At 44.7% G+C, this 58,841-nt stretch overlaps 1 protein-coding gene and 1 pseudogene across 2 annotated transcripts; one reads left to right on the top strand and one right to left on the bottom strand.

Moving 5' to 3' along the window:
• Positions 1-6,095: 6,095 nt before the first annotated feature.
• DMRTB1 (DMRT like family B with proline rich C-terminal 1) lies at positions 6,096-12,643 on the bottom strand (the record flags this gene model as incomplete). Its single annotated transcript, XM_081144877.1, has 4 exons — positions 12,106-12,643; positions 9,885-10,090; positions 7,523-7,727; positions 6,096-6,160 (listed from the first exon to the last, which is right to left on the bottom strand). Exons 1-4 carry the CDS (start codon positions 12,620-12,622, stop codon positions 6,096-6,098), a joined length of 993 nt encoding a protein of 330 aa, XP_081001003.1. The 5' UTR covers positions 12,623-12,643.
• Positions 12,644-25,111: 12,468 nt separating this feature from the next.
• LOC308560826 (solute carrier family 25 member 3 pseudogene) lies at positions 25,112-27,474 on the top strand (annotated as a pseudogene). The gene has a single exon. The product of its transcript is annotated as a solute carrier family 25 member 3 pseudogene (transcript).
• Positions 27,475-58,841: the final 31,367 nt, after the last annotated feature.

The following is a 58,841-nucleotide window of genomic DNA, read 5'->3' as shown; positions in this document are numbered from 1 at the left end:
AAACCCTGGCCTGGTGTTAATGAAAAGAAAATTGTGCAGAACAGTGTGGATCATGTGCTACTGTTTGTGTGTTGTTGTTGTTTGTTTTGTGTTTAAAAAAAAAAACACAGGTCAATGGAACAGATTAGAAAACAAAAATAGACCCACACAAACAGGCTCAATTGATTTTTGACTAAGGCACAAAAACAATTCAGTAGAGGGAGGATAGCTTTCAACATGGATGTTGCAGCATTTGGACATCCAGAGGCAAAAAAAATGAACCTTAACCTAAACTTCATATCTTACACAAAAAGGAACTCAAATGCAAAATGTTAAACTGCATCTGAATAAATTGGATGGGTCACATCAATGTCAGTGTTTGGGTTGTGATACTGCACTATAGTTTTGTACAATGTTATCATTAGAGGAAACTGAGTGAAGGGTACATGAGATTTCTCTGTATCATTTCTTACAACCACATGTGAATCTAGAATTATCTCAAAACTAAAGATGAGTTAAACAAGTTGAGCTTGTACAAATCATCACAAAAAAGGGAGACACCTCCAAGGAGAGAAATGAGAATGGATAACAGAGGAGAGTTGTCCTTTTAAATCGTTTACCATTTCCATGCATTACTTATATTCACAATTATTTTTAAACAAAAACAAAAGGTCTGGAGAAAGAGGAAGAAATGAGCCTAAGGAGAAACTAGCTCAGTAAAAATCAAAACTGTCTCCTAGGTTACATTTGAGTCAAGAACATTATTATTGATAAATTTCCCATCTACCTTGTGAGAAGGCTTAGATTTAAATTTTAATATACTATTAATACTCATTTTTTTTCAAAAATCAGCTTCATGCTTTGTTTATTTTCAAAACAAAAAGGGTTTGGAATTTTTTAAAAAAATGATTTCATTCCTTGTATAAGACATGAGCTAGGTTCTTTCTATTTAGCCTGCCCACATGCCTTGAAATCCGGCTGGGCTGGGTGGACTGCAGTAGGGTAGCAAGTCCTGAGGGACCACAACTTCCCCAAGGCTCACAACTCACCCTCCCTGAGAAGCAGGAGAGCACAATGTGGTTAGAAACTTAGCTCTGGAGTCGGGGAACTTGGATTTAATCCCAGCTCTGCCACTTATAGACAGCATCCCAAGTGCAAGAATCTAACCTCTGTAGGTCTCAGTCTCACCGTCTGTAAGATGGGAGCATTATGGTGCCTGCCTGGATGGGTCATGATGAGCATTCACAGAATTTGTGGAAAGCACTCAGCACAGTGCCTGGCATGTGGGAAGCACCAGGAAATAAAGAACCACGCTGTGGGCCTCAGCCTCCTGACACGGATGACAACACAGGTACCGTATTTTGTGCACTGACAGGTGACATCGGAGGTGGTATTTCACACAAGAACTCCCTGCATCCTCAGCAGACCCCTGAGCCAATGTTACCAAGGGCAGAGTGAGGCTTAGAGAGGTTACGAGATGTGCCCAGGAACACACGACTAGAAGAGGCAAGGATGAAGAGCAGGGCCCAGGAGGAGAGACCACGGCTCCTTCTTGGGTTTCTGAGCAGCTCCGCAGTAACAGAGGCCTGGGCCCAAGTCCACAAAAGCCACAGTGTCCAGAAGTAGAAGGGGCTTTAAGAAGCCTCGGGGCTGCAGAGACTCTCATCCCCTGCCCGAGGCCCAGAGAGGTATGTTTTGTCTCCAAGAGGATGCAGAACACCCCCACCCCACTCTGAAGAACAACCAGGGGCATCATGGTCTGGAGGGCTTCTCTCAGGAGGGTTTGGGGGGCAAAAACCTAGAGGTGCAGCCTTAGAAGACGCACCTTCTTGCTCCACTCTGGCCACAAGGACAAGCACTCTCAGTTCCAGCTTGCACAGTGGGGCCTGTGGTGAGCCCATGTCATGGTGGGAGCGCAGGTGCTAGGAGACCCTCACTGATCACCAGGACGCCTATTTCAGCCTTCTCTCAGGAGGCTGCCTGCTGTGGGCAGTGGAGTGGGAGTGGTTTCAGGAGGCAAATGTCTGTAGGCTGCTCTCCCTGTGCTGTCCTAGAATCTGCCTAGAATCTAGAGTGCATTCACTCGGCCCATGTTCAAAAAAATCTCAAGATGGAAACTCAGGGCAAAACGGATGTTTAAAACTCTAGAACTGGTGCCCAGGGACGTATGTTAGCCTCTGCATGCCCTTGGTCACTTATAAGCAGTGTGATTTTGGACAAATTACTACCCCTCTCTATGTGTCACTTTCCTTCATAAAATAGAGATGACAACACATGCCTTCCCTGGGTCGTTGTGAGGATCAAATGAGGGAAGGGTTCAATGAAGGCTGACTCTGTGTGGGGTCCCAGCAGACAGAGCACAAATGTAAGGCAAAAGATGCTGTGTGCATGGCCAGAGGCAGAGCAAGTCAACCCTCCACCCCAAAATCCACAAGCTGGCCCAGAAATTCAGCCATTTATTCTGCAATAGGCACTCAGTAACTACCGACCTAACCAATGCAGAGCTCCACAGATGGGAGCTGGGGACACAGAGGCAAGTGAGACCTTGTCATCACTGCCTCCAGGAAGCCCACAGACTTGTAGGAGGGATATCTATAGAGCCTCCTAATCCAGGGAGAGGAGGTCTGGAGGAGGGGGCTCCTGGCCTTAGTCTGAAAAGACGAGCAGGAGAGTCGGTGAAGGTAGGAATCTAGGCAGAAGACTCATCATGTGCAAAAGTGCAAAGGAGAGAAAGCCGGGGATATGTCATGGGACACAGGGGTTGGGGTTGGGGTTGGTGTCTGAAGACAGATGGGAGGGCATCGATTTCACAGACAGGGCAATGCATCGGTGATTGCTGAGAGGTTAGCCTAGCCCAATGATTTTCAACTGGTGTGCTGCAAGAATTTTTAAAACATTCAATACCTGACTAGTCAGGGGAACTGACCTCGCTTCCCTGAGATTGTCAAATAAAAAAAAAATGACAACAGTCAAAATTATACCTATTTTGTCAGATCAGCAAAAAATATTTTAGTGTGCTGCAGAATTTTAGTAATTAGTTTGTATGTGCCAAGATGAAAAAGATGAAAACTTGCTGGCTTAGCCTACAGGCTTATCATTTTGATTTTCCAGGAAGAGCACAGGTCTTGGATGGTCGCTTCAAGCCCGGGCTTTAGAAACCTATTCCTCCAGTCAGGCGGGCTCCCAGCCTCTCCTTGGATGCAGGTTGCTAGGCAAAGGCCCCGCCCCCACCGTGGCCTGGCCTCCGTGGGCCCGCCCACAGCTGCTGCTCACGCCCTCTCCTGGCCGCGCCGTGCAAGTGCATGGGAGTCTGGGAATGCCAGCCTGGGGCCTTTCCAACATCCTCCTGGCTCACAGCCACACCTCGGTCATTTGGGATGAGCAATGCCCGCCCTGGCCACCGTTCTCTTTGCTGTCCATCTTTTTTTGCCTGAGCCTGGCTGACTCCACCCCTGAAGAACCTAGGCTGGGCCAGCCAGCGGGGGAGAAGAGGCTGGAAAGGTGGACAGGCAGGTTGGTTTGAAGGTGCTGGTCTTTACTGTGAGAGCAGTAGGGAGCCATGAAACACATGTGAGCAGGGAAGTAACATGCGCAGATCTGTTCTTTTGATGCCCGTTCTGTGGCTGGAGAACAGCCTGGAAGAGCAGGCTGTTCAGGAGCTGGGTTGGATTAACTGGAAAGGCTATAGGGATCAGGGGTCCACTGACCCCACCAGGGTAACCATAGTGAGAGCCCACAGGAAAGGACAGAACTTGGCCTTTCACACCAGGGGTAAGGAAGGCAGGCCTCCCACCCTGCCCCACAGCTGGGTCTTTTCAGCCCAGCAGGCACATTCAAGGCTCTAGGAAAGATGAGGACCAGCCTCTGGAGACTCATCAGCTAACAGGCCTATTGGAGAACTGAGCAATCTTCCCATTCCTTGAAGGGGATATGGATCCCTACAACAGGGCAACAAGACATTCTTCTCACCAGGCCAGAGCTTCCCACCTCAAACCTCATAGGCTAACTAAACATCCTATTTTCTTACATTCGTCTGGAATGGTCACAGACTGTCTTATACCTCTCTGTGTGCCTTCATCAGAAATGGAAAAATAGCTTTATTAACGCAGCTTGGTTGAAAAATATTTCAAAACAGTCTAGGATTAAAAATATATATATGATTTTAAAAAAATAAGCAAGGGCTGATCAGCCCCACCTGGCCATCCTGACAGGTCAGACACCAGTGAAGGCAGTGTGAATGAGGCTAAGTGGAACCAGAAGTCAGGCCTTCTACCCAAACGGGGCTTCTGTATCATTATTGCCCTGGGGGCAGGACCAACATTGGGGTGGCTGATAGTTTCACCCTCTAAGCCAGGCTAGTACAAAATCACTACACCATCAAGTCCAGACTGAAGCCAATGCCTGGTTTTGCCCTGCTGAAACTACTTTGTGTCTATAATGCAGTAACTGAAAAATTCCCATGACTGTACCTGCACCAATGCCTTTCAACACAGCAGGCCCTGGACCCCAGCCACCACACTGATGAGGGGAACAGAGTATTACTTCGCAGTGGTCCTCCTGCTACTTGTCCTAGGAGGATGCTTGGGCACCCATGCCCACAGGCAGGACAGGAAGGTCAGCCTGTTCTCCTGGACAGAGAGCAGGATGCTGCTCCTCACCCTGGAATCCTTCACTCCAGGTCCCTTACCCTCTTTCTGACACCTACTTGGAGTGTCTATTTTACCTAACTCATTCTTGTCCTTTAAAAGGCAGATGAGGCCCTGACTTCTCGAGGCTTTCTCTGAACTGCACCCCCCTCCCCCCCATCCCAGTCCCAATGCCATGGGACAGTATTTGTTTCTACTAAATTCCACACTCCCTGTGGGCAGAGCTGGTGATTGCCAGGCTCGGAATCTAGTAGAGATGGAGGATGATTTTTAAGTGAAGGAGCAAATGAAATCAGAGAAAGAGGCCCAAGATCCTAAATCAGCAGAATGGGACCAAGTTGTTTTTTAAAACCATGTCCCTCTGCAGGGACCATGAAAGGAGCTGGGGAAGGGAAACAAAAAGACACGTTTACATTTTAGTGTCTGCATCAGATTACCTTAAGAGTTTTCCATTTCTTAAAATAATAACAACAATAATTGAACTAACTCCTCCCTAAGTCTCTCACTTGATAACTGAGGTGAAGGGAAGGGAAAGGAAGGGGGAGCAGGGAAGGACTTGCCTAAGCAAACACATAGAAGCAGGCTGACAGGCCACAAACCCAGGCCTTCCGCAAGGATTTAAAGAGAGAATAAACCTTCCACAAGGATTTCCATTGCTCATTTTATTTCAACAGTCAACTGTCCCCAGAGAAGAAATTGCTGACATCATAGGTGCTTTGGAAGCACCATCCTACTCTGTGAGAACTGCATCAGTGCTTACAAATAGCCTACTTTTTTAAGTTGGCAATCACTATAAAAACACCAAATAATAAAACGTTAATACATTTTTCTTAAAACCAGAAATAATGCCTATAAATGGCTTAAACTTTATGGAGGGGAGGTGAAGCAGCCCAGTGGTCACAATGCTTACTAGTAAAGCCCCTTGGAGAAGGGACGAGGGGCAGTGGCCAGGTAGGCCATGGGAGACAGGGCAGCAGAGACGGACACTCCAGAACCTGCTGTCAGTGCCCCGGTCCTGGCTGCTCGCACTAGCCACTGGATGTGTTGGAAGCTTGATGTTTGTGCTGCCCCCAGCCGGGGGCCAGGCAGGGGCAGAAGGCTGAAATACATGGTGCCTCCTGCCCTGCAGTGGGGTCTGAAGAAATCAAAGAACTCCTGTGAGGGAGAGTCGCATAAAGGGTAGCACAGCCCAAAGATGGTTAAATTCATTCCTAAAAGTGAGTTTCCAGCAGCCCCCCACCCCTCAGAGTCCTGGCCCTCTCCTGATAGCTTCCTCCTCCATTTTCCAGTTCCAGCCTACATCTCAGGATTGAAACTTAGAAACCACCCTCTTTCCTATCTTGAAATGGGAATTAACTCTATCTTATATCTATCACTATCCTCCTTCCCTGCACATCACTGAACACAGACAAGAAAATCATTGCTGTCACCCCTCCCAATGCCCCATTTTGCTGGCCCGAGGGCCTGGGCCTAGTTGGACTGCTCCTGAGACGATGGCTGGCTGGGCTCACGAGGCACCTCCGCATCCTGGTCATCTGCAAAGAACAAAAGAGAGGCACTGCATTTAGAAATAGGAAAAATTATCTATTTTCAGGTGTAAGTTTTCTACAAGGCATTCTCATCATTCCCAGGCCCTAAAGAGAATTAATTTGCCTTGAATTTGCTAGGTGCCAGGAGGAGGTAATTCTAGTCCTCATATGATACAGGCTCAAGTACAAACTCCAGTTCTGCCTGTCACCGGCTGATGGCATGAAACAAGCTATCCCAAAGCTCTGAACCACAGCTCCTCCTGTCAAATGAGATGATACCTACCTACCTTGCAACTTCCAGTCAGTGTGGGGATCAGGTGAGACAGTGAGAACTAACTTTCACTAATGTCTTCATCGTTTCAGACTCTGGTTAATCCTCAGAATAACCTCATGAGGTAGGGAGCATTATTAGTCCACTTTTACAGATGCTGAAACTGAGGCACTAAGGAATGAATTAAATTGCCCAAGGTCACATAGCTGGTAAGGGCTGGAGCCAAGGCTTATGCCCAGGCTGTCCAGCACCAGAACCGGCATGCTTCAAGCCACACTAGGCCATCTCTCCAGCTAACAAGTCTAAGCATCTCATACACAGCAGGTGTGCAACAGGCCTCAGTTTCACCTCCGTAAAATGAGAATGATATCACCAGACTAACCTCAGGGGAAGATTGAAAGGAAAAAAAATCCTTGAATGTAAAAGTACACAACCTAGGGATGGTTAAATTCATTCTGCAATGCAAAGGGCCCTCAAAAAAAAAACAAACACCCAAAGCATTTTCACATCTGAAATTTCAGCTGACCTTCACAGTAACCCTATGAAGGGGCCCATTTTACAGATGAGAAGACTAGAGAAGGGTATGTAAGTGACCCAGATCACCCAGTACACCAGTGGCAGAGCTGAGGACAGGGTTTCTAGCTCATCAGGTTCTCTCTCCAGAATGCCCTGAAGAGAGGAATCATTCCTACCAGACCCAAACCAGTTCCTGCTGCTGCTCTAGGCTCAGCATTTGCTGCTTCTCCAGTCAAAGGCCTGGTACCTGTTCTGAGCACACTGCATACACACCTTCCTCTACGTCTTTGTCCATGAGCACTGATAGAGCCAGAGAATTCTGTTGAAATCTGAGCTCTGCCATTTACATCTACAAGAATCCCTTAGGGTTCTATTGGTTTCCCCACTTGAGAATGCGGTCCCACCTCCTTGACACTTGACTATGGCATTTAGGGGTGGGGTGTAAGGAAACAGCTTATCCCAGGTCTGACACATTTTAATTCTGTTCTCAATTTCCCGTCCACATCTACTTTGATTAGCCTCGCTTTCTCCAGAAAGTCTTCCTGGCTCCCTCACAAACTAGAAGACTGGTGCTCACTTACCAGTGGTCTCCTGGTCCGTATCAGATAGGACAGTCAGCGAGAAAGACGCTGGTGGTGGTGGTGGTGGCAGTGGTGGAAGGAAATGGATCCCAGAGAGGAAGCCTGGTGGGAGGAACTGGGGCTGTGGTGATAGCGGTGGTGGCAGCAGTGGTGGCGGCAGCAGCGGCGGCGGGGGGTAGCTTGGCTGGAAGTCTTCAACTGGCTCCTGCATGGTACACTCAGCAGAGAAGCCAGACAGGAGGTTAGCCAGATGCGCTGATCAAACCTGACCCATTCTCCCAAATGGGGGGGCTCCCATGGGCTAGATCTGCCTATGTGGCCCAAACACCTGGACACAAGGCACTTGAAATGGGGCGTTCAGCAAACATCCACCAAATGATTGAAGGCAAGAAGGAACACAGGCACACCTCATATAAGCCTGGGGAACAGCCATTTAGTCACACTGACTGAGCCTTTCTATCTTTGCTTAGACACATTACCTCATTTCATCCTTATGACCCAAGGAGGGTGGTTCTCTTACCATCCTCATTATAATGATGAAAAACAGGGTCAGTGGAATAAACTACAGCCCCAGGGCCACAGAGCTGATGAGTGACTGAGGCAGAACTGGATCCCAAGTCTACCTGACTCTACTGCTCTGGGCTGGGCCAGGGTCTGAATGCATTCCCAATCACTTGTGGTCCCATTGCCTGGCACATGTAATGACATAGTCTCAAGAGTCAGGGGGCCTTCGCCTGGGTGCAGTGCAGCTGTTACTGAGTCAGAAAAGCTGGGTGACCTCACGAAAAGTGGCTTCAGCCATCAGCCATTCTGTGCTTCTGTTAATTCCTCAGAAGATGGAAGTTAACTCCATGCCACAGGATCTCAAGGCTGGAAGGAAGGGATCTGGAGGGGTGATGACTACATAGCTCAATAGCTCAAAGTTTAACAGAGAAAGACATGAATGTAATAAAAAATAGTAATGAATTTCAGATGTAGTTCCTATTATTTACTTCTCCATCCAGATACTTTACAGCAGCACTTCACAAGCTGTGTTCCGGAGAACCCTGTAGTCCTCCAAGATATTAAGAGCTCTTAAGTGTTCTTTGTCAGGGTAGTTTGAGAAAACTCACATACTGCCTCCACAATGGTGAGTCACATTTGAGCATATTAAAGCTTCGAGGCAGTATGCAAAAATCTCCTTAGATTAACCCAGCATTTCCTAATTTAATTTGACCACAAAGAAGGGAAGAAAGACTATTTTTAAGTACCTACTGTATGCCAGACCCTGTGCCAGGCACCCTACATGCATTACACCTTAGTTAATCTATCAATGGCCCCACAAGATAGGTACTTTTACCCCCGTTGTACAAAGAACCTGAGGTCCTTAGAGGTAGGTGACTTCCGCAGGCCATATAGCTAATAAAAAGAAGTAGGATTGGACCCCAGGTCTGTCCAACTCCAGGCCTGCGATCTTTTGTGGGAAGAGAACAAAGGAAGCAAAGCAGCAGCAGGTGGCACAGAGACAGGAGAAGGTGGAAGACGTCTCTTGGGAGTTTCTGGGAGCTTGGGCACGGGGAGCAAGACAAGGAGGAAAGCATTTCATAGGCTCTTGGGTTTGAAACGGCTTTACAAATAAATACTGGATCCTCTATCCAGACATAAAGGGGGTAGGAGGGGTATTATTAGAGCTTTAATTCCAAGCTACTGGGCCAAGTTTCTCCCTGGATCACAGCTCCTGCCTGGGGCCCGTGGTGGCAGCTCAGGCCCAGAGAAACCAACTGAGATCACACTCTTAACAATGGCCGTCTGGCAGGCCTGTCAATCAGAGCCCTGCTCTGGGCCCCGGGCTCCAGGCTTCTGTGTGAGCAGACGGTGTGTGTGTGCTCCACTTGGCCAGAACCCCTCTCTTTGTGTGGAGGCTAGAGCCACCATGCTGTCCCTGGGCTGCAAGGGGGTGGCCAGCACCCACAGATTTCAGGTGGGGCAGGGTGGTGGTGAGTCTTGTTTCCTCTACCTCTGTCTGAGAGACAGGCTTAGGGTAGCAGAAAGCACCTGGGCTCCAGAGTCAGGGGAACCCAGGTATACATCCTGTTTCCGTCACTGACCTTCTGTGCAATTTTGATCCCAGTCCCTCACTCACCAGTTTTGTGACCTTGGACAAATACATAACTTCTCTGAGCCTCCTTCCTCTACTCTACAATGGAATAATAACACGTGCCTTGAAGGCTCAAATAAGGGTCAGTGGGCACCCTAGAAATGATCAAGACCAAGGGGCCTGACACGGAGTGGGCACACCAACTGGGATTGAGCATATATATGTAAGAGCAGCAGAGCAGGTGGAATAAAGAGGAACCTGGAAAGCAGTCAGGATGGGACTCACCGAGCCTCCTCCATGGTAGTGGCTGAAGGACACATGCCGGAAGCCCTGCTGCAGGGGGATCCCCAGGCCCGGGGATGGATCCTGGTAGCCCATCGGGAATGAGCGATAGGAATACATGCTGGAGCAGCTGGGATACAGCTTAGAAGGCTCTCTCTCCAGGTACTCAGACCCCACCACAGTATCTGAGTTGATGCTCAGAGAGAGCCCTGAAAAGGAAGGCAATGAGGGAAGTATTAAAAACACAAAGAGCTGGGGGGAAAAGCATCGCAATACTGTCCAAAGACAGCAGTATAGTAAACACTCAGATCGTTTACAAAGAACTCCCACATCCATTATACTTTTGACCCTCCCTGCTTTTTAAACCTTTCAACCATGTCCCACTGTTCTTAGAAAAAGTCCTCAGCACAGTCATGAAGCCCCATGAGGACTGATTCCTGCCTTCACTCCAGCCTCCTCCAGTATTATAACCTAGCAGTTTCTTCTTTCTCATCCACCTCAAAGCCTCTGCAGATGCTGTTCCCTAGTCTAGGAAGGCTTTCTCCCCGAAACCCATTTTGCCTTTTAAGTCCTCAGTACTGTTTCTACTCTTCTTTAAGACCACAGCTAAGCCATTAACTATCAGAGTTCCATACACTGATTTGTGTGATTCTTTGATTAGTGCTGTTCCTCTCACAAGGACAAGACCTTTGAGGGCAAAGACTCTGACCCCCCCACACACCTTTTCATCACTAGTGTCTGGCACACAGTTAAGTGCTCAGTCTCTGTTCATGGAGAGAGGGAACAAAGGCAGGCACTGTGTCGGTGCAAAGGTATTCTTCTCTTATAGGGTGGCTGTTTCAGATCTGTCTTCCTCATCTAAATTCCCTAGGGACCAAATTTTCCTAGACTACCCCAAAAGACAGAAATGGCCTTCAGGGAGCATCCAAGCCAATTTCCTTAGCACATACAGGAGAGAGACTGACACAGAAGGAAGCAACTTGCCTAAGGTGACAGAGTGAGCAACCCCCAGTCTCCTGACTCAGACTTGTGCTCTTTCTATCACACACCATAGGGAAAACCAACAGGGGTCTGTACTCAAAAACAGCCATGATTTTGTTGTTGTTTTGTTTTTATTTTTTTTTTTAAATCCTCACCTGAGGATATTTTTTTCCATTGCTTTTCAGACAGTGGAAGGGGGGGTGAGAGACAGATAGAAATACCAATGTGAAGCAGACACATGGGTTGGTTGCTTCCCCCAGGTGCCTGGGACCAGGGGGAGCCTGCAGTCCAGGTAGGTGCCTTTGACCTCAATCAAAATGAGACCCTTCAGTCTGCAGGCCCATGCTCTAACCACTGATCCAAACAGGCTAGGGCAAAAACAGCCATTTTTTAAAAGCCTCAGACCTACATGTGACTTGAAGTTTTACTTTAAGAATGAAAGTATAATTTACATTGTTACATAAGGAACAATGTAACTTATACACACGGTGCAAAGGAGAAAAATAGTAACTCAAAGAACCAACTCTCTCCTCCGTGGAGCAGAAAAGCTGTACCATTCCCACCCACGCCCGGGGAAAGAGTGGGAAAGGGTAGAAATGATGTGCGCAGGCGCACTGAGCCAGGGCTAGGCCTCCAGGGTGCACACAGCCGCAGCCACGGTCGAGAAAGCACTTCCGCAGGAAGTCATGTGAGCGGAGCTGCGGGCCCAAGAAAAGAGCGGGAAAAGGCGCGCAGGCGGATGGGAGCAAGGCACAGTGGAACGGAGGGCCTCTGGGAAAAGCCTCCAGCCCTTGGAAATGGGGGGCGGGAGTGCGCAGGCGCAGTGATAATTGCGCTGGCCCACCCACAGAGACGTTCTGGGAGGAGGCGCCTCCAGCCCAAGAAAAGGGCGGGAAGAGGTGCGCAAACGCAGTAGGGCCAATGTCTCCGCAAGAAGAAGCCCCAGGGAAGCGGGCTGGAGGCCATTTTTTTCTTGCAAGATGAAAGGCAAAAATTGTAGCTAAATATTGAAAGCCGTCTGCACCACCCACTCCTTCCTATCTCTTTTATCTTTTTGCAAAAAGGTTCTCAACCCCAATCCGTATTCTGAGGAAGGTTTCTCAAAGCAAGTTTACCTCAGAAAGTACTTTCCCCACCCCCAACCCCAAAGTCCCTCCAGGGACGCCAGCATGGGGTGCGGGAGACTGCAGCCTTGAGAGAAACCCACGGCGGGACAAGGCCGTGTGGGGCCTGGGACTCTTACCGAAGGCGAACGGCGGGCTGGGCACGGGCCGCAGAGGCCTGCGCATCTCCAAGTGGCCAGGGCCTCCCCTGCCTGCGGCCTCCGCCCCGAGCTGGGGCCCTACAAAGCCGGGCATGGCCACGGCAGCTCGGTCGCTTGGACCCGTGTGGCCGCGACCGGCCACAACTGGCTGGAAGGCACTAGGGCCCGGGCTTGGGCCGCGCGGTGGTCTCTCCAGCAAGTAGGCGGCCGCACGGCCCTCGGGGCCCGGCTCCACTTCTCCGGAAGCGGCAAGCGGAGGCAGCGGGCGGAGGCTGGAAGCCGGGGCGATAGCCGCGGCCCGGGAGGCCAGCTCCTGGTCCTCTTCGGAGGCCTGCTTCTTGAGCATCTTCTGCGCGGCCATGATCTTCTGGCGTTCGGTGATGAGGTAGCACTTCTCGCAATTGCACTGCTTCCAGCGGCACTTGCCTGCATGGCCCTTGACTGCCACCAGGTAACCGTGATTCCGGCACCGCGAGCAGTTGGGGGTGCGCAGCATCTTGTCGGCCAGCTTGGCGGGGTCTGCCATCGTAACACAACCGCCACCTCTGGGAGCTGCAGAGCAAGTGAGGCGGGGAGGAGCAGAGCCCCAGAAGTCCCTGGTGCAGGGGACACTGGATACACTTGTAACAAAGTGGTTCTCAGTACATCCCCGGAACTGCAGCAAGACCCTTGCATTTTCCCAACTTCGGGGGGGTGCACAATTTGGAGTTTCTGCGCCTTAATTGTATGCAAGGGATTGAGTTGAGTAAGTTCTACATGGAATGCTATTGCATGTATGTCATCTGGGTTATCTGAAGGTTTAGGCATTTAATTTTCCAAAGTTTCTATTCTTGTTACCCCCGAGACACGGTATTTTGTAACTTCAAAATAGGGGGAGTGATATTCAGTGGTCCACAGATTTAAAGCTCCAGAGGAACGTCGCTCTCAGTAAACCCGTTCCAGGAGAGAAGCATTCCAAGATGAAAACAGTGTTTCTCCTTCCAAAAGCTGCTGCTTCTGCAACATTTCATTTCTCTCCCCTGCAGAGAAGCAGCCATTCACAGTGATGCTTCTAGAATATTCTCAAGAGCTCAGTGCAGAGTGATAGTTGCTCAAGGGTGTGTCCTGTTAGTAGTTCCCATTTAAGAGTCTTGTTGGTATAGGAGTTCATTTCTGGAAGATGGCGTGTTGCTGTGTGTTGATGTCTTCCCAAGTAAAGCATATTTAGAATGCTTTAAAGTAAAATAGGATATTTTAGCATTAGTTTGAATCATTGCTTAACTTTGCCATGAATTTAGTTATACCTGTAAAACAACCCAAATCTTGGGACGCCTAAAAAGCTGGCATAAATTTCATAGTTTCCCAAGGCCACTAAATTACTTCATTTTCTTGTTTGATAGAAAATTTTAACACCCTAGGGTTTTGTGTTTGTTTTTTGTTTGTTTCAGTTCCCAAAAAAGAAAAAGAAAAAAAAGGGGCCACTCATACCCCAAATTGAAAGCTTATAATCATAGAATCAATCATATTTAAGGAGGTAGCTATGGTTAACACCTGATTAAAACATGTGCACTTTAAATTGCCTTTTCTCTGAAACTCTCTCTAGTCGCAGAATAGTAGAAGCTAAGGCCTAATGTCCACCTTTATTTTCCTGTGCCTCTGGTTGCAGCAGAACTATGCATATCTCACCAGCTGCCTGAGAATAGGAAATGTTTGCCACTCTGAGGCTGATTATGTACTGGAAGGCTGAAAAGGGGTTTGTAAAGCCTCTTTTTCTGATTTAAAAAAATATATTCCTATCTTATTACGAGGGCAGGAGTATATCCTTCTCTATTATTTGGCCCTTCAGGAATTTCACTAGTCATTTTACATCCATTTAAAGAGATCTAGGTTTGTCTCTGCTTTGTCCTAACATCCTCTGTCTTAATTTTTTATTTAAAAAGCATGGTCCCATAGATAAAAGGACAGGCAAGCTCTTTTCTGTCTCTACCCAATTCAAAATATCTAATTTTTTAACTGACCCTGTCATTTGAAAGTGGTACTTAAAAATCATAGTTTCAGTACTTCTGTCAAAAAATCTGGGGCATAAGCTTCATTGTTTTATAAGGTAATTTTCTGCATTATCAAATTAAAATTTTTAACATCAGGTGACATCAGATGATAAGACCTAAAAAAGAAAAGCACTCTCATTTATATTTTATACTTGACCACCCAAGCGCTCTTCATTTTCCTATTAATGATTTAAAGTAAAATCCTATTCAAAGCCAACTATTTGAATTAACATATTTTAGCCTTGTTAACTACAGAATGCTTCCATATTTACTTCATAGCTTTAGGGACAAAATATACCCAAGATGATGTGAATTTGCATAGTGCTTTGAGAACATTAACAAACAACCATATATCTTTTTAATCAGTAGTCACATTGTAAGATGTAGAAACCCCAGGGTTTATACAATAAATAAATCTAAGAAAAAAAGAGACTAGTTTATTTCTCTTCCTTGACAAAAATCTCAATTTGTGTAGGTAAATTCCAACAGAGCTTTATTTATTTCACTCTTGGAAATTGAGGCAAATGGGTAGTTTTGTTTTATTTAGCTTGAGGACTGATTACTTCTTAGGCTGCTGCTTTTCTAATATACACATTTCTTTAAATTGTTCCTTAAAAAGATGGTAACAGATGGTAATGACATATAAGTGAAAAACTGGAAGTCAAAAGGATGGGAGCAATAAGTACACAACATTCTCCTTCCTTCCCCACACCTAAACCTTAGGAAATTTATGTTTAAGAAAGTTTGCATCATCCTAAGCAATGGTTTATAAAACAACAAGTTATAGTTGCTGAGGAAATCAGCAGTTTGACTAATTAACTATAAAAGGTCTGGTTTGTGGTCTGCCTGACTCCCAGCTTCAGTAGTGGCCCCTTTTCCCTCAGAGTCCCAAGTTTCCTACCTTGAATCATGTCTCTTCTCTTTGGTTAATATGGTTGCTATTGGTACTGTTTAATTCATATTCATTTTAAAGAACCCTGTATTATGCAATACATGGGGTATCATTTATAATCATTAAATATTGCATGCACTGTGATGTTTCCTTACTGTTAGCACACAGTAAGGAAGGCGTTTTTTGCTAATAGCAGCTATAACCCAGGTATCTGCTATCTTCCCCTTCTTCAGGCTCTCTCGAGTGAGCAATGAAGTTTACTGAAGATTTTGTAGGGAATGGAGGGGAACGTCACATCCTATAGTCGATGCTTTAAAATCCTGCCTAAGCATTTCTGTTTTCTCAAGATCCTCTTCTGCTGTGCCACACCCATTGGAGAGACACTGGTGTCTTCCCTCTCCTCCTCCTTTCCCTTACCCAGCCTTTCTAGCTTCTCTTTCCTGAATCTTTGAGAACTCTGTAACAGCTGTGACTATCTTATTTTCCTTTATGTCTAGCACAAAATAGACATTCAGTTAATATTTGTTGAATGATTATATGAATCTTGCCTCCCTCTCCTGCCAATGTCAAAGTTATAATTGGCACAGCAAATCAAGTTGGCTTCAGCCATTTTTCCCAAACATTGAATAAAACAGAAAGTCCAGAGTGAATAGGACCACTTTCCTGACAAGCAGAATTTGGGGGAAAACTTTGGTTCCTTAAATTCACCCCTATTCCTGATGTTTTTATAACAGCAATAGTAATAGCTAGCACTAAGTGTCTATATGTGCCAATAATTCTTAAGTCCTTTATGTGTATTAATTCATCTAATCCCCACACCAACCCTCGAAGGCAGGTGCTATTATTTTTACCCTTATTTTATACATGAAGAAATTGAGGCCTAGAGAAGTTAGGTAACTTGCCCAAAGTTTTACAGCCATTAAATGGCAGAACCATGATTAAAAACCAGAAAATCTATCCTCAAATTCCATGTTCTTAACCATATATCTGCTAACTCAATATTTCTTTTAAACAAACACAGTGCTCTCCTTAAGAAAACTTTGGTGAATAGAAATGTCTGTTGTATTATATGCTCCATTACAGTTGGGGCAAAAAGGGGTGAATGTGGTAGCAGCCTGGGGAAAGTTTGTAGGACACCCTGCTTACTTGTTTTCCTCCACCCATAGTTGATATTTATTGAATACCAACTATGTGCTAATCATAAGGGACACCGAAGTATATAAAAAGACAGGATCCTACCTTTAGGCATACATTCTAGCTGGCAAACCATACAGTAAATAATTCCAAATGAAAGGGGAATGGCAGGGGTAGAGGAGGGAACAGGATACTACGAGAGTCCTAACCTGGATCAAGAAATTAAGGAAGACTTCCTTGAAGGGCTGATTTCTAAGCTGAGGTCTGAAGGTTGAGCAGGAATTAGCCAGGTACAGGATCAGGAAAGGTGTGTTTCTGACAGAGGGAACAGCATATTCGAAGGCCTGCTATAATACAGTGAGGTCAGGAAACTGGAAAGAGATGAGGTGTAGAGGTTAAGCAGTAGCCAGGTCTTGGAGGGAATCTTTGGGGAAAAAGATAGGAGTTGCTATCTAAGACTAAGGAGAGAAAATGACATGGCAAGAGCCAGCCAAACTAGAATCCACATATCCAGACTTCTGTTCCCTGCCCTTGGTTTTTCTTTCAGAAAGTGGAACAATAAGTAACTAGGACTTGCATAGGTATTGCATTATTAAAATGGAGTTGAGTGGGGGTTTGGGGAGATGGGTGGCCCAGGTGGGGCACATAGTCAAGGTTAATTATAGCCCTGAACTAGTTCAATGGTAGACAGGATTGTTCCTCCTAACCCTTGCTGACTGATTCATATGAGCCTCCTAGGAATCATAAAGAGGCTAGGCACAAAGCAGCAGTGATGGAAGACAAAGGAGTGAGAGAAAAGAAGAGATGAAATCAAACAGAAAGCAGTTGAAGTGGTTATATATAGGTAAAGACTGGAACAAACAATTATGTGGAGCAGATAAAAAGTACAACATCAGGGCAGAGAGGGCATGCTCAAAGTGATATTGTTAGCTGAGTTAGACTCAATAGTACTGATATTTGTTTGGTTTTGTTTTTACTTGCTAATTTGATGAAAAAAGTATTTTTACACACAGAAACGTTCACAAAATATATATTAGAATATGTGTACTTTTGATAGTACTATCAAATTTCTGTAAATATCAAGAATTTTTTATCTTAAAAGATACAAGGCACATGTCCTGTAAATACATTATTAAAAGGGAATAATAGCTTTAATATCTCTGTTCTTTGTTCAAATGCAAATTCAATTTAACACAGCATGTATAAATTTAATGCCAATATATGCAGGGCACTATTTCCTAGTAAAATTAAGAGTCAAAAAGAACAAAGGAACAAAGAAAATTAAATTTAATCTCCCTTTTTCTATGTATGTTCATTATCTAGTTTCTTAGAACACTAAATTCCTATTTATTAAGAGAGAAACCATTAAATTCCTATTTATTAAAAAGAGAGAATGAGTGAGAGAGTGCCCAGAATTCCCCCCTGAATTCTGCTTTTATGAAAATGGCAAGCAGATATCAGGAATTTATCTTTCAAGAGACCGTTTCATTTTATGTCACAGAGTCAGTAAAAACTCAGTCCATGTTACAACTATAAACAGATGGCAAGAAAAACTGCTCTAGAGACAGGCAAACTGGGTGAGAGCCTGATCAGTACTTATTGGCTGTGTTACCTTGGCTAAATCACTTAACTTCTTTGGGTCTCAGTAGTAGTAACAATAGTAAAAATATCTGTACATGGTACTGCAAATTCCAGTGCCCCACATTTATTCCAGTTAATATTTCATGAATGCTTACAGCTTTGCAGGCATGGTCTCATTTAAACTACAGAACAACATCTATAAGGGAGGTACTTTTATTGTGTCCATCTGACAAATGGTAAAACTGAAACTTAGAGAAGTTAAGAAATTTCTTACCCAAGGTGTCTAGGAAGTGGCAGAAACATGTATGAATAGTCTCCAAGCCTGTATTCTTAACCACTACACTGTATTACCATCATTTAGTTATTTCATTTACTTCATAAAGATCTCTAGTTCTTGCGGAATTAATGAGATAACGCATTTAGAATGCCCGGCACAGTGTCCAGTATCTGGCACATGGTTAGCATGTAGTACATGGTATCAAGGAGGAGAAAGGGGAAAAGGAATGGGAAATGAAGAGAAAGAAGTGGTATCTATGATTTGCCCAAGGCTACCTCCAACCAAAAGATTTGCTTAAGGTGCACAGTCTTTCTGGGGAGAGTCAGGCTCTCCACCCATAGATTAAGCCCTAAACTGTCCAGTACCATAGCTATTACCCCCATGTGGCTATTGACCACTTGAAGTGAGGCCAATTCAAATTAAGATGTGCTGAAAGTATAAAGTACACATCAGATTTTAAAGACATGTTATGAAAAAAATTGAAGTATCTCAATAACTTTATGTAGATTACATATTGAAGTAATGATATTTTGGATATTTTGAGTTAAATAACACTATTTTTAATGTGTTTTTTAGTTTGTTTATTTTTTAGTTTTTAAATGTGGCTACCAGAAAATTTTAAATTACATATATGTTTTGCATTGTATTCTATTAGACAGCACTGAACTAGAGACCTGGCTGCACAGTCCTCCTTCGACTTTCAAAGACCAGGTTTTCAATAGCAGCTCAAATTCAAGCTGTTATACTGTTGCCATGGGAAATATACCACCTTCCCAGGTCCTTTCCTCATGTTAGTTAGATTACCTTCACTAACTTGAATGTACTCTGCAATTTAGGGCCTTTCTAATGGAATCACAACACTGTCTCATGCTTTAGAAATGGAAATATTTATCTAACTACTAAATTATGTTAGCTAGAAGGACCTAATAAAACTCAGTTTGCATTTTGAACCTTCAAATGCACTGATGTTATTTTTATAGGAATATATTCATATTTATCTTATTAGGTAATTACCAGTAAAATAATGTATAAGCTAGAAATAAAAGAAGGATGTCATATACTAAGGTTACACCATTCCTGTGATACATAAACCATCAGATTCTCCTAAGATCCCAACCAGAGGGCATGGGTTGATTATTTACATACTGCTTGATAAATGTAGTCCTTTGGACATTTAATATTTTAGGAACTCTAGAAAATTAATAAAAAATTATTTGATTTATGCCCTTCTTCCCCAGAACCCACCCCAGGTAAACCATTACCACTAGGAGCACTAATGTTACTTTGCACAAATAATTCCCTAAACAAACAAACAAAAAAGGCATGAGGATTTCTTATGAACAGTTTTCATCTAATCATGCAGGATCATTACGTACCACAACATTTTCTTTAAACGTGGTTACACTTAGTTTAATGAGTTTGGAGATTGTTGCTTTTTCCCCTTTAACTTGCCAGGAATATTTATTTTAGGAGACAGTTTAAGGAACTCCGTAATTCCCAATCTGTCAGAGTTTTACAAATAAATCCCAGTTGAATGCCTGTCATTGTTTCCAATCTGGTCAAGAAAAAAGAAAAAAAAAGTATACAATTCATCAGAATAATTAGTTGATTGGGGTTAAATAATTCTAGGGATAAACATTTGACCCCCTGGCACATCATAAACCTCCTGGAATGAGAAAGATGATAAATTAAATGTACAAGATTTAAAATGGTCTTGATACACCCTGAACATTATTGCAGGCATGTGGGACACATTTAGATAAGTTAAAACCAAGTGTGGGTTTAGAGTTTAGCATCTTTGATCATTGGTTTACTAAAGCTTTATTGCTTTGGCGTGAGGATAGGGGAGCATGGAGAAGCCTGGAGAAAGGAATAGTGGCAACAGTGCCCCCTGCTGCCTGATGGTCACCTTCCCTAAGTTTCAGGGATTTTTTGAGGTATGGTACCCTAGGCGATGATGAAACTATTAAGTATAAGGAAGTCAGGAAGGAAAGAACTAACATTCATTGAGGGCTACAACATTGCAAGTACTGTGCTATAATTTAATTTAATAATAATATGAATTTCATTACAAATTCAGGAAAGACTAGGATAAAGTTTATAGATGAAGAAACTGAGGTTCAAGAAAGTTAAATAACCTTTACAAGAGTCATAGCTAGATGTGGAATAAGCCAGGATTTGGACCCAGGTATGCCTAGCTCCAAAGCCAGTGATTCTTATACTGTGGTATGTTGGCAGTGACAAGTGTGTGGGCACAGTTCAGATTCCTAAAAGTATAGTGACCAAACATTCTGATTTGCCTGGGATTGAGAGGGTTCAGCGACACTGGACTTTCAGTGTGATAGCTGGGAGAGTCCGAGGCAAGCCTTGTTGAGCTGGTCACCCTAGCTGGAATTCAACTGAATAAGGAACCAGGCTGGAAGGGTTATTTTGGGGGGGGAGGGAAGAAGGTTGTCCAGTTGTCTGTCCTGTTCTTCTCTGTGCCACAGGTGAGCAATCTCTCTCCTACTTGTTTTATACCATGACACATCTGGGGCATTGTCAAAGAAGTTTACAATTCTGCCAGTTATGACTTCTTCAGTTCCTGTCCTAAGTCATCAAAGTCAGTTGGAATTTCATTAACTGGAGGGAAAGAGCAGAGACTGTGGCATCACAGAAATATGAGTTCTATGAGGATTAAGGAAGGCCAGAAAAGGGAGGTAACATAATCGACATTTATAGAATATTCATTTATGTACACAGGGCACAGGGCTAGGTATTGTGTGCACATTATCTCTTCTTATAATATCCCTAAAAGGTTATAATTAACCCTAATTACAGATTTTTAAATGAAATAAATGAAGCTCAGAAAGAGCTAAATAATTTGTCTGAGGTCACACAGTTAGGAAAAAAAAAAAAAAGTGAACTCAGAATTTATTTCTGCCCAAAGCTATGACTTTTTCCACTATATCATAGTGTATGACACATAGTAGTGCTCAATAAACATTGAGTTCCCCTTCCCATTAAGTTCCTAATAACTTATATTTAATAATCTTAATGTTCTTCATTTGCTTTTCAAAATAAAATAACATACCAAAAACTATATCCTCCAAACTCTTATGATGGGTATAGAGATTCATGATGGGAGATGAAGTTTCCTGCTTAAGCTCAGAGAATAATTCAGGTAACTACTCCAATTCACTCTCACTGATGAGTTGGCCAGTACTCACTGAGACTAGACAGAACACTGAACAATGAGATGAAACATAAACAAAGTAAGCAATGCTTTTACAGGTTTGTCTGAAGTACTTCCTATACTGTTTTTTTTAAATGGCAATTTACCAGTCTAGGTTAAATACAAATGAATGTCAGGCATACTACTTAAATACTGTAATTATCAGAAAAACACAAGAGAGGTGGGTTAATAAAGGAAAGTTTTCTGGCATACATGATTTGCCCCTGATTCTGAAAGACAATTTGAAATGGCAGAGGAAAGTGGAAGGACACGCGCAGATACATGGACAGGAATAAGGACATCTTGCATATATATATTTGTGTAATGGGAGTGGAGACACCATTAATGGGCCTAAGTATTTATGGCCCATTAATCAAATACCCTACATGTAAATTAAAATGTGATGAGAAGGAAGCGAGTAAATATGATATAGAGATAAAAAATGTCTGCCAGATACTTGAACAGGCAGAGGTTCTGTTAGCAAAGAGGAATAGGGAATTGGCTTTTGGGCGACAACAACACTGTCTGCCACGTCATATCTATAAAATGGAAAGAATATCTGTTGTGTATGGTTGTTTAAATCACCTGGCAAACAGTATGTACTCAAGAAGTATTTGCTCTTGTTTTATCTGAGCACTCTATGATTCTGTTTTAGAGCTTATGAAAATTCTGTTTGGGGACAATATGGAATATTATTAGCTCTGCCTTGGTATATTTATTCAAAATGTGCCTGGCACATAATAGGAACTTAATAAAAATCTGTTGAAAGAATGGATGAATATATTTTAACTCTCTTCAAGTATAACAAAGAAGAGAACATAAAAGTCTCCATGTGGCCCTGTGGAAAGGTTCTACTTTTTAACTCAAATTAGTAGGAAGAACACAGCAAAAGTGAAATAATGATTTCAAAACATAAATGTTGCCCTGTATTACATAAGTGCCAAGGAAATAAACTTCATAGTGGTGGATGTGTTCACTGTAATGGCAAAACATTCTTCTAGGCTATTTTCAGTTTTTACAGATCGTATGGCTGTATTGCAGTCAGGTTACTGAACTAGGAATTGTCCGAGGAAATTTTGATCCTAAAGATTCCTAGGTTGTTTTCTTCAACTTCTACATTTTATTTCACAATATTTTAATGGCACAGAACAAGTATCTCATACAAATGAGATAAAGTGATTTGACCTCTGTTTTCATAAAATAGCCAGTGATCTGTATTATATGCCAGCAAACCGTACAAGTTGTACCTTTAGGAAATAGAGGCCTAAGTAAATGGTAGCTGCTATTATTACTATAGTCCTGCTCCTTGTTTTCTGTAAACTCTATTTTTGATAGAGTTGAGCATTTCCCAAAATATGCTCCATGGAAGATTATGTCTGTAAAATGTGAATAGGTATCATATAAAAAAGGGGGTTTAAGATCCAGTAAAATTAGGAAACCCTAACTATGGAACTTCTCTTTAATATGTTCATGTGCCCTGTGAATCTCCAAGAGGACGCTGTAGTGCAGTGTTTCTCAACCTTTTAGTCATTATTGGCCCTCCTTCCCCAGGAGCCTTTTTAGACCTTTTTTCTAATCACTCCTTTCTGTCCCCCTTTCCTTCCCCTTGCCCCAAATTAAATACTAAGAAATGAGATTTTGTTGGGTAGAGTTGAGTTTTGTAGCACCACAAACTATTGTACTAAATTTTTTGCCCTCTAATTGTTCCCTTATAACTCAAGGAGAGTGTCTTTTCTTTAATACTGAACTTCCTGGTGTTAAAAGATAAACTGAAACATATTTAAAAAAATTTTAAGTTTATTTGAACAAAAATCTAATCCAATCAAGTAGCACCAAATGGGAAATAGTTAGAAGTGCTCCACTGACAGGAGCTGGGGACAGAGAAGATGCCGAAGGAAAGCAAGGAAATTATGTGACTGGCTATAGCTTCAGTGGTTGCCTTATTTGGGGAAGCCTCACTGGCTGCTTGCAGCTGGCTGCCTTCGTTGGCTGTCCTTAGGTTTCAATTTCTTAACCTTGAGGAGTTTACAGACGTAGGTTTTGGTTCTCTTATGTAGCCTACTAGGGCATCAGAACCACCTCAATCGAATGCCCTGCTCATTTAATTAATTTAACACTTGTATGAGACTACATTAAGGAGATGAGTTCAATAAAATTTGTTGAGACAGTTTGTATCTGCCTCTGCTCTGGCCATCGTCCCTAGTTTGTGGCTAGAATTTTATACCAGCCATGTTTAAAAATTATGGTAAAATACACATAATGTGCACTAATCCTCAGTGTACAGCTTGATGAGTTTTCGGAGTTGTATATATAACTAGTTCGGTATTTAATTACTGAATTCTTGATCAGAGAAACTTAAATTCTTGACCTCCTGTCATCCACATACCGTGGTTTTCAAACTTTAGTGAAGTTTAATGAAGGATACACCTAAGCGAGCTTATTAAAATTGTATATCCCTACCCTCAGGAGATTCTTATTCAGAGGGTTTGGGATATAATCTAGGATTTTAAATAAAGCGTCCCAGGTAATTCTGATGGGACACACTTCTGAAAATCACTGGCCTCCCTACAGAGTAAAAGTCAAAGTCCTGAACAAGGCAGTAAGGCTTTTCCTAATTTGACCCAATTCTTTTTTTTTCCAGACGCCACCCTTGCTGGTTTCCGCGCTGTCGAATTCCTCACTCTCCTCCACAGGTCGTGCACTCAGGGTTACCCCTATCTGGAATTACCTTCCTGTTCTTATGTACAGGGCAGATGTCTCTGCATCCTTCAAGGCTTAGCCATGCTGTCCTCTCCTCCGGGAAGTCTTCCTAACCTCATCAGGCAGAATCGGTTGCCCCCTCATTGTTTATCCAGAACTTTATTCAAACTCTTGTTACAATACTGAGCACACAATACCTATTTTTAAAAAACCTCATTGTTCGGAAGTAAGTAGCAGTATGTCTAGCTCTTTCCTAATCCCCCAGCTCTGCACAGTCCAGCCCACGGTGGGTGACAACTGAGCGCGGGCCACCGATGTGCACTTGGAGCCACTCGGTTCTCCCTTTCCGGGCCAGTGAGACGGCAGGCCCCCTCTGGAGAAGAGAGGATTTCTGACTTATTTCATAATATCGAAAATCATGGCAGGGACTCAGTAGTCAATGAAAAAATACCTAAGGAATGAAAATAATCCCCACCCCCTCCACCCTCAGTTTACCTGCATGCTTCTTAAGCCCTCACTAAGCTCTTGGAGGGAAAACAGGAATGAAGCATGAGTGCTGGGGCGAGGAAAAGGCCACCCCCACCTGCCAGATGAGAGTATTATGTAAGGCCTGAAGCCTCAAGGCAGGGCCTCCAGCGCCAGGTTCTTAGTTCTCTCCGCCGGTTCCCCCAATAGAATACTGTTGCCATGGAGATGGCCATTGCTTGAAGTGGGCACAGCTGGGTGAGGGCCCCAGAAAGGCCTCTCAGGAAGGCAGCGGCGCATGGCGACCCTCCGCCCTCTCGACAACCTCCTCATCTATTTACTCGCCTATTCCTGCGTTTACTCGTGTTTGTACCTGTTAGTCTACTTTTTTAGCATCTTCATGGAGGACTAAGTAACAGAGTGGCCACCTGGGCACGGGAAGCCTTACGCCGGCCCGAGGAAGACCCAGGTACCGCGGGCCGTTAGCGAGAGGGGCTGAGGGGCGGGGTTCCAGCCGTTACCGGAAGCTCCTGCGCCGGAAAGGGTGAGGGAGGGGCGCAGTGCAGTCCCGGGGGCGAAGGGCAGGGCAGTTCTCCTACTTAAACTCTCGCGAGGGGGCTTCGGCCTTCACAACCCTGCCGGTACGCGCTGCGCCTGCGCCGTTGAAGCGTTGGCAGTAAACCCGTGGGTGCAGGCTGGGTAGCGGGCTCTCCCTGACCGTTGGTTTGGCGGGCGCGTGGGGGAAGCTCACTACGTACGCGCACCTGTGCCGCGGCCGCTGAGGGAGGAAAGAGCCCAGGCTAAGGGACTTGTGTGGCGAGACGGAGAGTGGCCATGTGTGACTGCGACGATGACTGTAGCCGAGACTTGCCGGCAAGAAGCACGCGCGGAAGCAAGGGGACTGCGGCGGCCTGGGAGGAACAAAGCTACGAATACGGCTCTACCAGATACCTGCTGCTGTGCGGCCTGGGCGGGATGTTGAGCTGCGGCCTGACGCACACGGCCATCGTGCCCCTGGACCTGGTCAAGTGCCGCATGCAGGTGGACCCCGGCAAGTACAAAGGTATCCTGAGCGGCTTTGGTGTAACGGTGCGGGACGACGGGCTGCGCGGCCTGGCCCGAGGCTGGGCCCCGACCTTCTTTGGCTACTCCATGCAGGGCTTCTTCAAATTCGGCCTCTATGAGGTCTTCAAGATCCGCTACGCGGAGCTCCTGGGCCCGGAGAAGGCCTACGAGTGGAGAACCAGCCTGTACCTGGCCGCCTCGGCCAGCGCTGAGTTCTTCGCCGACATGGCCCTGGCGCCCATGGAGGCCGTGAAGGTCCGCATCCAGACACAGCCGGGCTACGCCCGCACGCTGCGGGCTGCAGCCCCCAGGATGTATGGCGAGGAGGGCCTCTGGGCCTTCTACAAAGGCGTGGCGCCGCTCTGGATGAGGCAGATCCCCTACACCATGATGAAGTTCGCCTGCTTCGAGCGCACCGTGGAGGCCCTCTACAAGTACGTCGTGCCCAAGCCCCAGAGCCAGTGCACCAAAGCCGAGCAGCTCGCCGTGACCTTCGTGGCCGGCTACGTCGCTGGCGTCTTCTGCGCCGTCGTGTCCCACCCGGCCGATTCCGTAGTTTCCGTTTTGAACAAAGAGAAAGGCAGCACAGCCTTTGGAGTTCTCCGCAAGCTGGGGTTTGGGGGCATGTGGAAGGGCCTGTCCGCCCGCATCATCATGATTGGCACCCTGACAGCGCTGCAGTGGTTCATCTACGACTCTGTCAAGGTCTATTTCAAGCTGCCTCGCCCTCCGGTCGCTCAAGCGCCAGAATCCCACGGGAAGCAGAAATAGGTGTGGATATTGCCAAGTGTTACAGCCCCACCATTGGCCCGTATTTCGATCCAGTGGGAGGACTGCTTTCAGACATTATTAGTGTGTAAAACGTTAATGTTTTTGGAGAGGGATTTACTATGCAGTCCTAGTTCTCTTTAAATGATTCCTTTTCGACAATCCAAGGGGATTGCAACCGTTTGATTTGGGGGTTTGAACCATTATCTTTCAAGAGCGGGCATGGTTGCTTTAACTCAATATATTGTTTTTCAACAATTATGGGGGGGGGATCTCTTAACAGGAATTAATGTTAGGTAATTTCATGTCTCTACATTGTATCTCCTTTGATTCACCATTCCATGGAGATTGTCCAAGCATCACTGCTGAATAGCCTGCTGATGAGGTTTTAAGGTCAGCACAACTATGCAGGAGAGGGAACAAAGTAAAATTCTGCTACATGGTATTCATCTCAATAGAAACCGTGCACCTATTGAGTAGATACAGGGTTCATTCTATATTTCCTGTTCATGTCAGTTACAGGTAAAAATTATTAAAGGTTAAATTGTGGCTTAGAGTGCTTGATAGCTTAGAATGTATTCATTGTTTTCAGAGACATGACATGAGACGATCAGCATTTTTTCATTTTGCTTTGTCCAGTTCTCTTCCTGATGTTGCTAGTTAGGACAAAGCTCTCTCCAGGAAGTGCTACAATTGGATCAATGTGAAAACCAAAATGGGAATAAATATGTAAAGAAAAGCCTCTGTTCTCTATTATTTCTTCTGTATAATTCAGCTTTCAACAGCCATACATCCAAAGAAGATCATACCACCCTAACATTAACACACACACAAAACCCTACAAATTCCAACTATTTTTTATTGCATATTAAAGAATGGTTTTGGTGACTTGGGAAGGAAAAAATCTCACTTTTAATGTAACAAATGCCATTCATTTAATTTGGTAGATATTTCCGTGATCTTTGTAGTGATTGAGGTTCATAAGGCACATGTTCAGTTTTCTGTAACCTTCACATCTCTGGGAAAATTATAAAACAAGTGAAATTCTGTGAATTAGAGATGTTTGTAAAATGTGAATAAGAAATAAACATTACATTTGATATAATTTACCAAAATGTTACATGATTGCCTTAACAATATGTGTTAAAGACTACAAACTTAGAATATGTTAGTGTTCCAACTATGTGATAAGTTGCTTAATGGTTAACAGAAGTTAAAAAGTGTCTAGATTTAAGTAAGTATGTTTGAACTGTCATGGTTGGATAATAAAGAGCTTGGAGAAAATAACTTGTGAATGAGGTGGAATTAAATTTATATTTAGTGCTTCTATTTTCTTTATTTTGGGGGAAGATGCAGGGGAAAGGTAATTAGCAGTTGTTAAGACACATTACCTTTTCATAAGTGGTTAGTGTTCAGGTTTATTGAAAATAATAGTTTTCAATGAAGAAGAATGATAAACATTTCAAGGAACTAAATTGTGCAGGTTCAGTTTTGCAAGACTTTAAAACAAATATATTTCCATCTAGTGTAGTCTTGTAAGCTGTAGGAAGTTTCTTTGGTCAACAATTTATTAACTAAAGTATTTTCTCTCAGTAATATAATTTAGGGGATTACTGCAAAATCTATGGGGTTTCAAAGTAGTAAGAGACCACTTGTTCTGGTGTGTGGGTATTTCATGATTGTTCTGTTAACAATACCAGATAATTTCTGTGTATAGGGAAGTATAATCTAAGGAGAACTGTTTGCCATGATTCTGACGGTCATGGACATGGTCAAGAAAATGGGCTTGCTTAATTTGTGTCAACAGTTTTCATGTTTAGTCACCAGATATCTTTTCACCATTTTTTGTTTGTGGTAGTTTACAAATGTTTGAATAAATAGGGACCAGGACAACTAACAAGAATAAAAGGTAATTTAAATAAAGAAAATGTGAGCTCAGAATCACTAGGAATTTTTTCCTAAGTTATTCCTTTGGGGCAATTTAAATATTTATTCAGTGCTTTACCTTGTTTATAATAACCACTCTGTGAAATCATGCATTTCTATTAGAATTAGAAAAGCCATAGCATACATCTTGTATTGTCAGACATACTCATTTTCTCATAATCTCAATCATTGTAGTGGTCCATTTTATATACTCAGAGGCTAGGTAACTTGCTCAAAGTCAGATAAGTGATAGAGTCTGAATAAGGGTTCGCATTTTTATTACTCTAGTCCAACTTTTTAACCAATGACTATCCTTTTCATAAATTGCTTTTTATAGTACCTCCAAATTACTTTTTTTTTATTTTTCTATTTGTATATACTATAAACTTTCCTAACCTTTCACTAATGGAAAATTTGTACTGTATGTCTCAATTGTGAAAAACCTATGTCATAATTACTTAGAAGTAATCAAACTGCAAAATACTTAAATACATTTAATTTAATATTTAAATTATTTTCCACACCAGGTCAGTGTCTCAGTCCTAACTTAAAGGAACTGATGATCATAAAAACTGTGCTTTTTAAATTTTTTTAAAATTGTGGTACTGCCATTTTAACAAGAGGATTTATTCTATCACATTTTCTTTTTTTTCCTAATCTTTAGTTCCTATGGCTAAAAAAGCTGGCTTAGGTTATTTATTCCCCCAGATGCTGATTAAAGTAGCTTTTTCAAGCTCCTTTACAAAATGAAATTAATTTTATGATAGGGCACTGTAATCTCATCCATTGATCTGTCCTTTGAGAAGTGAATAGAGAGAGTAGGTAAAATCTTGAAAAACAAAGGCCATACTTACATGTTAGTACCACACCGATAAAGACAGAAAACAATCAAGGATTAATGTTACGAGTATTTTTTTTTTTTGCTATACAAGGGTGTCCTTAGGAAGTATTTCTTTTGAGCCTGTCAAAGGCAAGAATAATCATAGAAGTCAGATGATCACATTTTTATGGGCAGCCATTCAATTATAGTATGCTTGTTTTATGTGGTCTTAAAGATCAATGCTTTTTTTAAATCATGAGCAAAGAACTGTTTGAAAGGAAATTTCAGTTTCATTATTATTTACAAGGCCTTATTTTGTTTACCTGAATGCTACTATTTGGGTGGGTGGGTGGGTGAGTAGGGAAGGTACTAACAATGTAATTAAAATTCAGGTTTGTGTGTGTGCGTGTCCATTTTGGTTACCATATTTTGAGACCTTTAGTGATAAGAGTATCTAAAATTTTAGAGGCAATCGGTAATTCTGCCCATGTCCACCTATTAACGCTATAGATCAACATCTACCATGTGCCAAGCACTGTGCTATGCAGAAGGGTTTTTGTAGTGAGCATAATACAGTTGACCCTCGAACAACATGGAGGTTAGGTGTGCCCACCTCCCATGCAGTCAAAAAATTCATGTATAACTTTTGACTACCTCAAAGCTTAACAGCCTACTGTTGACCGGAAGCCTTACTGATAATATAAACTGTCAATTAACACACATGTTGAATGTTATGTGTATTATATACTGTATTCTTATAATAAAGTAAGCTAGAGAGAGGAAAATGTTATTAAGAAAACCATAAGGAAGAGAAAATACATTTGCAGTACTTATTGAATAAAAATACGTGTATGAGTGGATCCACGTCGTCCAAACCCATGTTGTTCAAGAGTCAACTGTACATGGCTCTGCCCTTGTGGGACTCACAGACTAGTAGGAAAAATAAATTACAGTTATGCGAAGTGCTGCAAAGAAGTACAGGGTGTTTAAGATTGTACATCCAAGCGATGTCTGAGATGAGACCTGAAGGATAAGCAGAAGTTAGACTGGCCTAGAGAATGCACGTGGCAGTGGACACAGTGTGTGCACCTGCCCTGAAGAAAGACCAAGCCTGATGGTTTCATGGAACTGAGAGAAGTTCCATTTGGCTGGAGCCACTCAGCTGCAGAGAGGATGGTATGAAATGAAGAGAGAAAGGTAAACAGGAAGGGGATCGCTCTAGGCTTTGCAGTTCATTCAGTTCAAGTTAAGACTACCTCTGCAAAAGTAAACTCCTGGCTCTGACATCGTCGTGTTAAATTTCATACCAACGAGTAAGAAAAATCTACCAAGTTGTAAAGTCTGGAAATTGCCTTTAAGGAATGAAAGCGATCTTAATCTTCAGAGATGCAGAGATGTCTAAATTTGGGAGAATCATTTCACAATGTGAGAAGTTGAGCTACCAACAATTTTGCCCTTTATTGTAAAGAAAAGGAAACATAGATTTTGAAAAAAGCGAGTATGTGGTGTGTAGAGCATACAAGAAAAATCTGTTAACCAAAATGTTCAGGAATTGGTGGTTTTACTTAATCTTAACTGCAGGGTAACCAGAAATCCCCTTTTGTTTTCAGTTCTTGATGAATTTTTATCTGTCTGATTACTTGTCTTTTACAATATGCTGAATATGATTAATAATTCGGGGACTTAGCCACATAGCCATCAGTCATGAAAATCAATGCTTGCTGTATGGTGCCATGGCTGTGGAAGGTGCAGGGCTTTTGGATGGGTGTACAGTGACCCTAGTGGATACGGACGTGAGTATGTGTGTGTTTAATCTTCAGTGTTAGTTGGAAATCTTGTCATTTGCATCTTTGCTGAAATATAAAGTGAAGAAAAAATCTGGTTTACTTTAAGATTATTTATTATCTACTGGATGATATTACATCTATCATGCTAGATCTTTCACTCATCTTGTTGTATTCCTACTTTGTGTTGTAGAAGGCTGTTTCAAAAATTAGTGATTTCATCTGTAAATTATACGTAGTCCTGTGAGTTTACCACGCTGCTCCAAAATGGTAGGCTATATCTAAGAAAATTATATTCCTCAATGAGTATTTTTAGTGTACATCAGTGTATCTATCTTTCCTGCCATAAAGAAATAAACCATGTTTTTAGAAAATAGTAGTAAATTTTGTTATTCTAGAAAGACATGATGTGGGTTGAAAGAACTCTGCCCCTCTGCAAGGCTGGTAATTCACATACACATAATTGTTAGTCTTCAGACATGAATTGGAGCTGCTGACAGGGTGATTGTCCGTTTGTAAGAGGGTGGATGGAAACCTGGCAAAGAACCACAGTCCTTTCATCTCCCAATAGCATTTGTATTCTAGCTGTAGTTATGTCTTATTCCCAGATATGAGGATTCATTGCTGTAATCATTGTCTTTTACCTCAGTGTCTCTCCCCATCCTTACCAAGAATATAAAGCTTTATCGCTGTGTTGAGTCAGTGCCATTCATCTTAGTTTTCTGTTGTGTTTTGAAACATTTGATCTTTTAGATCATTACCTATTTCTGTAAATGTTACTAATATTTCTAATAACCATTTACTGTGCCAGGTATTGTGCTGAGTATTTTACAAACAACGTATCATTTATTTACAACCATCTTGTGAGGTTGGTATTTGTATAAGGATTTTTTTTTTTGGAGGGGGGGCTGCAGCCAACACAAAACCCAATGCACAACAGGTTAAACCAAAAAGACATTTATTTATTGCTAACAGGAAATCTGGAGATAGTGGACCAAAGTTGTTAATAGATCAGTGTTGTACCCAAAAACCTAGGCCCTTTCAGTCCTTCTGCTCTGCCATTTTTAGTGTGTCAGTGTTGATTCCTCTCATGTTCAAGAGATGGCTGCTGTAACACCAAACGTCATGTTCCAACCACAGCATCCAGATCAGGGAGTTTGTGCAGGGCAAAGGAAGACAGGCTTTCTCTTCATGTGCTTTATTAGAGAGGAAAATCTTTCTCAGAAGCTTCTGGAAGATTTCCCATTTGTCCAGAGGTAGGTCCCATAGTTTCCTGTAGACCCTGTAAGCCAATCACTGACAACAGGTATGGAGAATTTAGATCAGTGTAGCATTTGCTGGGATTAGGTACATCCTGACCTGAACAAAATCAGGATTTGTTGTTGCTGTTGCTGTTAGCAGGGAAGAAAAGGGACATGGCTGTTGGGCAGGCAATCAGGGCCTGCCCTTTTATTCTTATTTTACAGGTGAGAAAACTGAGGGTCAGAGAGATTAAGAAGGTAAAACTGTAGTGATGAGACCAGGATTTAAACCAGACCTGTCTGCCTCCAGAACAGTTTGCTTTAGCTTAGAACTTACTATGAGGCAGAGCTGCTATAGATCATATCAAAAGGGATTTATTACTAAAAGTGTCAGGAAAACTGCTTTCTAACAGAGACAAATACATAATAAAGTATTAAAGCCAGGAATCTCTGGACAATGGTGATACATAGGTAATGAGAAATGATTAGTTAAAAATGTTGCTATCATGCCCTGAAAAAGAGAAAATAGCTGAGAAGAAAACACCCAGAGACAAACATCTTAAAAGAAAGCAAATGTTTCTGATCCTTTTTTTACAGTCATCTTCAGCCTTTTCATTGTGCACTTTTCTCCCCATTGACTTTCCAGAAATGGCTGATTTCTTTCAAATGCAATACACTGGAATAATCCAAAGGATTCATCAGATGAACAAATTTCAAAGAGCCACTACCAACTTTTTTCCTTAAGAAATGCATCAAGCATCTGATTTGCTGCTGATAAATTCTCTGTAAGTAGCATTATAATTAAGCACACACAAAACCATTCTGTGTTTCCAAGAATACAGCTGGGCTGGCACTGAATTGGTGATAGCACATGGGCACCGAGTGGGAGGGTTCCGTTGCATCTCAACTACCATGTACCTTCTTTGTGCAGCGACCAATCCGTCTCTCCCCCTGACACCCTCTGAATCATAGGCCATTGCCCATTTACCCCATGTCTGTCACTGAGCTAGTTTATTGGGCACCGTCACTGAGCCTTGGGACTGGCTGCTTCCAAGCTCTGGTCAGAAAAATAATGCCAGGAAACCAAGTGGTACACCTCTCCCAGCATGGCTCCCCACCCCCATCCCCAGACTAGTAGACTCTACCCTTGGTTATGAAACAATGGTATTTGGCAAAACTGAGTAAAAAGAGAGGCAGTAGGGTGGGGGGTGGGGGTGGGGAAGAGGGGTGCAAGAAAGGACTGAGCAATCAGACCTGGCTTCCAAATCAGGCTTCACCAGTGCTGGCTTGCATGGCTTTGGCAAGTTACCTTACCTCCCCAAGATTCAGTTTCCTCATGTGTAAAATGGGGAGCCACAGCACCTACCTTGAAGACTGGTTATGATAATTAGCAATAAGTTATATAAAACACATAATGTAAAACAAAAGCTCAATATATTATAACACAGTACCAGCCCCTTAGTAAAAAGTTGAAGGCTGTTAACATGGAAAGATTTAGCCTGTGTTGATATTGTTGTTATGGTTGTTCTTGGATATATACAAGATATATTTGCTTTAATTTTTAATGCATCATAAAGTACATAGCCCTTTGTGGGAAATGCAGCACATAGGCAATGAAAAGCAAGTAGCCTGGGGATGTTGTGTGTATAGAAGCCAACAGTGGCAACCCCATCCCTCCCTGACTTCTATGAAAACGTTTCTTTTACAAACATGTTTTTGGTATGCAAATCACTCCATGCAGATTTCTGTGTGCAAAATACAGCATAGAAAAATGGCCCTCTTGCCAAGGAAGATAGGAGATGTTGGCTGCCATCAAATGAATTAGCAGCAAATTTTAGATTTCTTTTCCTAACAATGTATGGGCTGAGCATATTTTTGGCACATTAAACTTAACTATTTTGGCTTTAGATTGTGTGTTCTTGTGATAAAAGTGTGCTTACTGAAGCCTATATCTACTTTTTGAAGCCATAATAATGTTTAGTGGTATTTAATTTAGCATTTCACAACAGTGTGCCACCTCCAGTTAGTAAAAATGCCTGTTTGAAAGTCACAGATGGCTTCTAAGGTTAGGCTGCTAGCCTCCATATACTTCCTACTTTTCTGTGAAGATTTGTGCTTATTAACAGATTGACGTTTATACGTTTGAAAACGTTTTCTTCCTAATTAACGTATGTCTTAGTGAGTGAAAGGAATACATTTGATATTAAAATCATCTTTTTTGGGGGGGGGGGAGCATGAGAAGCTAGCATTTTATTCACAAGACCGTATTTTTCCATCAGGGAAGAATTAATAATATGTCCCTTTCATGGTGTTCCTTACCATTTTCAATTGGTTCCTTTTGTGAGTTAATGGAAGGAGGTGAAGTAAAAACTTTGTCTGAGGTACCTTGTAACAGAGGATCCCAGCCCTGGGTGTTTCGCTTTTCCTGATCATGCTCAGGAAAAAACAGCACGTGTAGGCCAATGGCCCTATCATGCTTCCCCTCTCTCCTCTTTTTTCCTGTCCCTTCCACCCAGGATTTTTTTTCTTCTTGTTTTAGGTGTTTCAAACTTACCAAATGAGACACTCATTAATTTTACAGAAACAAATCTTAAATTGAAGGTATTCTTCAAAACCAAGTACCTCATCTGAGAGAGAATGACAAGTTTAACTTGCTTCTATTGGACATCACAAATAGCTGGAAAAGAGTGCAGAGACTAGGTAATGTCTTCAGTCATCTACTCTACTCATTCATACATTCATTCATTCACATCCTGCTTGGTATGTTAGGCATTGCCCTGGGCACAAGAACACAAAGATGAAAATAGTTTCAACCACTGAGGAGTTCACTGTACCAGGGGAGGCAGGTATGTAAACAAGCTACACAGACACTGATGCCCCGGCAGAAGTGTGTACGAGGTATAAAGGTGGTACAAAGATGCGATTCCATTAATTCCATCATGCTTGTAGTGAGGAAGGACTTTTTGGAGGGATTACATCTGAGCAAGCTTTTGAAGGATGCCTAGGTGTTGTCCAGATATGTGGGGTGTGGGGAGGCCAAGAGCACTTGAGGCAGAGGGAACATAAGTGCAGAGGCATAGAGGCCAGCAAAGGAGAGGGAAGTTTTTCAATGGAGAAATTTCTTCGGCCTAAGAACAGAGAAGGGAACATGTATGGGAAATAGTCTCAACATCTCATGTATCTGTTTCCCCTTTTTATTTCTATTCCACTATCCAGGGTAGGTTACCTTATGGTTTCTCAAATTATTGCCATAGCCTGTAACTGGTCTTGTCGGCTCTAGCCTCTCCCCCCACTAACAAAGAAGAATACTTCAAAGGCCCCTGCAGAACTCACCCCCCACTTATATCAGTACCACTGTGGACAAAATAAAGTCAAAGCACCTTACCCCAGAGCATCTGAGGACTCTCTGACTCAGTCCTTCCTGGCCACTGGCATTGATCAATTCCCGCTCCACTACCCACACCTCACGCTGTCCCTCAGATCCCAGGCCCAAGCCTGGCCTGCTTGCTTCTATCTCCCGGCCTTTGCCCATGTCATCCCCCCTGGCCAGGCTGTCCACTGATCTTTACCAATTTCCACGTCAGTCCTTCAAGCTTTAGTTAGTACACCCTTTGTCTGCCTGGGGTTGGCTTCACCCTCCTGCCTGTCACCATGGTGACAGGGAGTAAAGGAAGGTTTTGGAGTTCCAGGATGTGCATTCAAACCCTGGCTCTGTCTTTAGACAAGTTTCCGAGACTCAGTTTCCCCAACTGTAGAAGATGACTGTCTACCTTGCACAGTTGCTCTGGGATTAACGGAGCAGGTTTATTGAGTGCCTGGTGCCGAGCAGGTCCCCAGACATTAGAGCTATTATTGTTATAATTTAACCCCTTTGTGAAATTCAGGCATAGTAACTACCTTTCTAACTTGCCATGAAAATCATGTAACTGATAAGTATGTAATTCTTGTAAATCAAAAAGCCCTTTAGATAAAGCTAATTATTTGTATCTAGTAATATTCATTCATCTATTTGCTCGTTTAACACTCACTAAATTCCCAGTATTTGGTGCATCCTAACCTCAGCATGGAGAATAGAAAGATGAATTTGAACACAGGCCCATGGGAGAATCAGACAGGAAGGGAGGCAAGTCCAAAGCCATGTGGGGAACCCTGGGACCAAGTTGGGTGCTGTGGAATAAGGAAAGGCTGAGAGCTTAGGGATGAGTTTAGGAAGAACTGCCCTGTGCTTAAGTCTGGAAGGATGTGACCAAGTGGGGACACAGGTGGCAGTTGGAGGGACCTGGGTCAACCTGGACCGGGGGGCATGAGGCAGTTTAGGGTGTGGGGGAATGGCAGTGTTGGAACAAGGACATGAGCACCTGGGGCTGTGAGTTAGAGGGAAGGATACAGCGGGTGAGGAGGGGCAGGCCTGGGGAGACTGCAGCAGGACAAGAGGTTGGAGAGGCAGACTGGGCCTGGGGGCAAAGGTTCTCAGTGCCTGTGTGCTTGGGAGGTGCAAAGTGTTCTGTGGCCCCAGCTGGGCTGAAAGCTCCTTGAAGGCAGAGAAGGTTTTCAGTCATATCCTTGCAGCATGAAGGGAACATCGCTGCACAGTGAGTCTGGAGGAGAGGTTTTGTTGGGAAGTTCTAGAGTTCAGCAAGGGGAGCCACCCCGGCCACCACCATGCTGTGCCTCTATGTCCCCTGAATCCTCCTGGCGGCACTGAGGAATGGAGGCAGCATGTTTTTGCCAAGGAGCTACAATATCCATAATGTAATAAAATAAATCAACAGGAAACTAGTACTTATGTGACAGAATTTCACTTGAGTAAGTTTTGCTGATATGCATGTAATTACAAACTGAAGGACTGTCAATCAGGCTGCCCAAAAGCTTTAAAGTGCAAGAAATGCTTCCCTGTAGTGGTGACCCCTTTCAAAGCCCTTTAGGGTCTTGTGGGACAAGGCCCACAATCTTGCAGGTGTTAAAATAAAAGTTAACCATTGCTCACAAAATGGGCTGTAGGGTACTGACTCCCCCCCCCCCCCAATATGTGAATAAATATACCCTTAGAACAAAAATTCTCTCTATCCAACCCCCGAAATCCAGTCAGGCCTGGTACTATGTTACTAGTTTTGAAAATAAACACTTGAATGTCTGCCCAGATTGTTGTAATCTTATTAATCTAACAAAGAGACTCAGTAACTGCCTCAACCAGGGGGACCAGTGTTTACCATGTAATTTGCAACAAGCTGATAAACACACCCTTGCCCCACTTGCAGAAAAATCTCATGCTCCCTGCAAGGAAGCTGTTGACAGAAAACAGTAATAGAGGATTAGAGACCAAAACACTGTGGGGTAGGTCCTGGGTAAATGTTTGCTCATCTCCCCTACCCCCTGGCCTCCCAGCCACCTGCCATCTCCAAGTTCAGAGGTATAGTGTGTGGTTTCTCCCAGTCTTGTCCTCCATGGCCATGGTCACGTTGCTTCTGGCATTCTGGGCAGTCTGCCAAGATCTCCCTATGCAGAATTTCTGCACTGGAGTCTTGCTGGGAGGCTCTGCAGTTGTTTTGGATTCTGTGGTGGATTTTAGGACTGGCTGTCTTTTCGCTTTAGTCTGCGGGGACTCCAGAGGGCTGTGCTCCCCTCCTCCTGGCCTCTAGGGGGCAGTGGTGTTCAACAACACCATTGGACTGCCTCTGGCTAACGCAGCAGAAAAGGAATTTAGTGCAAGAGCCAGGGAGGTTAGGCAGCTGTGGCTATGCCAGGTTAACACAGGGACAGTCTGGCTACCTCACCACATTGGCCCAGCCAACCCTTCCCCACAGTCACCAGCTCTGCAAGTCATCTGTAAGCATGGTCCGGCACCTTCATCTCACTCCCTCAGGAATAAAATCCCAGAAGGGGGCATGTATTTGGCTGCCCCCAGGCCCACCCTCCTCTTCCTTAGTGCAAGGTAAGCCTTGCCCTCCACCAGGACCCATGCAAAAGGAAGAGATTCGGATGTTGGGTGCTCAAAAATTGAAAAATATCCACTTTATCCCTCTGAATAATAATAGCTAACATTTACTGAGCACTGTGCCAAGCACTTTAAATGGATGAACTCATTGAGTCCTTACAACAGGCCTATAAGAAAGGGCCTGATTCTCCAGATGAGAACTGAGGTACAAGGAACTGAGTAACATGTTCATGGTCACACAGCTAGAAAGCTACAGGTCTATGAGTCAGGTTTCACTGTGGGGGTTTGGAAAGAGGTCAGACATTGTCCATTGAGGCTCTGGAAGCTACATGTGAACCTCACCTGAGATGAGCCTCTCTCGTGTTAGCTGGCTCAGCCCAGTACCCACCTCTTACCTCCTCTCCTTCCTGTGGGCCCCTTTTTGCTTTGCTTCTAGGCCCACCAACTCCCTCACCCACTTCGTCCATCCAGGCCCTTGCCCCAACCTTCTCACCTCCATCTGTCTGTGCAGGCCCCTCCCTTACATAATTCTGGTTCACCAAGAGTGTGTGGTCCAGATCAGAAATGCACCACGATGCCAAATGCCAGGATTATTCTACATGACAAATCCCTACATTGTATTTAAAAAACAGTTGTCCTTGGGAGAATCTGTTCTAAGATCTGAATCACTAAGTAAAAGAGCATATCAACCTTTATAAATCTAATGTATCTAATTTTAAAATGTGCCTTATCAATCAGTGATAGCAATATTGTAGCAATAGAATTTGACATTAAGAAATTTCTATTACTTTAAAAAATGGGAATGCTTGGAATCTGGTACATGGCGCCTGATCAATATTTGCCACATTAAGGAATGAGAACCAGAGACCTGTCATTCTGGTAATTGCAGCCTTTGTTGAAAGATTGACATTCTTTTTGTGTGCATGTTACAAACAAAGCCCCATTTTCAGCTTTAAAATGTCCTGATTTTTCAGCCCTTTATTTATTTCCTTGTCTCTTACCTCCTTTTAGATTACTGATTACCTCCACTTGCACTGTTGGGAAAGCACTTTTTTCCTTTAGAAATAATTTTAGTGACTCTACTCCCACCCCCACACACAGCATGAGAACATTCCTCCTGTTCCACACCATTACTGAGATCTCGACTACTTAGAGTCTGAAGTACCAAGCAGGGACGTATGTGTCAGTCTGTCTTCTTCTGCATAGCCCATATCCCACTGTGATTTCTCAGCAAGACATAATAATTATCTGTAATTGTAGTGGGCATGACAGTCAGATAAAGTCTGAACATTAAACGCATCCTTCTAAAACCAAAATCAGGCAGTGCACTAGGTCATTTGCAGTCCCAAGTTGTGTTTAGAAGGCACCTGACCAGTTCCTTAAACTCAACTCTGAGTAAAGTTTCTAAAATGACAATGGGCCAACACTTCAGAAATTAATTCATTTTGAATAAAAATTTAGGATTTAAGACTCCAGGAATGATACAAAAAGGAAAGGAAAGGCCTCAAAACACCTTTTCCTAAATCAGAATGACTGAATTCATTTCCACCAGCTTGATCCTTTCCTGAAGGCGGCAGACAGGAGTGCATCCAGTCACCCTCAAACATCTCATCAATTTCCTGCCACAAAAATGAATCAACGCCACTTCCAGACCCTAATCCTACTTCCCCTCAGCCAGAGCACCTGCCAGGCTGCGTTAGGAATGAGTGATGCTGGCACAGATGGAAGTCTGCGTGCTCCAGCTCTGGGGGGCCTATGAGAGGAGAGGAGGAGCACCCCTAGCCAAATGCCGCCTCTCCTTCCAGACACATGGGGCTCACACTCCCTCCGGCTTGGACCTGTCATACCCATTGTCAGCAGCAGAGCAAGCGGGCAGATGTGTGTGTGGACAGACAGTTGAGATGCTGCCACAATGGGGTGGCTGCTGGGGCGAGCTTCTGCAAAGGGTGACAGTCTATCAGTAGCTGCAAGGCTGGCCCTGACACTGGGTAATTAGAGGGCTCACCTCTCCCAAGGGTCTAAACCCCTTAAAAGCAGTTTCCCTAAAATGTCCCCAAGGTTGCTTCTCACACTCTGAGTTCCCTGAGGGTAGATGGCTGGCCCATCCAGGTGAATCAGCATCTGGTGCATACATTGGAACCTCTGATACAACAGCAGCAGTGATCTTTCTTCTGCCTGGACAGGTTGATGAGTCTCCTGTGGTCCCTGGGCCTCCCTGTGGGACAAACAGAGCTGGGGCCAGACAGCGGTGGGTTCAGATTCCAGCATAGCCACTGGGCAAGCTCCCTAACTTCTCTGAGCCTCAATTTCCTCATAGGAAAAATTGAGATAATATTACTCACCTCCAAAGGTGATTGTGAGACTCAGATGTGCACACGGACAGCACCTATGACGGCACCTGGTGCACTCTAGGTGTCCTATATACTGGACTCTATTATCAAGGTCTCAAAGAAGGCCACCTGCCTGGTATTTAAGAGACTACTGAAATCAGAAACAGGTGGCCTTCAGGGAGAGAGGCCTTCCTGACTCCCGAGTGCCCAGGGATTCACCTTTCACTGGGCTCTCCAACAGTTTGAAACTCCCAGCCAGGTCCTAGTAAGTACATGGGCCTAAACTCCCTTGCGGGTCCACTTAGCTTACCCTGTGAGAGAGCTTGCAATCTGCCTAGTGACTGCTTCTCTTAAAATCCCTCTCCTTTTGTGTGTGCACCTTTCATAGTTGCCATCAATGGTTTCAAAGAGCCAGAAGGAACTGTACTGGTCATCTGGGTCCCGGATGGGGTAATGAGGGCCATGGCAGAGCTCTGTACGATGTCCCTGGACTCCTGATCCAGTGCTCCTTCTGTTCTCCATGCTGCCCTGGGCTTGCATGTCCTGATGTGTGGTTGCCCAGGGAAACACTGTTCAGATGTGCTGCTCCTGCTGCCCCAGAAACACTGCCAGCCTTGCACAGGAAGGAAGGTGGGCAGCAAATGCTGTGCTTAAAGCAGCTGTTTTGGGGGTCCGGCCCATGTTGACTGGGGAGCTCCCTAGAAGGTTGAATACAAATTGTCCTGGCACCCACACTTGCTGTCTGGAGACTTACGTGACATTAGCATCATCTCTGGCTTTTTTCAGATCCCTCAAAGTTCATAGCCTGTGAGCACATCCTGGCCCCACTCCTCTCCTCACCAGGCCCAGACACCTGTGTCTAGTCCTTCCTCTTGCCCACCTGACAAAACCTACCCAAGGTCAGTCCAGTGATCCCCCCTCCATGCCTACCCCCACTGCTGAGCAATGCTGGCTTCTCAGCACTGCTGGGCTGTTCAGAACTGTCATTCCCTGTTCTACCCAAACTCCAGCTCAACCCCTCACTCCTCTCCTGAACCCGCTGCTCACCCCCTCCACCCCCTGGTTCCAGCTATCCCTGAGAAATCTCAACCTCTGTGCATTCTCTCTTCTAAAGAGGCCTTGACAGACTACCTTCCCTTGGTTCCCATGGTCACGATCACCCTGGTTCAGAACACAATCACCTTTGGCCCTGATTCCTATACTAGCCTTCATGGGCATCCTGCCCCAGCCTGACCCTCTCACCCATCCTCCCCCTGCATTGAATGGGTTATCTGTCTAAGTCAGATGTCCCTCCCCATCTATGACTCAGTGCTGCCCTGTCCTCCTGGGTGGACTCTACCGCTGACTTTGGCATTATATACATGACCCTCCCCTCTGTGATCTGGTCTCTGCCAACCACTCTAGTCATCCCTCTCTATCCCTCTGGCCTCCTGGGGCAATCTCCATGCAGTTCCCCTACCTGGCAGGCCTACCTCCCCTTCCCAGGCCCCTCCTCAACTGGCTGACTTCTTGCCATCCTTCTAGACCCAGCTCCTGCATTGCCACTTCCCAGAGCCATCTGCAACTTCTAGGTTGTCTTTCTGTCCAGCCTGGATCACAAGGTGCTATTGTCATCTGTTTACATGTCTGTCTCTCACATAGCTGGAGTGTACTTCCAAGGCAGGGGCACATAGTGAGTGGCCAGCAGCTAATTCATGATGGAGCTCAGGCTGGAATGTGAACATCCAATGCCCACACTGCTGGGCTGGCCAGAAGGAATCACGTTTTCTGCTCACATGGAAGGACCTTACCCCAACTTCATCTTCTGCTCCTTTTCAACTCTGATGGCAGGAGCAGGGCTCCAGGGTCAGACAGTCTCAACTTCAAAGACTGACTCAATGACTTACTAGTTTTTGGGCTTTGGATTTGGTTGGAGGTTTTCTTAAAAGACACATAACAGTACCATATGCCAGTCATCTTAGGTAATATTTATGTACATGCTGCAGACGCAAAGATTAGCTGTGTCAATATACATAGAAAACCCCCACAAAAGAAAGTCTGTGGGATGTGTATCATCTGCACTTATGATGAACCTCTCTGAGCCTTAGTTTTCCTGCACATGAAATGGGGATGATAATGCCTCCCTCATATGGTTCTGATAAAAATTAAATGAGGTGATTCAGATAAGGACCTGGTGGGTCTGCCCATAGCAGACACTTAAAAGTAGGATCTATTATTCCAGTGGGCTTTTAGGTAAACACATATCAAATTAAACAGAACAGGACTGAGTATGATAAGATGCGCTATTATATTAGCTGTAGGAACAAGAGGGGTAATGGAATGCTCACTGGGATAGAAACAAAAAGACCCAGTTCTACCTCTGTCACCAAACCAATGTCCTCATTGGTTTAAAGACGGGGGGTTGGTTTCAATGGCAACGAGGTTTGTTCCCAGCTCACAGATCATCTTATCCTAAGAGTCTTTGATTCAACAATTTCATGAAGCTCTACTGAGGTTTTTAGTTTGTATCCAAAACTTAATTCTATTGAAGGGCAAAAGACCAGTATTGGAAGACCAAATCATGTGGCAAGTCCTTGCTTGCAAATATTTCCACCCACAGGGGAAGGTGACTTCTCTTCTGAAGGGTTTAGAGGCAACAATGTTCAAAATGACCATTTTGTGAATCCTGACAATGCTTGGCATCTCAGCAATCCTTGTGAATGGCTGGCAGAAGCTTATGTCTGCAAAATGCAGCCTTCTAGATGAAATTTGCAGGAAAACAGAGCCTTTAGACATTTCAGTGTTTTCAAATATCATCATTACTGTTCTATAAATATCCCACGCCCACAGTGTATCAGGTGCCACATGGGAAATATTGGATTCGGTTAGAGGTTTTCTTAAAAGACACATAACAGTACCATATGCCAATCATTTTGGGTAATATTTATGTACATGCTGCAGAAGCGAAGATTAGCTGTGTCAGTATGTATAGGAAAAACACACAAAAGAAAGTCTGTGGGCTGTGTATTATCTGTGCTTATGGTCAAAAGCATTTGCCTAAATCTTCACTTCTTTAAGAGCTATTTCACCCATAAACTACAGCAAGGTTACTGAAGTGAGGGATTAATACAGCAATAATCAGGGGAAATTATCAGAGGTCCCTGGGGTTCTCCTACTGGGAGTGGTTCAGAGCCTCTGTAGGTAAAAAAAAAGCAGTTCCAGAGCTGTGAATGGCAATTAACTCTTCTGAATGCTTTTAACTAATGGAATTTAAACATAGTTCATTCCTTTTCAAGTGTCCAGCATACCCAAGGGGAAATAGCTTGGAGGAAAAAGAGTTTTGCATGGGAGACATGCAGGAGGAAAAACTATTCTTGCAAATATGAGCACTATGCCAATCAATAGCCAGTCATCATTTTAGTAGGTGGGTGATGTTCTCTTCCAAATCCACACGTGTAGCCCTACCCCTCAATGTGGTGCTATTTGGAGATGGGGCCTTTGGGAGGGAAGTAGGTTTATAAGAGGTCATGAGGGTAGAGTCTTTGTGATGGGATTAGTAACCTTGTAAGGAGAGACTGGAGAACTTGCTTCCCCTCTCTCTGCTGTGAAGTCACAGTGAGAAGGCAGCCATCTGCAAGCCAGGAAGAGAGCCCTCACCAGACACGGCCATGCTGAAAGCTGCTCTCAGACTTCCAGCCTCCAGAGTTGTGTCTGTTGTTTAAGGCACCTGGTCTATGGTATTTTGCTATGGCAGCCTGAGCAGACAAATACAATGGGGTTCTCACACCCTGAAGTTTCATCTTATAGTGATGAGATCAGAATTTGGGGTTACATTAAACAAAGACACACATTCGAGTGGCCAAGCAGGCAGTGACAATACTGCCTTTGACCAGCTGGTAAGGCCTGGCATCACTGTCTCCCTGTTTTCTTGGTAGAGCTTGCTGTTATGGATTGAAAGGACTTATGACTATGAGTTGGGGAATCAGTCTTGAGCTAAAAATATGAAATTTTCCAATTATTTGGAGAACAGAGCAGTACTAAACAGCCTAATACCAACAAATGGTTTGAAATTGAGAAGCAATATTGTGAGCTCAGGAGGTGAAGGGCAAGAGAGGGAACAACTTTGTTTATTGTGAATTGCATTTCCCTTTACTACAGAGTTTTATTTTTAATTGCAAAGTGTCTGGTTGAGCAGTTATTACTGAAATTTATTTTTGTAATAAAATCTCTTTGTTAAATCACAGTTTTATTAACAGTGGCGTGAACTGGATTTTTCTGTGATAAATAAGATGCTGAAGTGCTTTTAAAATTGGAAAGAAAAAAAAACTCTGCAGCCCATCCCAAATCTTAATATGACTATTAGGCAGGAAAAAACAGTGACTTAATTGGATTGTCTGAGAACTTGAAAGGCACTTAGCTTAAGCATGCAGAGGGCTTGGATGACTTCAAGAGCCTAGTGTTCTGGATTCAATTAGACCCCAAATAGCTGTGTGACCTGGAGCAAGTCGCTTCCCTTCTCTGGGCCTTGATAGCCTCATCTGTTTAAAACAAAACAAAAATACAAGGAGGCTGAATCTTTCTGCTCTGACCTTGTCCTCAGGAATATGGCTTCACTCAACAGCTGGCAGCTCTGAAAGATGACTTCCCAGACCTTGAAGAAAATGACCCAGAATTGAAACATGAAACCATTTACCCAGGTGTAGAAGCCCTATTTTGTCACCATTATTACCCTGCCCTTTGGTGGACACCAACTTCAGCCTCACATCATGTTAGTGGTCAAAGATTGTCCAAAGCCATGTGTGGGAAGCTCCAGGTCACTGAGTGGGTAGGGGCAGGGGGCTGATGCACTGCAGGGTACCTGGCAAGGGAGCGGCCTAGGGAAGCAGGCTGTTCAGCCCCCTGGACTGATTTCCTGGGCTCTGGATGAGGCCTCTGTGCTCCTGAAAGAGCTGGGCAGGTGCCAGGCAGAGTCCACAACCCTGCGCGCTGACTCTCCCCACCCCAACTTGAGCGAGCTCATGGAAGCCAATGAGGCCCAGCCCAGGAAGCAGACAAGGCTCCAACTGCTCTCCTACCCAGCAGGGCTGGTGAATGTTGGGGTTTGTGGGAAGTATATTAATTGCTAGGGCTGCCACAACAAGATACCACAGACTGGGTGGCTTAAACAACAGAGATTTATTTTCTCAAGTTCTTGAGGCTAGAACTCTAAGATCAAGCTATCAGTCAGCAGGTTGGGTTTCTTCTGAAACCTCTGTCCTTGGCTTGCAGATGGCCACCTTCTGTTTTCACATGGTCGTCCCTCTGTCTGTCTGTATCCAAATCTCCTCCTCTTATAAGGTAGATTAGGGCTCGCCTAATAGACTCGTTTTAATTGGAACACTTCTTTAAAGGTCTTATCTCCAAATACAGTCATATTCTGAGGTCCTGGGGGTGAGGACTTCAACATAGGAATTTTGGGGAGACACAATTCAGCCTATAACTGGGGCCTGTTGATGCTTTATTCTGATGGGGACCCTGTATTAGTGTCCTAGGGCTGCCATAACAGATGACCACAGACTGGGTAGCTTAAAACAACCAAAACTGATTAGGCCCACAATTCTGGAGGCTGGAAGTCCAAAATCAAGGTGTTGGCAGGGCCATAGTCTCTCTCCAGAGGCTCTTGGGAGGTTCCTTCTTTGCCTCTCCCAGCTTCTGGGGTTTTCTGGCAATGCGTGGCATTCCTTGGCTTGTAGACACATCATTCCAACCCCTGTCTCCATCTTCACATGCATTCTCCTCTCTGTGCACCTCTGTGTGTAAACTTCCTTCTGATAAGACCCACCTTAATTCAATAGGGACTCGCTTAACTTGATTATATCTGCAAAGACCCTACTTCCAAATAAAGTCACAGTCACAAGTAGTGGGATTTAGGACTTGAACATATTTTTGGGGGGGACACAATCCAACCCCCAACTGACCCCTTCTCATTACTCTCCTGCCCTCTGAGCTGCTAGGGTCCATTATTTTGGTTAAAGGTTGAGAGAGGGTGCTAACTGGCTTTCCTTGCTCAATGCTTTTGTAAATGACTAACATCTTTCTGTTTCCCATCCCCTTTCCTCTCCCTCTCTTTTTTTTCTTCTCCCCCTTCTCCCTGGACCTCTGTTGTTTTTGTCTCTCTGCTCTGCCTCTTAGTCCCCTCTTTCCCCACTCCCCTCACCCCAACCCCTGTCCTGCCTCCCCCTCCTTATTTAGGCATCTGCCCAGAGGGCACCATTTTTTCTCAGATGCAACGATCAGGAAGAACTAGAAAAATCCTGAGTCTCTGCTTTGCTCCAGGACCACAAGACAGCTTTCTTTCCCAGCTTGTCATGGATTGGCTCTGCTTTCTTTAAGCATTTCATAACAATTATTTGGCCTTTTACCCTTCTGAATTCTCTCTGGAATTAATAAAGTTGTTTGTTTTTTTAAAAAGCAACCCTGGTTGTTTCTTCCTTCTAAGGAAGCCCCAAACTGAGATGAGTTAGTTAATTCAGCTTGAGTCCACTCCATGCCCAGTGGAGGAGACAATTGTTGGTCCCTTGCTAATAGAGGCCTGCCACGGCCATGTGTTTGTGCAGGGACCACAGTATCACGCAATTGCACCATTTCCTAAATTTTCGCTGCCAGTGCCTGAAGCCTCTACCAGGTTTTTTCTAGGCTGCTCCTTTCGATCTGGTTGGTCTCTTCTGGATCCAAATCTTGGTTCAATGCCCTCATTAAGGAATATAGATGCTTAAGTCCTAGGTAGTCAATTAGCAAACCAAATCTAGCAGAGTGTTAAAAGACTATTGGGCCACAACCAAGTAGCGCTTATCACAGGCATCAAGAAAGATTCCAAGAAATGAACCATTAATACATAATCTCAAAATCATTATTCTGAGTGAAAGAAGCCAGACAAAACAAGAATACATATAAAACTCTAGAAAGTGCAAACTAATCAATAGTGACAGAGAGCACACTGGTGGTTGCCTGAGGAGGGGGTGCTGGGAGGGGCCAGGAGGAATTGATTTCAAAGGAGTAGGAAGAAACGTCTGGGGATGATAGATATGTTTTCTCTCTTGATGGTGGGGATGGTTTCACAGAGGGCATGCACATGCCAAACATCAAAGAACACACACAAAAAGATCACAGAAGATTCCATGGTTAAGAAATCTATTAATGCAGTCGAGTGTACGAGACTTGGTACAAGGGAGCAAGACATGAAATGGAAAGGCATGTGGCAGATGGGGAGACACAGTGATGGCCCATCACTCACTCCCACACAGATTTACTCAGTGACAGTGGATTCTGGAATCCAGAATTCCCCCAAGCTCTCACCCTGTCTCTGCCTGCGGTTGCAACTGGGCTACTTGTGTTTGGGCTTTGAGCCTGTTTTTTTGCAAAATGAGGATAACCGTGAAATGAATGTAGTAACACCCCTGACTGCTGCTGTTAGGGTGAAAAGGAATAAGAGTGAGGTGTTCACGGCAAAGTGGAGCCTTCATAGATAGTAACGATGAGAAAAGGATTATTCCTCACACCTTTCCTGAGAACCTTCTGCGCACCAGGTACTGCTTAGCAGCCGGATCCTGAGAAGAAAGACACGGTTCCTGGAAGGGTGCCGTTCTCGAGTCCTGTGTGCAAGAAAAGCCAAGGCACCCGCTGCCTGCAGGGACGAGCCCACCGCAGTGCTCAAGCCTCCTGCTCATGAGTCCAGCCCAAGGTGGGCCCATCCTCACCCCCTTCCCAGAAATTGTTTTGTGACCTCCCAGGGGAGAGAGGCCTTTTCTCACAAGCAAATTTTAACTGTTTGAAAGGCATTCTGAATATACATTTTGAAAGCAGGGAGGAACAATAAACAGTAGAATAAATATATATTGGAAAGGAAATGCAGATACTCATTTGAAAAGAAAGGAAGTCATGGTATTGACCCAGAACAAAGGAGAGTATGACATTGAGGGAGTAAAACATTAAGGACACGTTTTGTTAGTTGAGTTTTTAACTTTTAGAATATAGACCCAAGTTCTCTTGGTTTTAGAGGGCTTGGTTTCATAACCAGTACCTGCCATTCCCAGTGGAGGCAGAGAGTGGTGATGTGGTGTGAGAAGGTGCTCTCAGAGGCTGCACAGGGGTAAGGGTCGGGTGTCTCCAATAGGTGTAGGTACAGTTGCATGATGGCTGGTGGCGAGTCCTCCAGTCTCTCTTGGTTGCCCAGGTATAGGCCCCATCTTGGATCTGTTCAGGTTGCTGAAGGACAAACCCATCACCGCCACCACGGTCCTCACTACCACCATCATCGTCACAGCAGCAAGCTTCTGTCGTGTGCTCGCCTTGTGCTAGGCAATGTTTGAAACACTTCCCATCTTTCATGTACATCCTGTTTAATCCTCACAAAAGCCCTATGAAGCTTAGTACTATTTATGAGGGATATAATATAATCCATATTTTGCAGGTGAGAAAACTGAGGCATTGAGGATTAAGTAGCTTGCTTGAAGTCATACATACATGGTTGGGGAGGGGGGAGAGAGTTGAGATGCTGGCAAGAGGAATCAATAGAGAAGTGCTATTGTTAATGGACCACTAATCTAAAATTTTGGTTTTAAGGATATTGGCTCCCTAATCTCTAGAAGGATACCGGCCTGGGAACACTCAACTAGTGCATGTATGAGATGCACATCATGACCCTTGTAAAGATGTTCAGAAAAGAGAAGTGAGGAGCTGGGCCCACGACGCCCAGACCAAACGGGGTATGGGGCAACTCCTCAGTTTTTCTGCTCTCAGAACACCTGAGAGACCTCACACTTTACAGATGAAGAAACTGAGTCAAGAGGAGCTAAACAACTTGGCCAGGTCCCCACAGCGAGTACAAGCTGGAACTTGAACTCAGGTCTTCCATGTGCTAGCTGTGCCTACCACTAAGAACTGTGAGAGTCCCCTCTTATTCAAGTAACAAACACAGAAGCACTTTGTGAATTATGCAGTTATGACGACCTACCTCGGACAACCCCATGAAGTTGGCGAGAGTTTGAACCCTGTCTCATGGGTAGACAGACGATGGAGAGATTTTCCAGGGTCCCAGTCATTTTGTGTGGACCAAGGCTGGAGCCTGGTATGTCCCTCTCCATCCTGTCTGCTAAAGGGGCAGAGGAAATGTCATTCACACACTTCTGTGTTCTGTAGTTTGGTGCCGTAGCCCCTAGGGTGCCTCTTGCCCATGCTGAGGAGGACTGCCTGGCCTGTCTGGAAGGCCCGAGGCCTGAAGAGCAGAGCAGGTCAGCGTCCACCCTCTAAGCCTTTGTCCACACCACAGAGACCTGAGCTTGGCAGGAAGCCGTTTTCCTATAGCCAGCAGGGGGCGCCGCAGGACAGACGACTACTTTGGGCGCTACCAAACGCCTCACCCGGGAATGGGATCTCTCAACCAGTGTCCTTGCTCTCCCTCTTCTTCCCAAAGCCCAGGTGGTCAGAAATCATGTTAGGCCTTCTGCACCTAATACACTTGACCAGGCCCAGCCCTTTAGAGTGAGAGGTCCTTGAAAAGCCCCCACCAGCAGTTTTTTCCAAAATATTCAGTTCCATTTATCAAGAAAGCAAGACAGATCATCTTAGAAAGAGGGCTGGGAGAATGCTGATTGGAAGAGGTTCCCAGGGGGCCCTGTTAGCATTCACCAGAGCCATTTCTTGGAGCCTACTCAGCCCGTTCCCTCATTAAGCCCCTCACTCTCAGGGGATCTGCCTGTCGGGAGGAATGTCAGAATCTTGGGACCCTCCACTCATGATAGTTCCAGAACTGCCCTGGGGTGGCAGAGGGTACTGAGGGCCTGGCGGGACGTGGTCTCTAGTTATTTTAGGGTGTGAGCAGACAGCCTTGCTCAGGACTGTCAATGAGCTGTGCAGATAAGCATCCTATGAGCAGAGTTCAGCGCTGTAATTAAACACTACATACAACAAAGTTAATCCCACACCTCCTTAAAGACACATGTGATGGTGATTGTGCGGCATGATAGTTGGGCAGAAATAGAAAATGCGTTGTGTAAATGACTATAATTAACACTGCTTTGCTCAGCCAACCTTTTTACAGCTTCCTGTCCCCTGCTAGTGCTTTCCTGAGGCAGGGTGGATGGTTTCTCCTGACACCAGCTTCATATCTATCCTACCCATCCTGACAGACACATTGATTCTCTTGGAAGAACCTTCCTTCTCCTTGCAGCCCATGTGGTTTACATGGTGTGGGCCCCATGACCAACCTCAGACATGCCCAGTTAGAACACTGCACACACCTGGGCCCCAGTGACTAGTGTAGGGATGGGCATGCAACCTAGTCGCAGTCAAAGAAACTCAACTCTAGGACCCTGGTTGGATCTGTAGGGAAGAAAGAAACTTTCTGCTGGCCTTGATGTGGAGAAAGGCCAACCCAAGTTATACTTATTGAGGGGAAAAAACAAAGTGAGACCAGGTCCTATCGACATTGTTTGGGCTCCTGGATTCACTTATGCCTGAAGCCAGTTCTGAACTTTTTAGGTATGTGAGCCAATAAATTCAATTTTTTTTCTTAAGCCAATTTGAGTTGAGTTTATGTCACTGGCAACTAAAAATCTCCTGTCTGCTGTATATTAGGAAAGATTAAGCCCAAAGAAAAATAGGTGAGGAGTGAGAGGGAACCAGTCAGGTATGAGGGCCTGAACTTGAACAGGTACCAGGGAGAAAGAAGTTGACAGGTCCAAGAAGAATTAGCAGGCATCAGTGGGACTCCTTGAGGGACTGGATTTGTTGAGATGGAAAGAGGGGGTGAGGATGAGCCAGGGATGCAGGTGCTATTCGCTAAGGCAGAGAGTCTGAGGAAGAGAGATGTATGCCACCACCAGCAGCTTCCCCTTTGCAAATGAGTGGTTTGGGTACCTGTGAGCATCTGGGCACTTGTCTGGTGGGCTGCTGGCCATGTGGGTCTGAGGGTCAGGGAGGTCTGGAGAATTCCTCTCCAGAGAGGAGAGGAAGACAGAGCGGCCAGGGCCAGGTGCCGAGGGGCACCTACATGAAGGGGGGCAGAGGGTTTGAAAAAGAAGAGAGTTTGGAGGTGAAAACTCCAGAGAGCCCCGCCAGAGTCATTGCCAGTCCTGCAGTGACCTGGCTGCACCAGCCTGTCCCAGGGCAGGGGCTGTGTCTGAACCATTCCTTCAGCACCAGCCTACACCTGACACACAATGGGAGCTCATCGCTGGCTGCTAGGTGAGTGAGTGGATGAAAAAGGAAAAAGCAGTGGAGCTGGAGGACTACAGATATGAATTTGGTCCAACTTCTTACCAAAAAAATCAGATTGGGACATTAGGACACCAGGTTGGCTTGTTCCTTGGGGTGGGCACTTCTGTCTGACACCTCTGAGAGGGGCTGTCTCTTCCAACTGGGGGACCAGAGTCCTCCTCCCTCCCCCCACCTCCCTTATGCCATCTCAAGTCACAGCCAGGAAGGAGCTGGCAGGGAAACGGGCCACTTGTTTTCATTTTCCTTTCCAAGGGCTTGGTTCTCCCTTAACATAGGTGCCCCTCAGTGCTTGGCTCCAGCTCTTCTGTGCTCCTCTCGCTACTCCGCGGACAATGTCTCCCTTCTCCAGGCTTCCAATATTCCCTTCTGCTGACCACTGTGGTGCCTGCTCAGACCCACACGGCCAGCAGCCCACTGGGCAAATGCCCAGATGCCCAGGGGTACCCAAACCACACAGCTGCAAAGTGTCTGTCCATGTACCCGCTCTTCCTTGTACTCTGCTTTGGCGAATAGCATGACCCTGGCCCCCTGGCTTATCCTCACTCCTCTCCCTACCCACCACCCACCCAAATTCAATTTCTCATCCAGTCCCTTTGATGCTGCCTGCAAAGTTCTCAGATCTGCCCACTTCAGTCTTCCTCAGTCCCTGTCTGACTTCAGGCCCTTGAATCTGGTGGGTTCATACTCACTCTTTGCCCTTCCTCTTCTTCTGGCCCCCAAGCTCCCTGGATGACACTACAGGTGGGAGGTGAGAGGTGAGAGGTGAGAGGTGAGAGGTGAGAGGTGAGAGGTGAGAGGTGAGAGGTGAGAGGTGAGAGGTAGGAATCAGCCTCACCCCCCACTCCCACCCTGGTCCCTGGACTGCAGGGTCTGCCTTTTATTTCATCTCCTTTCCCACCTGCCTGGGATCCAAACACTCCTGCCCAAACGAGTTAAGTGAACTCCTGTAAATGGCAGGTGGGTATTTGGGGTGCCAGGATGGAAGCCACAGGTGGAGAAGAGGGGCAGACAGACTCTTTCAAACCACCAGGAGCTGGTGAGTCAAACTGACTGAACTTCCTGGGAGCCAACATAAGGAAACTCAAATTGGGGTCATCCTAGTGAGTGTGGTATCACCTTGTGGTTTTAATTTGCATGTCCTTAGGGACTGATGGCCTTAAGCATCTTCCCATGAACTCATTTGTCTTTTGTATGTCTTCTTGGGTAAAGTGTCTGTTCAAATCTTTTTTGTTTTCAGCTTTATTGAGATATAATTCTTATACCATGAAGTTTACTCATTTAATATGTATAATTCAGTGGCTTTTAGTATATTCACAAAGTTGTGCGTTGATCATCATGTTGGATACGTGTTTGCAAATATTTTCTCCCAGGGTCTGGTTTGCTTTTTCATTTTCTTAACATTCTTTTGAAGAACAAATCTTTATCATTTTGATGAAGTCCAATTTATTTTTTTATTTTGTAACTTGTAGTTTTTGTGTTATATTTAAGAAATCTTTGCAAAACCCAAGGTCATGAAGATTTTTCTCCTGTGTTTTCTTTTAGAAGTTTTATAGTTTTAGCTCTTATACTCATGATCTTTTTCAGGTTAATTTTTGTATAGGGTGTGAGGTAAGAACCAAGGTTCACTTTTTTTGTCATTTTGGTCACATAATTGTTCCAACACCATTTGTGGAAAAGAGTATCTTTTCACCATTGTTGAAAATCAATTGACCGTATATGTATGGGTCTTTTTGTGGGCTATTCTGTCTCATTGATTTGTCTATTTTTATACCAATACCATGCTGTCTTGATTACTGTGGCCTTCTAATATGTCTTGAAACCAGGTAGTATACATTCTCTAAGTTTGTTCTCTTTCATATTTGTTTTGGTTGTTCCAAATCCTTTGCATTTACATACAAATTTTGGACTCAGCTTGTCAATTTCCACATACTTGCAAAAAAAAAAAAAAAAAAGCCTCTGGGTTTTGATTGGGATTGCATTGAATTTATAGATCAATTTGAGAAGAATTGACATCTTAACCATATAGTCTTACGATCCATGAACATAGTACATTTTTCCTTTTATTTAGGTCACGATTTCTTTCAGCAATGCTTTGTAATTTTCAATGTTTGAATCTTGAATATCTTTAGACAAGTTTATCCTTAAGTATTTCATGTTTTTGATGCTATGGCATGTGATACTATGTTTGTCATGTGATACATGTAATGTCAATTTCCAACTGTTTATAGTACATAGAAATTGAATTGATTCTTGTATATTGACCTTGTATTCTCAAACCTTGTTAAACTCCCTTATTATTTTAGTAGTTTTTGTAGAAGGTATAAGATTTTCTACATAAATGATCCTGTTATCTATAAATAAAGAAGTCTTTTTTTTTTCCTTTCCAATCTGTAAGCATTTTATTTTGTTTTCTTGCCTTATTGCACTGGCCAGAGCCTCCAGCATATGTTGAACAGAAGTGACAGAGAGAATATCCTTACCTTGTGTCTGATCTTAGAAGGCATTTAGTTTTCCTTGAAAGAATTTAGTCTTTTACCATTAAGTATAGTAGGTAAAGGTCTCTAGATGATAGATAGATGATAGATAGATGATAGATAGATAGATAGATAGATAGATAGATAGATAGATAGATAGATAATAGATTCCTTTTATCAGGTTGAGAAAATCTCCTTCTATCTTTAGTTTTCTGAGAGCAATTTTTATCATGAATGGAGACTACATTTTGTCAAAACTTTTTTCTTTTATCAAGATGATCATATGTTATTTTTTAATCTGTTAATATGGTGAGTTACACTAATTTGTTTTTATATTATATATTAAAATAAACTCATTCCTAGGATAAGCTCTACTTAGTCATGATATGTTATCCTTTTTATATATTGTTAAATTCCATTTGGGAAAATTGTGTTGAGAATTTTACCTCTACATTGGGTAGGGAACACTATCGTGTGTGAGCCTGGACATTGTGTCCCTGCTCCTTTGGGTGGCTCTTTCTCCTCACCACATGGCCTGATCAGTTCTCAGCTAAGGCATGAGGGAGGTGAATCTCCAGAGCTTTCCCTCTGGGCAGCTACCTCTTCTCTGCAAACTCTTAGCTCTGTTGACTTTCGCTCTGTCTCCTTAACTCAGGGGACAGGCTCCACCTGGGACCCCGCCCTGCACAGCAGCCTGAAAACTCTCTGCAGTCAGGAGACTGGGGCAATAAACGCTCCTTCCTCAGGGGTGTCTCCTCTCTCAGGGGTCACTGTTCTCTGCTGCCTGTTGTTCAATGCCTGAAATCCATTGTTTCATATATTTTGTCTAGTGTTTTAGTTGTTTCAGACAGAAAAGTGAATCTGGTCCTTGCTACTCCACATTGGATGGAAGTGAAGTTCCAGTTTGGCTTTTTTTAACGTGAGAAATTTAGTCAGTGTTTGGTAGTTAGGATCATCTGTTTTTCTCACTCAACGTTTTAACATAAATGTTTTCACAGGACTGTAAACTTTCCACAGATGTCATCGTGAGGGATTCAAAATATCCAGTTGAGGGCGTTAACCTGACCCCTCTCTCTGGACAGCCCCTATCCCAGCCAAGTAAGAGGAAGTGCAGCCCCTCCCATGCGGGGAGCTCTGCTTTCCCTCCTCAGACTTTGCCCATCACTCTGATGCACGTCCTCAGAGGAAGACGTTTTGTATGCAGACTTCAATGAGGTGGTGATTAAGGGCTGCAGAAGAAGCGCTTTTCAATTTAAACCTATTTTTTTCCTGAATGGAGCAGGTGTCTGAAAGTCACAGTTACAGGACTGAAAAGATCACACTCTTCACAATGTTTCTGTAATTAAACTCATCCACTTTGTGCATGAAGCCATGTGCCCAAAATAATAACTATAGCTCCCACTTGGGGAGCCTTCGCTGTCTGCGCACCAAGCACCCTCTTGGGCACTAGACCCAGTCTGTGGTTTGCTCCAGAGACCGGTGAACCCCAAGAAGGCCTCTCCTGGGACCCCAGAGCAGGCCAAGGTCTGTTAGCTGAACTCCTGCCTAACCAGGCTTCCTTTTCTCTGGTGCTGGCAGAGACCTGGGGGAGGAGATACATGGAACATGTTACAAAGGGATTGACAAGATAAACTCAGCAACAGGGTAATACTAACTACTGCCATTTATTAAGACTCGGTGCTAAGCTCTCAGTCCTCACAAAAACCCTGTGAGGGGCAGATTGGGAAAGTACAGCTCAGAGAGCTGAGTAGACTTGCTCAAGGTCACACAGGTGGTGTTACTGGGATTCTAACCTGGATACTCTTAACTCCAAAAACATTTCTTTTAACCACTATAATTTGTTTAGCTAGTAGAAGGCCCCTCCCCCCAGTTCCCTTCCACCCTTCTCTCCACAAGGAGCAAAAGGGAGCTTGGGTGGGTGGCACAGCCTGAAAAGTGCTGAGCCCCAAGTAAACTGCAATCCTGGAACTCATCCCGGCCCGGCCTGAGCACACCTAACGCGAAGAGCCACACGGCGCCCGTGCCACCCCGCAGCCTTGTAGGCTCTGCCCAGCGCAGGTCTCTCCTGCCCCACGCCCATGCCTGTCCCCAAGTCCCAGGGCCTTTTCCTGCCCGCGCTGAAGGAGCAGGAAATCCGTCGGTGAGGCCGTGGCTGTGCCTCCAGCCCGCGCTCCACGGGCGTGAGTGTCTCCGCCGAATCCTGGCCTGGCATCCCAGCGGCACCGAGGAGGAAACTGAGTCTGAGGGGAGGGTCCTGTCACACTGCCGGTGGTGAAATTCTTCACCGTGATAAGGAGCCTTCGCGTCCCGTATCTCATTTGTGAATCTGGAAGCATCTACTGAGCGACTGGAGACCCGAGGCGCCCCGCTTCTCCCGGGGGGCGAGCCGAGGGCCAGGCAGAGAACGGAGATTACACCCCTAATCCAGGGAGCCCTGACCACGCAGATTGATTCCCAAAGCTCCCTCCAAGCCATTCTGTGGGTTAATTATGTTGTGTCCCCAACAGGGGCCTCTGTTAAAGACAACAAAACTGGATGTAGGCAACTTGAGCAGAAACGGGCTTGTGGAAAGGGTGCTGGCTCGAGCCGAGGGAGGCCAGGCCGCTGAGGACCCAGACACAGCCACGCCGCCTGGTGGCCCCGCACCACCACCGGGAGTCCCACGGAACACCCACCCCACTGGCAGGACTGAAGTCACCACCAAACCTTCACTGGGCCCTCCGCAGGTCCAGGCACAGGCCACGTGCTTTACCTGAACTAACTCATTTTATAGACAAGAAACAGGCACAGAAAGGTGAAGAGAGCTGCCCGAGATTAACAGCCAGTAAATGGAAGAACCAGGGGTCCGTCTGGCTGGCTTGTTCTGCAACCCACGTTCTCAACCACCACGGTGCTACCATCTCGATGGTCCTTTCTTCTCTGTGTCCCCCCTTCAGGGTCCACAGTCCTAGCACAGCTCTGAGCCAAGCCCATGTCTCAGCTTGCAGGGAGAGGAGACCATCTGTTCTGCCTCATTTTCCAAGGTGGGAGGCATGCCCTGCGTCTCAACTATCTTGAGATCCTCTCCCTCCCCATGCAGAAGGAGATCTAGATGCTGGGTAACCCTCAAATGTTAGTGTCCCTACAGACTGAGATGACGCCTAGTGATGGCTGTCTGCCATGTCTAGTTAAAATTTTAGACCCACAGATAGGAATCTAGATACATAGACTTTGGAATCCTCAGCAAACAGGTTCAGTCCTGGGTTCCAGGGTAGAATGGGTAACTGGTGGCATGGGCTGGTGGTCCTTCGTGGGGACCGCTGGGTGGGGTCCCCCAGATGCCCAGGGACCATTTCCATACAGGCTGGAAGCCACATTCTCCCAGGACGGTGTCAGCATCCCTCACCCTGTGTTCCTGAGAGAGGGAATGGCTGCCTCCCATCCCTGGAGTCACATCTCAAGGACAGCAGAGCTGCTATCTTTGTTTGGCATTTTTCAATGTCAGCAAGAGAGAAGCAAAATCAGCCCAAAGGACTGTTTAATTGCAATATAAAAAAATCATGCTTTTTCAAGGGAAAAAAAGAGAGTTCTCCACCCCTTTGGTTTCCAGCGCAATACCGTATCTGCTGATTCGGTCCATTCAAAACCAAACAAGCACATTTATCATCACAAAAAGTGCCATTTAAGTGAATGCTCTCCACAGGCCTATGTTTCACCTCAAATGTTCCCAAGCCCAATTAAGCCAGGTGCAAGCTACTGAACCCCAGCAGAGCAAGCATGGAGGGGAGATGCTGCAGTGGCACCCTAGAAAATGCCATCTGGCTTTTCTGGTTCCCCCCAGGGCAGGAGAACAGTCAGCAGGAGCCCTGAACTGAGTCAAAAGTCCTGGCCTAAGTACCACTTGGACCTGAGGCATGTCCCTTCCTGTCTCTGGGACTTAGTTTCCTCTCTGTAAAATCAGAAGTCAGGCTGGGTCAGGGATGGCAAATATATGAAACCTGCACCCTCATTCTTCCCCCTCTTGCCCATGACTACATCTCTAATCACTCAAAGCTTTTACTTGCTGAGCCCAGGTTTGGTCTCAGGATCCTTCTCAACAGAGCACTTTAGGCAACTGGTACTGGAGATGAAGCGTGTTGCCAGCCCTGGGCTAGAGCAGTCTCCTGGGTCCCTTCCAGGTCACACACTTGAACTTTGAGAGTCTTAGTAACATCCCACAGACCCTTGCTCTGTGCTTGCTGTGGGTCAGAGCGTTCTGAGTACTCAGCCCACGTGAATACTTACTGAATCCATTCAACGATCTGTTGCTGATGGCCCCATTTTATGGAGGAGGCACAACTGGGTAAGTCACTTGGCCAAAGTTATACAGCTGGAAGCTAGTGGAGTTTGGATTCAGACTCAGGTGGTCAGGTTCCAGACTCTGAGCTCATACCCCCCACTAGGATGTAGGTCAGTCAACAAAGAATCTACCTTTGGATAGAGGCAGGGGCCACCCCTGGGTCATCTTTATGTCCCCAGCACTCTGCTCTTACTAAATGTTTGCTGAATAAGTGAATGAATGAATGAATGAATGAATGAATGAATGAATGAATGAGTGAATGAAGTGAAAACTAGAAAAACACTAGAAACAACACAGTAATAATGATGATAATGATGCCTGGCATGTCTTAAGTGTTCACTGTAAGCCAGACGTGGTCCCACCACCACTGCGTGGGAGAAGCTCAATAAATACTCATCCAGTCTCCCCCTGAGGTAAGAACCACATGGCGTCATTTTATCAAGGGGAGAATGGGCCAAGTTTCCTCTGTTAGCAATGAGTAGAGCCAGGTTCTGTGCCCAAGTCTGATGCAAATACCACCCTTCTGGAT

This window comes from Miniopterus schreibersii (assembly GCF_964146895.1).
Source record: "Miniopterus schreibersii genome assembly, chromosome: 8".
NCBI lineage: Eukaryota > Metazoa > Chordata > Mammalia > Chiroptera > Miniopteridae > Miniopterus > Miniopterus schreibersii.
Note: the sequence above shows the minus strand (reverse complement) of the source record. Positions and strands in the feature narration are given on the sequence as shown.